Genomic DNA, 56,134 nt, shown 5'->3' with positions numbered 1-56,134 from the left:
TGGGTCATGCTTCATTATACTTGTATAGGTTTTATGGGTTAGTTTTTAATTGTATAGTTTGGGGTTTTAAATTGGGAGGCCGATTAATTTAATTTATTTTTAGTTATCTTAACTTTTATATTGTATGTTATTTTAATTTTTGGCTGTTCACTGCCCTGAGTCCCTTCGGGGAGAAGGGCGGTATATAAATTCAATAAATAAATAAATAAATAAATAAATAAATAAATAAATAAATAAATAAATAAATAAATAAATAAATAAATAAATAAATAAATAAATAAATAAATAAATACTAGCTAAATTCAATAAATAAATAAATAAATAAATAAATAAATAAATACTAGCTAAATTCAATAAATAAATAAATAAATAAATAAATACTAGCTAAATTCAATAAATAAATAAATAAATAAATAAATAAATACTAGCTAAATTCAATAAATAAATAAATAAATAAATAAATAAATAAATAAATAAATAAATAAATACATACATACTAGCTGCAGCCTAAATGTGTGTTAACGGCCCAGTTTTCTCTGGCTCCCTATTACCAACTGTCAACTGCAAAGAGGTAAGAATTCTAGTAGGCATCACAACACCACTGGTTGCCTGTTGAGATCTTAGCATATCTTCTGGCTTGGTTCTCTCTCTCCCTATTGCTAGCTATCAACTGCAAAGAGGAAAGGGTTCTTTTATGCATTACAACACCACTGGTTGCCTGTTGGGATCTCTGCCTATCCTCTGATGTTAAAATTCGAATTTCCCTCAGTGCAGGTTTCCAAATACTTGATAACCTAGAGGCGTCATCTCGTCTATTCATATTGCGCGGCCTCTTTTCAATTTCGATAGCCTCCCTAATTATTCTCTTATTAAGATGTTCCTCTTTTACCACTGTTCTAGCCTTGTTGAAATCTATATTATGTCCTGTGGCCTTCATGTGTTGTACCAAAGAAGAAGTTTGCTCTTCCTTTTTCACTGCATTTTTATGTTCTTCTAAACGCACACTTATTCGTCTATTCGTCTGTCCAATATAAGATGACTGACAGGGGGTACATGGGATTTCATATATTCCTTGATTTTCCAGCTCAATTTTATCCTTGGGGTTTCTCAGCATCATTGATATTTTTCTATCTGTGCAGAACACAGTTTTTATTTTTTGTTTCTGTAGTGTCTTGCTAATTTTATCGGTGGTCCCTTTTATATAGGGCAGGATGGCTTTTCTCATCTTTTGTTCTTCTTCTTGGGTTTCTCTCTGTCCTGATGTCCCTTGTCGAATTATACTTTTAATTTTATTTTCGTGGAAGCCATTTGCTATTAATACCTCTGTGAGAGTCTGAAGCTCTGTTTGTACATGTGCCTCATCTGCTAGACATTTAGTTCTAGTGATTAAAGTTTTTGCTACTGAATTTATTTGTGAGGGATGATGGTGTGAGTGTGCGTTTAGGTATCTATTTGTGTGTGTCTTCTTTTGGTAGACACTATGTCCTAGGGTGCCATCAGTTCTCTTATATATTAATACATCTAAGAATGGGAGTTGATTTTTCAATCTCCGTTTCCATAGTGAACTGTATCTTCGGATGCATGTTATTCAAATATGCTAGAAAATTGTCTAGCTTGTCTTTTCATGGGGTCAGATCACAAATGTATCATCTACCTATCTGAGCCATAATTTTGGTTTATAAGTAGTTTGTTCCAACACTTTAATTTCTAATCCCTCCATGAACAGGTTGGCAATAACTGGGGAGAGCAGTGATCCCATTGGTGCCCCTTGAGTTTGTTTATATCTTTGCCCTTTGTACATGAAATAGGTATTAGATAGACAATGCTCTGCCAATTTTATGATGTGGTTTGGTGGGTGTTATTTATTTTTGATCGTTGCTAGAGCTTCTATAACGGGTACTTGGGTAAATAAGGAGACCACATCAAAGCTTACAAGTAAGTAAGTAAGTAATTTCAGCCAGAGTTTTTTGAAAGACCTTAAAAAGGTTTTTGTTTGGGAATTTAGAGGATTCTGAGCTGTGATCTTAGCCAGGATTTTAAACATTTTAACTAACAAACTTATAATGATGCGGGAAAACACCCGAGATTTTAATTTTTTACATACACACACCCGCAAAAACATAAGAAGACATATATATATATATATACATATATATATATATATATATATATACATATACATATATATATATACATATATATATATATATATATATATACACACACACACACACACACACACACATATATATATATATATATAAATTAAAATCTGAGGTGTTTTCCCACATCATTATAAGTTTGTTAGTTAAAATGTTTAAAATCCTGGCTAAGATCACAGCTCAGAATCCTCTAAATTCCCAAACAAAAACCTTTTTAAGGTCTTTCAAAAAACTCTGGCTGAAATCCTAACCAACACTTTAAAGGTTAGGCAACGTTTCGACAAGCTCTCTACCTTGTCATCTTCGGGCCTTTATTATCAGTTTAGAAGCTGTGGGTCATGCTTCATTATACTTGTATAGGTTTTATGGGTTAGTTTTTAATTGTATAGTTTGGGGTTTTAAATTGGGAGGCCGATTAATTTAATTTATTTTTAGTTATCTTAACTTTTATATTGTATGTTATTTTAATTTTTGGCTGTTCACTGCCCTGAGTCCCTTCGGGGAGAAGGGCGGTATATAAATTCAATAAATAAATAAATAAATAAATAAATAAATAAATAAATAAATAAATAAATAAATAAATAAATAAATAAATAAATAAATAAATAAATAAATAAATAAATAAATAAATACTAGCTAAATTCAATAAATAAATAAATAAATAAATAAATAAATAAATACTAGCTAAATTCAATAAATAAATAAATAAATAAATAAATACTAGCTAAATTCAATAAATAAATAAATAAATAAATAAATAAATACTAGCTAAATTCAATAAATAAATAAATAAATAAATAAATAAATAAATAAATAAATAAATAAATACATACATACTAGCTGCAGCCTAAATGTGTGTTAACGGCCCAGTTTTCTCTGGCTCCCTATTACCAACTGTCAACTGCAAAGAGGTAAGAATTCTAGTAGGCATCACAACACCACTGGTTGCCTGTTGAGATCTTAGCATATCTTCTGGCTTGGTTCTCTCTCTCCCTATTGCTAGCTATCAACTGCAAAGAGGAAAGGGTTCTTTTATGCATTACAACACCACTGGTTGCCTGTTGGGATCTCTGCCTATCCTCTGATGTTAAAATTCGAATTTCCCTCAGTGCAGGTTTCCAAATACTTGATAACCTAGAGGCGTCATCTCGTCTATTCATATTGCGCGGCCTCTTTTCAATTTCGATAGCCTCCCTAATTATTCTCTTATTAAGATGTTCCTCTTTTACCACTGTTCTAGCCTTGTTGAAATCTATATTATGTCCTGTGGCCTTCATGTGTTGTACCAAAGAAGAAGTTTGCTCTTCCTTTTTCACTGCATTTTTATGTTCTTCTAAACGCACACTTATTCGTCTATTCGTCTGTCCAATATAAGATGACTGACAGGGGGTACATGGGATTTCATATATTCCTTGATTTTCCAGCTCAATTTTATCCTTGGGGTTTCTCAGCATCATTGATATTTTTCTATCTGTGCAGAACACAGTTTTTATTTTTTGTTTCTGTAGTGTCTTGCTAATTTTATCGGTGGTCCCTTTTATATAGGGCAGGATGGCTTTTCTCATCTTTTGTTCTTCTTCTTGGGTTTCTCTCTGTCCTGATGTCCCTTGTCGAATTATACTTTTAATTTTATTTTCGTGGAAGCCATTTGCTATTAATACCTCTGTGAGAGTCTGAAGCTCTGTTTGTACATGTGCCTCATCTGCTAGACATTTAGTTCTAGTGATTAAAGTTTTTGCTACTGAATTTATTTGTGAGGGATGATGGTGTGAGTGTGCGTTTAGGTATCTATTTGTGTGTGTCTTCTTTTGGTAGACACTATGTCCTAGGGTGCCATCAGTTCTCTTATATATTAATACATCTAAGAATGGGAGTTGATTTTTCAATCTCCGTTTCCATAGTGAACTGTATCTTCGGATGCATGTTATTCAAATATGCTAGAAAATTGTCTAGCTTGTCTTTTCATGGGGTCAGATCACAAATGTATCATCTACCTATCTGAGCCATAATTTTGGTTTATAAGTAGTTTGTTCCAACACTTTAATTTCTAATCCCTCCATGAACAGGTTGGCAATAACTGGGGAGAGCAGTGATCCCATTGGTGCCCCTTGAGTTTGTTTATATCTTTGCCCTTTGTACATGAAATAGGTATTAGATAGACAATGCTCTGCCAATTTTATGATGTGGTTTGGTGGGTGTTATTTATTTTTGATCGTTGCTAGAGCTTCTATAACGGGTACTTGGGTAAATAAGGAGACCACATCAAAGCTTACAAGTAAGTAAGTAAGTAATTTCAGCCAGAGTTTTTTGAAAGACCTTAAAAAGGTTTTTGTTTGGGAATTTAGAGGATTCTGAGCTGTGATCTTAGCCAGGATTTTAAACATTTTAACTAACAAACTTATAATGATGCGGGAAAACACCCGAGATTTTAATTTTTTACATACACACACCCGCAAAAACATAAGAAGACATATATATATATATATACATATATATATATATATATATATATACATATACATATATATATATACATATATATATATATATATATATATACACACACACACACACACACACACACATATATATATATATATATATATATATATATATATATATATATATGTAGGTATTTGGTTATTTGGGTTTTCTCTTGCATAAAATTGGAAGTGTCTTGGCAACGTTTTGATGAAGTCTCGTTCGTCATCTTCAAGCTGGTGTTTTCGGCTTCGTGCTTCTAGGGGCACGAAGCCGAAAACATCAGCCTGAAGATGACGAATGAGACTTTGTTGAAACGTTGCCAAGACACTTCCAATTTTATGCAAGAGAAAACCCAAATAACCAAAGACCTACATACAAATACCTGCGAAAACCTCAGAAAACAAGTATCTATATCTATATCTATATCTATATCTATATCTATATCTATATCTATATCTACATCTATATCTACATCTATATCTATCTTCTCTCTTATCTGTCTGTTTATATTCTGTCTGTTTGTCTGTCTGTCTGTCTATCTTGTATCATCTATCTATCACTTTGAACAACTGATGTGTTTTTGTCCCTTTCTTTTGCAGATGAATCATTCACATCATCAAGCTGGTGCCCTATCTCACTTGCCCATATGGAGTGCGAAAATCAAACAGGGGTTTACCATTTTATCATTGTTGGGTTCCCTTACCCTCATGACCTCCAATTTCTTTTGTTTGTCTTCTTTCTACTTATCTATCTAATGACCTTCTTAGGAAACCTCCTCATCCTCTTGGCAGTGGCCTTTGAACCCCAGTTGCACAAGCCCATGTATTGGTTCCTTTGCCATTTATCCTTCTTGGATATGACCGTATCCTCTGTGGTGGTACCCAAAGTGGTGGCTGGATTCCTGGAAGGGGGAGGCATCATCTCTTTTGGTGGTTGTGTGACCCAGCTGTTCTTCTTCCACTTCCTGGGATGTACGGAGTGCTTTCTTTACACTGTGATGGCCTATGACCGGTTTCTGGCCATCTGCAAGCCACTCCACTATGGCAACATCATGAACCACAAAGCTTGCCTCTGTCTCTCCTTGGGAACCTTGTTTGGTGGCTCTGTGCACTCGATGATACAAACTACCCTCACCTTCCACTTGCCCTACAGCCGTGGCAATCAAGTAACTTACATCTTCTGTGATATCCCAGCTGTCTTGAAATTAGCCTGCGCTGACACCAGGCTCAATGAAATGGCCACCTTTGTTGACATTGGTTTTTTGGCCATGACTTGCTTCCTCCTTATCATCACCTCCTACATCTACATCATCTCGGCTATTCTCAGGATTCGTAATGCTGAAGGACGACGTCGGGCATTCTCCACTTGTGCTGCCCACCTCATAGTTGTGGTGACTTATTATGTTCCCCTGGTGTTCATTTATCTCCGTCCAGGGTCCCGAGACCCATTGGATGGAGTGGTAGCAGTCTTCTACACCACAATTACTCCACTCCTAAATCCCATCATATATACCCTTAGGAACAAAGAGATGAAAAGTGCATTAAGAAAACTCTGCCCATGGCGTTTGCTGACACCCTGTTGAGTGCTTCATCCTTTTTCATCTAATAAAATCATTTAATTATTTTATTGGATCAACAAGGGACAAGACAACAGCAACCCAAGGTCAAGGGTCATTCATAGATTACATGAGGATGAAGAAATGTTTAGAAGAACTAAACAATTCCTTATAATTTGGGGGGGGGAAGAAAGAGGAATTTGGGCATTAAGAAAGGAACAGAAGGGACAAGAAGTCAGATTCTGTTAGGTGTAAAGAATCATATGTGTGTGTATAGTTTATTGAATAGCCCGAAGGCCTTTTCAAACAAAACAGAAAAGAAAAAGGGAAAAAGATAAAACAGTTACAAAAATAGCAATCTAAAAATATATGATAGATGACATTAAAGAATCATATGTTAACCTGCATTTCAAAGATTTATTGCTCAAGCCTTTATATAAGAATCTGGTCAAGTTACATTCAATACTGAATTGGTGTCAGAGAAGGATCAATGAATTCAAGAGGGGTTGAGCTTGGACTGTTTATGTCCATGTAACAATTCTAAGCCGATGACATGCTTAACTCTGCCTTCCTGCCCTGCCTGCTCTTTTCCTACACTTTCTTTTGGGATTTCTTCTGTCTTGCTCTCCTGCCAAGGATTTTTGAATTGTTTGAAATATTTTATTGCAAAGAAACACAGTGATGGACAGATTATGACTAGGGATCTCCAGTGTGCACATTTATTCTTCTTCTCTGAATGGATCAGTATCCAGGGTCTCAAACTATTCTCCAGATGATTATATCTGGCTTTGCTCTTGCATGTATCCCATTGATGTCCTGAAGGCAACATCAAGCTGCTTCTCATCTAACTAAAAGGCTTTCCCCTTCCTTCCATACTTCAGCAGGGGGTGGCCCTACAAGACCTCCAAGGTTTCTTCCAACTCTTTATTTTTGTTATTCTGTTAAACCACATTGAGGTTTTGACATGCAGAGTCAAGAGTCACTTTTTGAGATTTTATTTATTTATTTATTTATTTGTTCTTATTTCTATACCGCCCTTCTCCAAATAGGACTCAGGGCGGTGAACAGCCAAAGTAAAAAACAATACATAGAAAATTTAAAATCAGTTTAAAATAATTAAATATTTTGGCTGTAAATTAAAACAACCCAATTTAAAATCAATTTAAAATTGGCAGGTAGGCAGCTATAGAAATGAATCAATGAATCAATGAATCAATGAACCAGCCAACCAACCAACCAACCAACCAAACAAACAAACAAACAAACAAACAAACAGGCTGGGAAAAGTAGGATTGGCAATGGCAGTTCCAATGGGTATACAGATTTATTGCAAACTTAAGCTCTCTACAAGAATCTGAACTACTAATTGTCAAAGTAATTCGGCAGTAATTAAGGAATTCAAGGTCGGCTGGACTTAAATATCTTGTGGGCATGAAAGAACTCATGACTGATGACACATTTGACCCGCTCCCTCAGGCTTAGCCTGGTTATCTCCTACATCAGGGGTGAAATCCAGCAGGTTCTGAACAGTTCTGGAGAACCAGTAGTGGAAATTTTGAGCAGTTCAGAGAACCGGTAGTGGAAATTTTGAGTAGTTCGGAGAAATGGCAAATACCACCTCTGGCTGGCCCCAGAGTGGGGTGGGAATGGAGATTTTGCAATATCCTTCCCCCAGGAGTGGGGATGGAATGGGGATTTTGCAATATCCTTCCTCTGGAATGGATATTTTGCAGTATCCTTCCCCTGCAACACCCACCAAGCCACGCCCACCAAGCCACACCACACCACATCCACCAAGCCACGCCCATAGAATCTGTAGTAAAAAAAATTTGGATTTCATCACTGTCCTACATCATGTGGTGATTGAGATGGATCAGTTTTATGAGCCATTGTCATACACAGTTGTGGTATATAGTACGAGAAGGTAAATGTTTGTTTACTATTTTATAATTTATAATTTATCACTGTTTTATAATTTATCACTGATTGATACATTTAGAATTGATGGCTCATTATTTATTTATAAATAAATATTTTTTTATTTATCATTGATTGATACATGTGGAATTGATTAGTAATTGATAAATTTGCCAGGAATTGATAAAGATGTAATTTAACAGGCATTGATAATTGTGTAATTTATAACTGAATCATTTAGAATTTATTGCTGATTTATAATCAGGTGCATTGTTCATTTGCTGAATGTGCATTTCTTTCTCCAAGGCTGCCATTTTTTCCCCAAAAATGATCAAAAAGATCTGAGGCAGGTTAAGGAAAAAAAATGCAAATCAACAGGGGATCGAAAAAAAATTGATGATGACGATGATGGTTGGAATGTTAATTATGCCTTTCTTCTAAGAATTCAAGGTGGCTGAGAGACTGAATCAGTGAGTGAGCATTTAGTCACCACTTCCAGAAAACTCCCAAATTGCTAATTGCACTCCAAATGAATGAATGAATGTATAAATAAATATATGGACAAACAATTCTCTTTCCATGCCATAAATGAGTGTGATTTGCAAAAAAACCCCTGTCCTTATTGTTTTCTAGAAGAAGAGATTCCCATTTTAATTTTCAAACTAGATAATCCATGACCCATTGGGTCGTTGTTTCAGGGATATTTCCTTATCCAAACCTGGGGTGAAATTCAGCAGGTTCTGACAGGTTCTGGAGAACTGGTAGCGGAAACTGGTTTTAACCCGGTTAAATTAACATTCCAAATTGTTACTTTGATTTCTTTTTTTTAACCAATCATATAGTTTATTCCACACTCTATAATATTCTGACTCTTTCTGCTCCTTAATTTCCAGCGTCATCTTATCCATTTCTGCACATTGTAGAATTTTTTGAATAACTGTTTCCTCTCCTGGTACATTATTTTGTTTCCATCCCTGTGCAACAGTAATCCTTGCTGCCGTTAATATATGAAGTATTAGATAGTGTAAAGATTTGTCTATTTTCGGGTTAATTATTCCTAATAAATAGAGTTCTGGTTTAAATTCCATTTTTAATTTGGTGATTTCCTCCAGCCAATTTTTAATTTTACGCCAAATTTTTTTTACCTTGGGGCACATCCACCACCTATGGTAGTATGTGCCTAATTTGTAACCACATCTCCAACAATTAGGTGATAGATTTGGGAACATTTTGGCCAATCTCGCCGGTGCCAAGTGCCATCTATAGAACATTTTATACAAATTTTCTTTATAGGCTACTGCCATTGTTAATTTATAGTTTCTAATTCTATATTGTGCCCAAGGTTTTTTGCCCAACAGATCATCGTTTCTTTTACTGTTTCATCTCCCATTTTGGGATTTTATTATTAATAATATTAATATTACTAATAAAAATAATAAGAAAGGAACAGGTCTAGAGTACAGTAATTTTGCATTAAGTTACCACAGTGAGTTATTCTATGGTGAGTTGGTGGCGGTGAGTTGGCTGTGGCTGTGACTAAGTTGTCCTAGATCCGAGATGGCAAACCTATGGTACACGTGCCACAGATGGCATGCGGAGCCATTTCTGTGGGCACATGAGCTGTCGCCCTAGATTAGCTCCACCGTGCATGCACGTGCATCTCCTGCCGGTCAGCTGATTTTCAGGTCTCTGCCATTTCCAGCCTCCAGAGGGCGTCCAGAGGGCTGGAGGAGACCATTTTCGCCCTCCTGAGGGCTCCAGAAAAGCCTCCGCACTAATCTAATCAGCATACATTAAAATGAAATTTTGTTGCATTCAGCTCTCAAAGAGCCTGTAGTACAGTGGACTAAGCACTGTTATTAACATCTGCTGCTTGCAATTACTGAAAGTTCAAATCTCTCCAAGGCTCAAGGTTGACTCAGCCTTCCATCCTTTCAAAGGTAGGTGAAATGAGGACCCAGATTGTGGGGGCAGTAAGCTGACTTTGTATAAATATACAAAAGTATGAAGGCTATTGCTTAACCCATTGTAAGCCACCCTGAGTCTCCGGAGAAGGGCGGCATATAAATTAAAGCAAAAAAACCAAAAAAAACCCAAAAAAAAACCATTATGCATTTAGCCACACATACACACATCTGTGACACGGAGAAACATCACAGTCTAGCTCGAATGTATAAATATACATGGCGGGGGGAAAAAGAATCCTGCGAATTTACAAGATGGATGGCATAAGGAACAAAGTTGTTACAGAATCTGGTAGTCCTGGCTATAAATAGTTCAAAACCTCCTCCCAGAGGGGAGCAACAGACAGTGAAGTGGGGTGTGTGGTGTCTCTAACAATGCTTTGAGTGCTAAGCACATAGCACTTATAAGCAGTGTCCTGAATGACGGGAAGCGAGCTTCCTATGATCTTCTCGGCTGCCCTCACTACTCTCTGTATGGACTTTCTATTGGAGGCACTGTGAGAGGGGTGGGTTCTACTTACCTCTACTACCGGTTCTATAGAACCGGTGCGAACTGGGGGCAACCCACCACTGCACTGCGGCCACCAAACCAAACAGTGATGCAGTTTGTTAAAATGCTCTCAATTGTGCCTCTATAAAAAGTGACCAAGACAGAAGGAGAAAGATGTGCTCTCCTCATCCGATGCAGGAAATGCAAATCCTGGTTTGCATGCTTCAATAAAGATAATGTCTGAAGAGACCAAGTCAGATTGTTAGTTATATGCACCCCCAGATACTTAATACTGCACAGCTGCAGCCTTGATACAAAGTTGTGGATGAATTCTTTAAGTTAGCCCATTAGAGGACTTTCAGTTCAAAATATTGTTCCCCTAGGACTGAAGGTTACAAAGAGACAAAAAGAAAGGAGAGTTTTAAGAGGAATTATACTTTAAGCTACAGAGTTCCAGTTTTAAGATTTAGAATAGAGTAGAGTAGAGTAGAGTAGAGTAGAGTAGAGTAGAGTAGAGTAGAGTAGAGTAGAGTAGAGTAGAGTAGAGTAGAGTAGAGTAGAATAGAATAAGAGCCCTGGTGGCGCAGCAGACTAAAGCACTGTTATTAACATCAGCTGCCTGCAATTACTGCAAGTTCTAATCTCACCAGGCTCAAGGTTGACTCAGCCTTCCATCCTTTCTAAGGTAGGTAAAATGAGGACCTGGATTGCGGGGGCAATAAGCTGACTTTGTATAAAATATACAAAAGTATGAAAGCTATTGCTTAACGTATTGTAAGCCACCCTGAGTCTCTGGAGAAGGGCGGCATATAAATCAAATTTAAAAAAAGAAGAATAGAATAGAATAGAATAGAATAGAATAGAATAGAATAGAATAGAATAGAATAGAATAGAATAGAATAGAATAGAATTCTTTATTGACCAAGTGTGATTGGACACAAGGAATTTGACTCTGGTGCATATGCTCTCAGTGTACATAAAAAGACAAGATACACTCGTCAAGAATCACAAGGCACAACACCCAGTGACAGTCATATGGTACAATAAGCAATCAAATCATACTAGGATTTAGTCTCTTAGCCAATGGGAATTAATCAAAATAGCATCTAGCTATGTGGTTTTAAACCTGGGGGATACCAAAGTTATATTTCTTCTTGTTGAGGCAATGCTTAGTGAGAATAGGAACACTGTTTTGGCTTTTCCCAGTTGTGCCCAGATGTAAAGGAGAAAGAGGATTGGGAGCCTTCCAAAAGATGAAATTTGCGTTCTCATGCTTCCCTTTTGGGTTGCTGTAGCCTTTAGAGAATTGGACTGTGACAATTTAAAACTTCAAAAGTCACAAACTGCATCACTTGGACGCAACAACTAGGTGTACCATATCGAGCGACTGCTTTAGGCAAGGCAAGTATATCAGAATATAAACTTGTGATTTCAATGGGGACACTCAAATCTGGGACTCTGGTTTGAGATTATATTCAAAGGTGGGGTTAGGAGTAGGTGCGAGAAGGTGGACAAATTCTGCTCCATTTAAAACATAGAGGCTTTTAAACTTAGATTAACTGTTTTTTATAGGGACGCAGTGACTCAGCGGCTAAGACACTGAGCTTGTCAATCGAGAGATCGGCAGTTCAGCGGTTCGAATCCCTAGTGCCGTGTAATGGGGTGAGCTCCCGTTTCTTGTCCCAGCTTCTGCCAACCTAACTGGTAGCGAAGGTAAGTGAATTTCACTGCTGGCTCCACACACATTTGCATCGCCCAGGTGATCCTGATGACACAGATAAACCTCCAGGTTGCCTTATAATGAGTCACTAAAAGAATGCAAATGACCAGCTGTCTGCAACGAGTATAAATCCTTCCATTCCCCACCATCCAGTCAGAGCTGAAGAAGCTTCTTGGATGAGAAGTCAAAGAAAAAAAACAAGAAAAGTCCAGTTGCCTCTTGAAAAAAAAATGCACCTTTGGTACTATTTACAGCTAGGAAAATCTTTGTTTCTAGCCACTCAGTCAGAGACTCAATGCAAACGCTCCTTGCGATGTCTTTTTGCCACAACATCTGAACTGCAGAGCTGTGGCTTCACACCCCTTTGGATGTGGCCTTTTCCCTGATGGATGAAGCCACCAATGTTCCTTCCATTTGAAATATGTCGTTGCGGCAAACTCCCCACCCTCAATAGCTGCTAAGTTGTGAAAAAGGTGGCCGAGACAATCACAAATCAACATTTCTCAGTCATCCTTGCCACCTTTTTTAAATTTTTTATTAGAGCATTTTATTATAGTTCAAAAACAAATCAAAAACAAATGTATAATAATTTTTCTATCACAGTGTACCATCGCTAAAATATCCATATATATATATATGCCAAAAATCAGAGAGTAAAAGTAGAAAATATTTACAATATTTTCAAGAGCCTTGATAGTACAGTGGTTTAATGCACCCTGTTATTAACACAGCTGCCTGCAATTTACTGCTGGTTCGAATCTCTCCAAGGCTCAAGGTTGACTCAGCCTTCCATCCTTTCTAAGGTAGGTGAAATGAGGACCCAGTTTGTGGGGCAATAAGCTGACTTTGTATAAAATATACAAAAGAATGAAGGCTATTGCTTAACGCATTGTAAACCGCCCTGAGTCTCCGGAGAACGGCGGCATATAAATCAAATTAAAAAAAAAAAATCTTGTATACAAATTTACCTTTCCAATACTTATTAATTACCATAAATATACCATCATCTATAATTATAATCCAACATTATCCTTTGTCTGTCTCCCATCGTTTCTGGATCCAATCATACCATATATTCCAACTAACATAAAAGTCTGAGTCTCTTTTACCATTGATCAGTTTTGTAAGTCTGTCGGACTCTGCACATTCCATGATTTTATAAATTATTTTTGAGACTGTTCGAGTCTCATTCTTCCATCCTTGTGTGAATGCCAGTCTCCCTGCAGAAATTATGTGCAGCATCAAATACCATTTAGTCAATCCAATATTTGCGGGTCTAACCCCCAACAAAAAGGTTTCCGGTTTCAGTTCCACTCTACAATGTGCAATTTCAAGCAAACATCATCGTATTTTCATCCAACATTTAGCTGCCAGCGGGCATGTCCACCATTGGTGGAAGTAAGTTCCATTGCTATGCCCACATTTCCAGCACTGTGAAGATGTCCCGGGGAACATTTTAGCTAATCTTACTGGAGGTAGGTGCCTTCGATAAATCATCTTATAAATATTCTCTTTATAAGAGGATGCCATAGTTAATTTTAAATTTTTAAGCCAAATCTCCTCCCATTTTTGAAGATCCAATGAATAACCCATATTTCACCCCCAAGAAATCATGGAGTCTTTAACGACTTCCTCCCCCGCTTTCAATGATAATAGATAGATCCTTGCCTCCTTTTATGATACACTATTCCATCACTCCATCAGCGGTGTGGTGGACTACAGTGAAGTGTCAGTTTCCCATTAAGGAGGGAGCATATTCAAAGGAGGGGAGGGGAGGGGAGATAACAGACAGCACCATCCAGAGATGAAGAGAAAGAGATTTGGGATAATCTCTCCCTAGAATCTCCCAGGGTATAGCCATTCGAGTGAGAATAGTAAAGGTTTAATCGGGCAAGATTCTGTCTATAGGGTTGAAGCAAATAAAGAATTGAACTTACTGCAGGTTTGAATCTTGCCAGGCTCAAGGTTGACTCAGCCTTCCATCCTTTTTAAGGTAGGTAAATTGAGGACCCAGTTGTGGGGGCAATAAGCTGACTTTGTATAAATATACAAAAAAGGATGAAAGCTATTGCTTAGCGCATTGTAAGCCGCCCTGAGTCTCCGGAGAAGGGCGGCATATAAATCAAATTTAAAAAAAAAAAAAACTTTGGCTGAATTATTCTACAGTAGTGGCCAAAATTGTGGAAACCTTTTGGGAAAAGTGTGTTTTTGAGGTTTGATGGCTAATAACACCATTTTATTGGAGAGTTTCAAGATAATCCTATTCCACTGCTGGAATGGCCTAGGAATAGCCCAGACCTTAACCCAATTGAAAATCCATGGAGCTGGAATCCAAGAAACTTGTTAATCAGAAGTGACCCAGCAATAAAACCCAGTTAATAGAAGCAATCATTCAATCTTGGTTTCACATTAGAACAGCTGCAGAACTAAAAGACTTGGTTCACTCCATGGGAAGAGGTTGTAAGGCCATAATTCATGCTGAAGGTTACCCAACTAAGTATTCACTGACATGGTGATCATTTTTGTAGATCTTGTTTTTTTCTACGTGTTTCCCTTTCCTTCTTTCTACTGTAACTGCTATTCTAATAGCGAATCCTTCCTAAAAGTTATTGTGTTACATTCTTGATTAAATTATCTTTCCATTGATGTATAATTTTACGGTACTACTCAAAAAAAAAAAAAAGTGGTGTTAATAGCTAATTTTAGAAAATACACTTAGAAAATACCAAAGGATTCCACAATTTTGGCCACTACTGTATATCTTTCTTGGGCTGGGCCCAACATGCAGCCCCTGTCCCAAAAGGGGATGAGAGAAACGAAGTCTTGTTCTGGTTTTTCATTTATTGAAGTTTTATGTTGCATTTTAATCCTTTAAGGTTGGTTTTATTATGTGTCTGCACTTTAAGATGAATTTATGGGAGGTGGCATTAAAATCTATATCTATACCATCCATATCTATCTATATCTCCATCTCCATCTTTATCCGTCTCTCTATCATCTCTATCTCGCTATCAAATAAATTCATAGCTTGAGCATCCGTTTCAATTTTTTGCCGGATTTCACAGTTCCTGGTCTCCAGATTTTGATGTCCTTCAGACTGCTCCTGCTGCTAGCAGATGGATCCAGACAATCAAACCAAAGTGAGCGTCTTCATCCTTGGGGGTATACCAAACACTGCCCGGTTTCCCTTTCTCTTCTTCATCATCTTCACGGTCATCTACTCATTGACAGTGCTAGGGAACCTCCTCATCCTCGTCACTGTTGTGGTTGAACCTCATCTTCACGGTCTGCCCATGTACTTTTTTCTCTGCAATCTCTCTCTTCTGGACACCTGTCTCTCCTCGGTCACTGTGCCCCAAATCCTGGTCAGCTTCATAGCACCTAGCTACAGAGCCATCTCCTTTGGAGGTTGCGTCCTTCAACTCTACGCCTTCCACTTTCTGGCCAGCACTGAATGTTTCCTTTATACTGTCATGGCTTATGACCGTTACCTTGCTATCTGCCGTCCACTGAATTATACCACGTTGATGAACAGAAGAATTTCCTTGGGACTCGTAACTGGCACGTGGTTGACGGGTTCCTTTCACGCAGCAATACATACCAGTCTGACTTTCCGTCTGCCTTACTGCGGTCCTAACCGGGTTAACTATTTCTTTTGTGACATACCCCCTGTGCTAAAGCTGGCCTGTGCCGATATAACTGTGAATCATGCCATGATAAGGATAAACATTGCCCTGGTGGGCACAGGTTGCTTTCTACTGATATGTATTTCCTACGCCTACATAGCTTCTGCTATTTTGAAAATCCAAACGATGGAAGGAAGACATCGGACTTTCTCAACTTGCAGCGCTCATCTCACTGTAGTGCTACTATACTATAGCCCCTCCATTTTTATCTACATGCAACCAGCTTCAAGCCATGCCATGTATGGGATGCTGGCTGTGTTCTATGCCATCATCACTCCCATGCTGAACCCATTTATATATACACTGAGGAATAAGGAAGTAAAAAGGGCTTTGAGGAAATTGATTATTGGATGCCTGATTTCTGAAAAAAATATAAGTTTGGGGTACTAAACTCAGAGATCCAAATCCTTTCTCACTTTTGTGAAATTATTTAATGCACGTTGATTTTCACGATTATTTTAGTGATATACTGAGCATTAACCATACAACCCCAATAAATGTTTTGTTTGTGTGTTGATATTCTTCCTTTTTATAAATTTTTTTCTTGTTTGTTGAATTGTTTGCTCTTTTTTTAAAAAACGATTAATAGATTTTTTTTTTTAAAAAAGAAAAGATCAGAAGGGCAACTGAGTCGAGAAGTTAGATTAGAGATGAAAGGAATCAACTAGTGTTTTATTCTCTACCAAGATTTTGTTGTTATTAGACAAGTTAAAACTAGAGTAATCAAAAGTTCTCTACCTTTGGTACTGTATTTCCAATCAGGGTGAGAGATTAGATAGATAGATAGTTAGATAGATGATAGACAGACAGACAGACAGATGATGTTAAATATAGATAGACAGACAGACATGATAGATATAGATGATAGATAGATAGACAGATAGACAGACAGATGGTGATAGATAGATAGATAGATAGACAGACAGACAGACAGACGGTGATAGATAGATAGATAGATAGATAGATAGATAGATAGATAGATAGACAGACAGACGATGATAGATAGATAGATAGATAGATAGACAGACAGACAGACGATGATAGATAGATAGATAGATAGATAGATAGATAGATAGATAGATAGACAGACGATGATAGATAGATAGATAGATAGACAGACAGACAGACGGTGATAGATATATAGATAGATAGATAGATAGATAGACAGACAGACAGATGGTGATAGATAGATAGATAGATAGATAGATAGATAGATAGATAGATAGACAGACAGACGATGATAGATAGATAGATAGATAGATAGATAGATAGATAGACAGACAGATGATGATAGATAGATAGATAGATAGATAGATAGATAGACGATGATAGATAGATAGATAGATAGATAGATAGATAGATAGATAGATAGACAGACAGACAGACAGATAGACGGTGATAGATAGATAGATAGATAGATAGATAGATAGATAGATAGATAGATGATAGATAGATGAGATAGATAGATAGACCGACAGACATGATAGATATAGATGATAGATAGATAGATAGATAGATAGATAGACAGACAGACGATGATAGATAGATAGATAGATAGATAGATAGACGATGATACGCCATTACTCTGCTAAACAAATAATTCCCTCAACACTGTCAAACTATTTACTAAGTCTGCATTACTATTAATCTTCTCATCGTTCCTATCACTCATCTCCTCCCACTTATGACTGTATGACTGCAACCTTGTTGCTGGTATCCTTATGATTTATATTGACTGTTTCCTAATATGATTCGATTGTTTATTTGTACCCTATGACTATCATTAAATGTTATACCTTATGATTCTTGATGAATGTATCTCTTCTTTTATGTACACTGAGAGCATATGCACCAAGACAATTTCCTGGTGTGTCCAATCACATTTGGCCAATAAAGAATTCTATTCTATTCTATTCTATTCTATTCTATTCTATTCTATTCTATTCTATTCTATTCTATTCTATTCTATTCTATTCTATTCTATTCTTCAAGGCTGACAAACATTGCTCTAAATCAGGGGTGTCAAACTCGCAGCCTGTGGGCCAGATGCGTCATGCACAGACCATGCCCACCCCAGCTCCATGAAGGGAAAAACATTGCGATACATCATGTGACAGCAACGTGACACCACGAGTTTGACACCAGTGCTCTAAATGATTAACAGAACTGCAGGTGATGTCAGAATCTCATCCTTGTTCAGGATTGCTTGTGGTGGCTTCTTAGACCCAACAAAGTTAGATAATAGGTTGGGTTCCTGTAATACACTAAATACAGGGCCTTGTCCCTCTCACTGGTGATATAAGGCCTCAAAGGAAGCCTTTACTGAATTTGAAGAAGGACACTGTTCAATTGTGCAGCAGCTGCCAAAAAAGTCAACACAGTTCTAGGCTGCATAAATAAAGGGAAAGAATCAAGATCACGTGAAGTGTTAATACCATTTTGTAAGGCCTTGGTAAGGCCACACTTGGAATACTGCATCCGATTTTGGTCGCCACAATGTAAAAAAGATGTGCAGACTCTAGAAAGAGTTCAGAGAAGACCAACCAAGATGATTAGGGGACTGGAGGCTAAAACATACAAAGAACAGTTGCTGGAATTGGGTATGTCTAGTTTAATGAAAAGAAGGACTAGGGGAGACATGATAGCAGTGTTTCAATATCTCAGGGGCTGCCACAAAGAAGAGGGAGTCAAGCTATTCTCCAAAGCACCTGAAGGCAGGACAAGAAGCAATGGGTGGAAAGTAATCAAGGAGAGAAGCAACTTAGAACTAAGGAGAAATTTCCTGAGAATTAGAACAATTAACCAGTGGAACAACTTGCCTCCAGAAGTTGTGAATGCTCCAACACTGGAAGTTTTTAAGAAGATGTTGGATAACCATTTGTCTGAAGTGGTGTTGGGTTTCCTGCCTAAGCAGGGGGTTGGACTAGAAGACCTCCAAGGTCCCTTCCAACTCTGTTATTCTATTCTAATCAACTGGAAGGTGTACAGAATAAAAGGGAAGAACTAGACCAGGGTTTTTCACTTGGCAACTTCAAGATGTATGACTTTAACTCCTAGAATTCCCCAGCCAGCATCCCCACCCAGGAATTTGAGGAGTTGAAGTTCACACATCTTAAAGTTGGTGCGGTTGAGAAACATTACTCTAACTAGACCGTGGAGAGCTTTGATTGCGGCAACACGGCTTAATTAGCCAACGGAGACTTGAAAGACCGGAAAGCAATTAGCGTCGAAGGAGATGAAGAAAGGCCGTGTAGAGTTAGGCGCTGGAGAATTGATGTTGCGATTTTAATGAGCTCCACCAAGGATTCACAATTAACGCAGTAGTAGTTTGCTGAACCAGCTGGGAAATCAAAAGCAAAGTAGGCGGCTTGCATTAACTTTAATGCTTTTGATATTGACAAGTAGAAATGTAATAGACATCCTCTTGGCACCTTAAGTGTGAGCCTTCCGCAGTGATTGATCGATTGGTTCAATTTACACCCTTCCTTACTTAAAGATCTCTTTTGGATTTAACTTTAACAACAGCACCTCTGGCTTGAAGTCACCTGTGATCATCCAGGGTTGAGGGTGGATTTGAATTTGGGTCTCCTCTGGAGGAGTATATGAGTTCCCCCGCCCCCCTTGAAATGACAAGTTTTGCTTCTCGTGTGGAAACTGGATGATCATTGGTCAGAGATGGTATTTATTTATTTATTAAATTTGTATACCGCCCTTCTCCTTTCGGACTCAGGGCGGTGAACAGCCAAAACAAAAACATTTGTACACAAAAGTTAAAATAATTATTAAAACTAATTAAATGAAATTTGGCCCATAATTTAAAACGTATCAATTAAAATCAGTATCAAACGTTAAAACCAACATGAAATCAGGCAGGGGTATCAAACTCAAATTCTCATGGCAGCGTCACGTGACATATCGGGACTTCTCCCTCCCCCTTTGCTAAACTGGGCGTGGGTATGACCAGTGTGTGATGCAGCCCATGGGCCACGAGCTTGACACCCCTGGTGTAGGAGATCCTGCATTAAGTCCCTAACTTTTCAGTAGTCTTCAAGAGAAGCCAGTGGTGGGATTCAGCTGGTTCGGGCCAATTCAGGTGAACTGGTACTTAAATTGCTGGCTGGCCCCACCTCTCCCTGCCCCACCCCTTCCAGGAGTACCCATGCCACCCATTTTGGCTCCCAGGTAAGTGCAGGGAGGCCTACTAGTCCCAAAACGGGATGCGGGGGTGCTGTGCACCCCCCCATGGCCCGTTTTCGCTCCCAGGAGGCTGCAGGGAGGCCTCCTAGGTCCAAAATGGTGTGCAGGGGGCACGGCATGCCCCCCAGCCCGTTTTCACTCCCAGGAGGCTTCAGGGATGCATCCAAGGCCCAAAGCAGGGTGCAGGGGGTGCGGCGTGTCCCCCCCCCCACAGCCCGTTTTCACTCTCAGAAGGCTTCAGGGATATATCCTAGGTGTAAAATGGGGTGCGTGGGGGTACGGCGCAGCCCCACTCATGGCCTGTTTTTGCTCCCAGGAGGCTGCAGGGAGGCCTCCTAGGTCCAAAATGGTGTGCAGGGGGCGCGGCATGCCCCCCAGCCCGTTTTCACTCCCAGGAGGCTTCAGGGATGCATCCAAGGCCCAAAGGAGGGGGCAGGGGGTGCGGCGTGTCCCCCCCCCAGCCCGTTTTCACTCTCAGAAGGCTTCAGGGATATATCCTAGGTGTAAAATGGGGTGCGTGGGGGTACGGCGCAGCCCCACTCATGGCCTGTTTTTGCTCCCAGGAGGCTGCAGGGAGGCCTCCTAGGCCCAAAACGGGGCACAGGTGGGGGGCGTCCTCCCTCCCGTGGCCCATTTTCGCTCCCAGAAGGTTACAGGAGGCTGAGTGCTGCCTGTCAGACACCCCTGGCAACGCCCACCATGGCCACGCCCACCCAACCGGTCATTAGGGCAGAGAACCGGTTGTTAAATTATTTGAATCCCACCACTGAGAGCAGCCTATGTAGAGTTCCTGGTGGTAGAGAAGTGACTAAGGCAAGAGTAGCTCTGATCAATTGGCCCTCAAGATGAATCCTCCCTCAGCTACAGCTGTCACCTGTTCCAGATGTCTCTCTCTGCTGCCCTCTACTGGTCCCTGTGATGTCCAATGTGCTCAAAGGCACCCATTAACTCAGTTTATCATTTTTATGGCTTGGTAGCAAAGGAGGCCGCAAGGAGATTTTGCTTAAGAGAAAAGAGTCAGGCAACGAAATGTCCCAAGGGTCCTTTTTATTTTTTTCAAGAGGCAATTGGACTTTCTTGGTTTTCTTTTGAAGACGTTTCGCTTCTCATCCAAGAAGCTTCTTCAGCTCTGACTGGATGGTGGGGAATGGAAGGATTTATACAGCTGGTTTTTTGCATCCTTTTAGAGAGTTGTTGAGGCTACTTGGAGGTTTATCTGTGTCCTCAGGGTCACCTGAGTCATTGAGAAGCTGGAGCTTTGGTTTCTGCAAAATGAGAAGGGGCAGGCTGTTGAGTCTTCGTTGTCTGTATCTCAAACTGAACTGAAACTAAAATCCTCTTCAATAAAATCATTGGGATCCGTTCCCTTTCTCTTTCTCTCCTCCCCCACCTCACCACCCTGCAAATAAAATAATATCTTCCCATAGACGTCACATAACCACATCCTTTGTTACACCATAGCCCAGGATTCAAAGTCAGAAAGCTATGAGAAATGGTGATTGTTCAGTTTCCCATTTTTGAGGCCAGTTGTAGTCAAAGCAAGAAAATTCAGGCATGGATTCTTGGCTATTTTTCTTCTGTTTTCATTTCAACTGTAAGTTTATCCTCTTGAAAAAAAATTAGGAGAGGAGGAGAAGGAAGAAGAGGAGGAGGAGGAGAAGGAGGAGGAGGAGTAAAAGAAGGAGGAATAGAAAAGGAGAAGAGGTAGAACAAGAAGGAGGAAGAGAAGGAGAAGGAGAAGGAAGAGAAGGAGAAGGAAGAGGAGGAGGAGGAGAAGGAGGAGGAGAAGAAGAAAAAGGAAGAGAAAGAGAAGGAGAAGGAGAAGAAGGAGGAGGAGGAGGAGAAGAAGAAGAAGGAAGAGAAAGAGAAGGAGAAGGAGAAGAAGGAGGAGGAGAAGAAGAAGAAGGAAGAGAAAGAGAAGGCGAAGGAAGAGGAGGAGAAGGAGAAGGAAGAGGAGGAGGAGGAGAAGAAGGAGGCTGAGGAGGAGGAAAAGAAGGAAGAGAAGGAGTAGGAGAAAGAGGAGGAGGAAAAGAGGAAAGCAGAGGAGAAGAAGAAGGAAAAGAGGGGGGCAGCTTTGAATATTATTTATACCATAAATTGGCTATTCAGGTGTTATTGTAACAGTTGGATAGACCCAGGAATGCTGATTAAGGCTGTTTTTTAATTCAGAAAATTTAAAGTCAACTATTAATTAATAAAAACATCAGTGGTTGTCTTTATGGATGGGTGGATAAAAGGAAGGATAGAAAAAAGGGGGAAAGGAAGAAAAGAAGGAAAGGAGGAGAAAGGGAGAAGGAAGGAAGGAAGGAAGGAAGGAAGGAAGGAAGGAAGGAAGGGAGGGAGGGAGGGAGGGAGGGAGGGAGGAAGGAAGGAAGGAAGGAAGGAAGTTGTAATATCATTATCTTTTTGCAAATAATAAGTCTTCCAGCATTTGGGAATATCGTGTTCATTTTCTGTCAAAGGAATGCTTGCTGTGGTCATTAGACATAAATCTCAACCTTACGTTGTTGAAATCATGTCTCTGCAGTCTGGATCTCCATCTCCCAAGTGACACAGACACCGGTGTATCGGGACCTCCAGGAAGGAGACAGGCTCACAATCACTTGTAAAAACAATGCTGAATACAGTTATTTCCATTGGTACCGGCAAGGGCCCAGAATGCCACTCTCCTACCTCTTGTCCATCACTTCCAGTCAGAACGTCACTAAAGAAGGATTGACAGCAGAATATCTGGATAACGGTCAGAGAAGTCGCCTCCACCTTCCCAGCTCTTTGCTTCAAGACTCAGGAACCTACTTTTGTGGTGTGAGTGCACAGCGGTTCAGGAAGTCAGAAACCCACAATCAAAACCTGACGGATTGTGAAGGTACCTCTGTACCTTGACTAGGTTGTCCCATTTGTCTTAGCTTAATCAATAAAGGTTGGGAGAACTGCTGTGAATGAAATCCATAATGTCTAGATCAGTGATGGTTAACCTTTTTGGTGCTGAGTGCCCAAAGCACGCACACACATGCCCGAACCCCCAAAATGCAATGTGAGCGGCCCCTGTGCATGGGTGTGTGTTCCTCGCACATGTGCCCTGGCCCCAGTGGTGAAATCCAATTTTTATTACTACCGGTTCTATGGCCATGGCTTGGTGGTCATGGTGTGGCTTGGTGGGCGTAGCAGGGGAAGGATACTGCAAAATCTCCATTCCCATCCCACTCCAGGGGAAGGATACTGCAAAATCTCCATTCCCATCCCACTCCAGGGAAAGGATACTGCAAAATCTCCATTCCCATCCCATTCCAGGGGGAAGGATACTGCAAAATCTCCATTCCCATCCCACTCCAAGGGGAAGGATACTGCAAAATCCCCATTCCCATCCCTCTCCAGGGGAAGGATACTGCAAAATCTCCACTCCCATCCCACTCCAAGGGGAAGGATACTGCAAAATCCCCATTCCCTCCCCACTCCTGGGGAAGGAAATTGCAAAATCTCCATTCCCAACCCATTCCAGGGGGAAGGATACTGCAAAATCTCCATTCCCATCCCACTCCAAGGGGAAGGATACTGCAAAATCTCCATTCCCTCTCCACTCCTGGGGGAAGGATATTGCAAAATCCCCATTCCTTCTCCACTCCTGGGGGAAGGATACTGCAAAATCCCCATTCCCTCTCCACTCCTGGGGGAAGGATACTGCAAAATCCCCATTCCCTCCCCTCTCCTGGGGGAAGGAAATTGCAAAATCTCCATTCCTTCCCACTCCTGGGGGAAGGATACTGCAAAAAAAGAGCCTGAGTGGCGTAGGAGGCTAATGCCTCCTAAAGGCAGCATTTAACATCCAGCTGCCTGCAATTACTGCGAGTTCAATTCTCACCAGGCTCAAGGTCGACTCAGCCTTCCATCCTTTCTAAGGTGGGTAAATTGAGGACCCAGTTTGTGGGGGCAATAAGGTGACTTTGTATAAATATACAAAAGTATGAAGGCTATTGCTTAACGCATTGTAAGCCGCCCTGAGTCTCCGGAGAAGGGCGGCATATAAATCAAATTAAAAAAAAAAAATCTCCATCCCCACCCCACTCCTGGGAGAAGGATATTGCAAAATCTCCATTCCCACCCCACTCTGGAGCCAGCCAGAGGTGTTTTTTGCCGGTTCTCCGAACTACTCAAAATTTCCGCTGCCGGTTCTCCAGAACCTGTCAGAACCTGCTGGATTTCACCCCTGCATTTTAGGGATTCCCATTGGATGCATCACTGATAATTTACTATGATTTTTTTTTTATTGACCAATTATCACAGTTCTCATTGGTGGTTGAAATATTGACATACGTTCTATGCCGTGAATTGTTCATATTAGAAAACAACAGAACTATTTTAGCTTGTTTGCTGAAGAACATGACAAAGCTTTTATGTTCTGGGTTTGTGGTATGTTCCTCCTTTGATCTACGTGAGTCAAAGGGGAGCTGCGCAGATCTTCAGTCCCCGGAAGGTCTGAGTACAAAACTGTGTCTGGGTTCTCACTTCCCTGTGTTTTTGGAGACAGAGTTGTGACACAGTTGTCGTGCCTGAAAGGAAGAAGAATGGGGGATCTGGGGAGCGGGATCGTTGCCTTGCTGTTGGCCATCTGCACAGGTATCCTTTTCATCTTATTCCTTCATTTATCTTTGGCTTACTTTATGCCTCAATAAGTGAGTTTAGGAGCTGATTTTTTTAAAAAAAAGTTATACAAAGAAAATCTGCAAAAGAATCAATGAGAAAATTAATTTCTTTAAATACTTAAGAGTGTAAAGGAAGAATTTCAAACATTAAATGATAATGGCTCCTTTGAAAATGCTAAAGAATCTGCTAACTAAAGGTCTTGGTGGAGTCCCTTCCTTCCTTCCTTCCTTCCTTCCTTCCTTCCTTCCTTCCTTCCTTCCTTCCTTCCTTCCTCCCTCCCTCCCTCCCTCCCTCTCTCCCTCCCTCCCTCCCTCAATCATTTTTATAATGTAACATAGGATAGCAAACATTGAATAATAATTGCTTCTTGGGAAATTCTAAAGGATCAGCTAAAGGAACTTGGTGGATTCCTTCCTTCCTTCCTTCCTTCCTTCCTTCCTTCCTTCCTTCCTTCCTTCCTTCCTTCTTTTCTTCCTTCCCTCCCTCCCTCCCTCCTCATTTTTCCTAACATTTCCATTCCCCTTCCAGTTGTATCAGGTCAAACTACTCTCATCCAGGAGCACCAATTTCTATCTGTTAAGGAAGGAGACTCCATCCTGCTGAAGTGCTCCTATCAAGGAACGGAATACAGTCTTCAGTGGTACAAGCAATATCCAGGAGCCCCACCAGAATTCATGATGTTACTGACTAGATCGGAGACTAAAGCAAACAATAATTTTAAGATGAGTCTGGACACAGTTAAGAAAACCACCTCTTTGTATTTGAAGAACACACAACTTAAGGATTCAGCTGTCTATTTCTGCGCATGGGAGCACAGTGCTTAAAAGGCACCTGATGGTTGTCACCAAAGGTTGAGGGCAACCAAGGAGAAGACATGTGGCTGCTTATAGCTGGCTCTCTGAAGAAAGATCAGGAGAACCCTATGAAGCGGGGTGAAATGCTCCCAGTTCAGACCGGATCGCCCGATCCAGTAGCGATGACGGCGGGTGGTTCGGAGAACCAGTAGCAAAAATTCCTGCACCTCCTCCACAATGCTCAGCTGAGTCGCACGATCATCAGAGGCTTTTTTTTTTTACTTTTAAAAGCATTTTTTCTACAACCTCTTCCGACGAAAAAATGCTTTTAAAAGTAAAAAAAGAAAAGCCTCTGATGATCGTGCGACTCAGCTGGGATCCTCAGAGGCTTTTCCAAAACATTTTTTTCTGCAACCTCTTGGCCGAAGAGGTGGTTAAAAAAAATGCTTTGAAAAGTCTCTGACGATCCCAGCTGAGTTGTCTGATTGTCAGAGGCTTTTCAAAGCATTAGAAAAAAATGCTTTGAAAAGTTAAAAAAAAAAAATTGGCCACGCCCACCCAGTCACATTATTCCCCCCCCCACCAAGCCACGCCCACAGAACCGGTAGTAACAAATTTTACATTTCACCCCTGAGCTGAAGCATCACAGCCAAAGACCTGCACATTTTTCAGCTGATACATATTTTCCCCTTGTTGGCTTCCTTGTAAGGCATCTGCCAATGGCAGGAGAATGCCCGAGACAAGGAAAAAGGTCCAAACATTCCATGGAATCTGAATTAGCATGGATGGCCAAACATGTATGTATGTATGTATGTATGTATGTATGTATGTATGTATAACTTTATTGTCATTGTACGTGTATAAACAGTATACCCATATAACAAAATTCACTTAACACCCAGAGGCCAGATCCAACACACATAACAATCCCCAAACACACTCCCACCACCACAAATTCCCGACCCCTAAACCATCCAAACATCCACACAACAGACCAAGTAATGCTGTCCAACAGCACACTGATGGTGGCCCTTTAGTATATTGTTGAGTGCAATTATAGCTCTGGGATAAAACCTATTCAGAAGACATGTGGTCCAAGTTTTAATTGTTCTGTATCTTCTGCCTGAAGGCAACAGTCTAAAAAGATTGTTAAGTAGGATGGGAAGAGTCTCTGACAATGTGATGCAACTTCCCCAAACAGCGAGATTCGAAGATGTCATTCAGGGCTGGTAGTTGATATTCCGATGATATTCTGGGAAGATTTAGTGATTCTCTGTAGAGCTTTTTTGTCCAGTACAGAGCTGCTCCCATACCATCCAAGAATGCCGTATGTCAGGACACTCTCAATGGTGCAGCGATAGTAGGACAGAAGTAGATGCTGAGATAGATTTATCATCATGGCTTATCTTGTTTTTAACTGACTGATGAAAAGTAAAACATTTTTGGAAAAAGCAACTTTGGGACAACCATGACTTGGATGATTGAGAATCTCCAAAGACAAATTATTTTTATTTTTTAAAAACAAAAAATAAAACAGGCATAAGTTGAAAAATTATTATTTTTCAACTTACGCCTGTTCTCCCATATTGATTCCTTTGTAAGTCATCTGAAAATTGCAGCAGAATGCCCAAGACAGAGAGATGGTTCAAAGCAGTGGTGAAATCCAAAATTTTTTACTACCGGTTCTGTGGGCGTGGCTTGGTGGGTGTGGCAAGGGAAGGATACTTCAAAATCTCCATTCCCACCCCACTCCAGGGGAAGGATACTGCAAAATCCCCATTCCCTCCCCACTCTGGGTCCAGCCAGAGGTGGCATTTGCTGGTTCTCCGAACTACTCAAAATTTCCGCTACCGGTTCTCCAGAACCTGTCAGAATCTGCTGGATTTCACCCCTGGTTCAAAGGTTCTTCACAATAACTGAATGATCCCCATGTCTTTCTCTTCCAGGGGTCCAATGCCAGGACCGAGTGGATCAAAAGCCTGTGGAAGTCATCAAAGAAGGAGAGGATTCCACCATCTCCTGTCAGTTCAGCTCCAATAACGTCTATAGCATGCACTGGTACAGGCAATATCCAGGAGTAGGCCCTGCGTTTCTCCTAACGGTTACATCGGTGGGATCGAAGACACATGAACACTTCAGTGCCTCTTTTGACAAGAAGGAGAAGGAGAGCCATTTAAGTATCACAAAGGTGCAGATGAAAGATGCTGTGGTCTATTTCTGTGGGGCCCAAGATCCACAGCAACACAAAGACATCTGCTGCCTGTACAAAAAAACCTCTAAGACTGAACAGTTCTGCAAAGAGGAAATGAATCTCAGCTGGGGAATTGGGGATGTAGAGATGGACCATGTGTGAATACAACCTGCATTGGTATCAACAGGAAGGCAAGTCAAAGTATTCCACATGAACACTTCAGTGCCTCTTTCAACAAACAGAAGAAGGAGAGTCATGTTGTGACCCACGCCCAAGTAAGTAGTAGGAAAATCAGTCAGTGAAAAAACAAACTTTATTCGAACAGCTGAGAATTACTTCATTCCCAGCGTCGTTCAACTAAATTAAAGCAAATTCCTCCCAACACAAATTCCTCAGTCCTATCGGAAACCTTGGTCCAATTAGGCAAACTGCCAAAGGCCTTTCTTGGCAAATGTTCAGAAGTCACAGATACAAAAATAAATACAAGACGTCGACGAAGAAGAAGATAAAGCTACCAACGTTGTTTTCCGGCAAAGCCCAAATGCCATTGCTGGTCTGTTTTAAGCCTTATGGGAAGGGCCAATCATCTCTTGGCCCTACTCCCGAGTTGTCCTCTTTGCTTGAGCTGCTCTTGCCTTCTGGCAGCTCTTCTCATGTGTGCATTAGGAACAGGCTCCTCCTGTTCCTCTGCCTCACTCCTATCAGTCTCTGAAGGCTCTGGAGTCTACACCTCATTCCCTGATGGCCCTGGCCCCATCTCTGCCTCTGACACAGTGCCCTCATCTGGACTTTCCCCAGCCTCTAGGACTGGCCCATGTTCTTCCTCAGCCTCATCGCTGTCCGACTCCGCTGCCAGCTCCGCAGGCTGCTGGCGGACCACAACAAGTCATTTCAGCATCGCAAAGGTGCAAATGAAAGATGCTGCAGTCTATTTATATGGAACCCAAGATCAGAGCATACAGAGGCACCTACTGCTCGTACGAAAACCCTCAAAGACAGAACAATTTTGTGCTGGGGAAATTGGGACGCAGAGTTGGACCTGCTGACCTGATGGGTTTCAAAAAATTTTACTACCGGTTCTGTGGATGTGGCTTGATGGGCATGGCATGGCATGGCTTGGTGGGCATGGCTTGGTGGGCATGGCAGGGGAAGGTTACTGCAAAATCCCCATTTTTCTCCCGATCAGCTGGGACTTGGGAGGCAGAGAGTTGATGGGGGCGAGGCCAGTCAGAATTTTTACTACCGGTTCTCCGAACTCCTCAAAATTTCTGCTACCAGTTTTCCAGAACTGGTCAGAACTTGCTGAAACCTACCTCTGCTGCTGACCCAGAACAAACTGTGTGTGTGTGTGCCACCTGCATTCGTGTCAATCGTAAAGTGAAAAAGAAACATTCATAGTGTTGCAATGTGGAGGAAAAAGAGACAGATGTAAGATTGGCATTCCCACCATTTGCAAAGCTCAAATACATTGGGGTTCCTTCTGGATAGAAGCTACATCCTTATTCATCACCCCAAAACATTGTCCCTGGGATTAATCTGATATTTGATTTGATAATAAATAAATAAATAAACCTACGAATAGTGTGAAGTCATTTCCTTTATTGATGGGACTGGTACTTTCTGGTTTTTTTCCCTTTATTTATTTATTTAGTTAAATTTATATGCCGCCCTTCTCCCGAAGGACTCGGGGCGGCTCACAAAAGGTTAAAAACCGAAGAACAATAAAAAAAATATATAATTAATTTAGCATAATTAAAATCCCACAATTTAAAACCCATATTAAAACCAATTAAAAACACCCCGCAGATCAGATGAGTTGTTTAAAAAGCCACACCTTTAGGTCCTTGCAGAAGGAGCGAAGGTCGGGAGCCATTCGGAGCTCAGTGGGTAAGGCATTCCAGAGGGTCGGCGCGCTCACCGAGAATGCCCTCATCCTGGGCGCCATCAGCCATTTGAAGTGTCCATTATCATTTGAAGTGTCTTCCATTTGGTCACGACACTTTTGTTTCTTCTCATTGCTTAGAGGTTTTTGAGAGCCAAGAGGTTTATAACTCTTGCAAAGAATTCAACACAATTATCCTACAGTAGGGGCCAATGAAAATCAGATGACATTGTCTAAAGTTCTAACAGAACTTGCTTTTGTTGAGTCCCACTCAAGATAGGTTGGTCTAGAGCTTCTTAATTCCCCACTAGCCATGTTGGAGCTAATAATAATTGAAGAATTATTGAGAATAATGCACTCTGCAAGTACTTATCAACAATTACTAAGCAGGGGTGAAATCCAGCAAGTTCTGACAGGTTCTGGAGAACCGGTAGCGGAAATTTTGAGTAGTTCGGCGAACCGGCAAATACCACCTCTGGCTGGCCCCAGAGTGGGGAGGGAATGGAGATTTTGCAATATCCTTCCCCCAGGAGTGGGGAGGGAATGGTGATTTTGCAGTATCCTTCCTCTGGAGTGGGGTGGGAATGAAGATTTTGCAGTATCCTTCCCAAGCCACGTCCACCAAGCCACACCACAACAAGCCACGCCCACAGAACCGGTAGTAAAATAAATTGAATTTCACCCCTACTTTAAAGGGTCTCCCCTTCCTAAACAATCTGGACATTGGACATTGAGGATTTTATGAACTATATTCTGTAGGGGCAATTTGACAGCATTCTTCCTCAGAAAAGAATTCAGGGATGCTTAGCTTGAAAAAAATAGAACCATGGAGTATGTGGTCCTTTCCTAAAAGTCATATTGTCTTCCTCTTGAATTGGACTCTTTTTGATTTCAAAGTGAATGACTATTTAATCTTGTCATCATTCCTATCACCCATCTCCTCCCATTTATGACTAAATGACTGTAACCTTGTTGCTGGTATCCTTACAATTTATATTGACTGTTTCCTAATATGATTTGATTGCTTATTTGTTCCCTATGACTATTATTAGGTGTTTTACCTTATGATTCTTGACGAATGTATCTTTTCTTTTATGTACACTGAGAGCGTACGCACCAAAGACAAATTCCTTGTGTGTCCAATCATACTTGGCCAATAAAATTCTATTCTATTCTATTCTATTCTATTCTATTCTATTCTATTCTATTCTATTCTATTCTATTCTATTCTATTCTATTCTACTCTACTCTACTCTACTCTACTCTACTCTACTCTACTCTACTCTACTCTACTCTACTCTATTGTAGTGTATTGTATTGTATTCTTTGTTGTAGTGTTAAAAAAAATATCTGCCAGTTAAACTTAAATCCTGCAAATTTTGATGTGGTCTCATCCAAGTTGGGCAGATCCGACGTATTATTTGGTGGTGCCAAACCAGATCAGCCAAAGTTATTTGGTGCTGCCACTTTCTACAACAGGTAGGTTCTCATTAGCTCTTCCGATGTAAATTATGACTATTTGTAGTTTTCTCACTAGATGGCACTCATTTTCCTTTTGTTCCTTTACAGAGGGAGGTTTAGTTTACAGCTGAAGATGTTATTTTTCTTCCCTCTTTTAACCACAAGGCCGCTTTTAAAATTCATTAGATGGAGAAAGCAAACAGCAGCCTTGAAAAGAGAGAAAGTGACTTGGTTTGAAAAAGGAGAATCTGCATCGTTGCCTTCCCTATTTCTCCTGGACGGGTGAGACTCCAGCCAAAGCATGGATACCTTTAGAAGGTTCTCAAGAACTTGGAAAGCTCAATGGAGGACACTTCTCATTGGATTATTCATTCTGTGTAAGTGAAAATATTCTAAGAATGTTGATGAGGTTTCTATTCGAGCTTTATTTTCTACAGCTCAGGGAAGCATAGATAATGTTCCCACCTCCTATTTTCCTCATAACACCAATCCTGGGAGTTGGGTTGGGCTGAAAAAAAGTGCTCCGTTCAGATTTCATGCTGAAGAAGGATTAGAACGTACCTTCTCTGGCTTCTAGTCTTGTTCCTTAGTTACTTAATCCAGCTGTCTCTCTTGGAAAGAAGATGAGAGCTGTTCCTACCGTGTTTCCCCGAAAATAAGACCTTGTCTTATATTTTTTTTTTGAACCCTGAAATAAGTGCTTGGCCTTATTGCCATACACTCAAAAGCCCGATTGGGCTTATTATCAGGGGATGTCTTATTTTGGGAGAAACAGGGTAGTCCTAACCCGAATCCCAGCAAAGCAAGGAATAAGGGAGACCTTGGTGCTCTCTGAGCTTGGTGGCTTTCTTCCCAAGGAAATAATCATTTTTCTTTTCTTTTCTTTTCTTTTCTTTTCTTTTCTTTTCTTTTCTTTTCTTTTCTTTTTTCTTTTCTTTTCTTTTCTTTTCTTCTCAGTCTCCAATTTGGATGCCCAAGTGATCCAAGCACCTGCAAAGCTGGAAGTTCAAGAAGGAGGCTCTTTCACTCTGAACTGCAACTCCTCCATCCAGTACCAGCCCTATTTTTGGTACCAACAGCTGCCTGGAGCGCCTCCATCTCTCATCCTATCTATACATTCTCAAGGAAGCCAGAATGATAAAGGTTTTGTGGCGAAGTACTTGGAGAAGGGGAAAGAAAGTCAGCTGCATCGCCGTACAGCTCAGCTTCAAGATTCAGGAAGCTACTTCTGTGCTGTACAAGACACAGTGATGTAGGAAGGAGAAACCTCCCAACCGAAACCTCAGTTCTTCTGGATCTGTATTCTTTGTGCTTCTCTGATGCACATGTTCCTCTGCTTTGGTTGGTGCTGATGAAAATAGAAAGTCTCTCATTTATTGATGGGGCTGGTACTTTCTATTTTTTTCTTTATCATTTCTGGTATCTTCCATTGAGTCAGGTCACTGTTGTTTCTTCACATTGCTAAAAGCTTTTTTTATGAGTCCAGAGGTTCTTGCTCCTCCTCTTCCCCCTCCTCCTCCTCCTCCTCCTCCTCCTCCTCCTCCTCCTCCTCCTCCTCCTCCTCCTCCTCCTCCTCCTCCTCCTCCTTCTTCCTGGGTGATGAGATGGTTCTATTCAGTGCCCCCAGTTCACACCAGTTCTATAGAACCAGTAGTAAAACTGGCAGGAGGCTCCGCCCACCGACCCCGACATCATCAAAACACTTCTGCACATGTGCAGAAGAGTGCATGTGTGTGTGAGCAAGCAAAGCAATCACGTGTGCACGGCCCCACTGCAAACCGGTAATAAAGGTAAGTAGAACCCACCCCTGGTTCTATTTCTTCCTACCTTCCTACCTTCCTGCCTTCCTGTCTTACTGCCTTCCTGCCTTCCTACCTTCCTACCTGCCTGCGTTCCTACCTTCCTACCTTCCTGTCTTACTACCTTCCTGCCTTCCTGCCTTCCTACCTTCCCACCGTCCTACCTTCCTGCCTTCCTGCCTTCCTACCATCCCACCTTCCTACCTTCCTGCCTTCCTGCCTTCCTACCTTCCCACCTTCCTACCTTCCTGCCTTCCTGCCTTCCTACCTTCCTGCCTTCCTACCTTCCTACCTTCCTGCCTTCCTGCCTTCCTGCCTTCCTGCCTTCCTACCTTCCTACCTTCCTGTCTTACTGCCTTCCTTTCTTTCTTGTATCAACTTTTGAAGTGGCCTCCATTTGGTCAGGTCACTGCTGTTTCTGTACATTGCTTATATTTTTCATGAGAGTCCAGAGTTTTATAACCTTCGCAAAGAACTCAACACAATTATCTTACAGTAACGGTCAATGAGAATCAGATGAGGTTATCTAAAGTTCTAATGGAACCTGCTTTTGTTGAATCTCACCCAAGATGGGTTGGGCTACAGCATCTTAATTCCCCACGATCCATGTCAGAGCTATTAATAATGGAAGAATTATTGAGAATGATGGACTCTGTATTGTCCCCTATTAGGAAAGGCTAAATATTTATCTACAAATCCTACCGTGTTTCTCCGAAAATAAGGCCCTGTCTTATATATATATATATATATTGAACCCTGAAATAAGCGCTTGGCCTTATTGCCATGCGCTCAAAAGCCCGATTAGTCTTATTATCAGGAGATGTCTTATTTTGGGGAAAACAGGGTATGTATAATTGCTTTAAATGATCTGCCCTTCCTAAACAATCTGGGCATTGGACATTGAAGAGTTTATGAAATATATTCCAGAGGTAAAATTTGATAGCATTCTTTCTCAGAAGGAAATTCATGAATGCTTGTTTTCAGAAAAATGGAACCATGAAGGAAGTAAGCGTTTCCTAAAAGTCATGTTATCTTCCTCTTGAATTTGACTCTTTTTGATTTCAAAATGAATTATTTTGAAAGAAGTAATAAAGAAGAGTGTTAAAGAAAACACACAGAATTTTTTTTAAAATATCTGCCAGTTTAATTTATTTCCTGCAAATTTATATTTGGTCTCATCCAAGTTGGGCTGATCCGGTTTAGGTGGAACCAAATCAGACCAGCGAAAATCATTTGGTGCTACAAGAAGATCCAGAGACACTCTGAAAAGATGGGGCTATCTGGTGGCTTCTGCCCTTTGCAATTGTGGTGACATGAAGACAACAACACACACATATATATACCTGCCTTTTGTGTCCTGATCAGTGCACACTTGGGGACCTCATGGAAGTTTGACAGAACACAAACGTTGCTAGTTTCTAGGCAAGATCTGTTTAGCTTGTACAATAGTTTAATCTTGTATTTTATATTCTAATTTTTATGTTGCATGTTATGCTTTATTTTAATTGCGAGGCTACTGACCAGAGGTGGGTTTCAGCAGGTTCTGACCAATTCTGGAGAACTAGGAGCGGAAATTTTGAGTAGTTCGGAGAACCAGTAGTAAAAATTCTGACTGGTCCCACCCCATCTATTCTCTACCTCCCAAGTCCCACCTGACTGGGAGGAAATGGGGATTTTGCAGTAACCTTCCCCTGGATTGGGGTGGGAATGGAGATTTTACAGTATCCTTCCCTTGCCACACCCAACAAGCCACGCCCACCAAGACATGCCATGCCCACCAAGCCACACCCACAGAACCGGTAGTAAAAAAAATTGAAACCCACCACTGTTTCTGATGCAAATAAATAGAAACAAGCATTTGGTGCAGCCACTTTCTGCAACTGTTATGCCATCAGGAACTCTTCAAAGCTATCATCGTGACTATTTCTAGTTTTCTCACTAGATGGCACTCATTTCGCTTTCATCCCTAACAGAGGGAGGTTTGGTTACAGGCCAAGGTGTTTTTTTCTTCCTCTAGGCTTGGTTAACCATAAAGCCTTTTTTTTTTTTAATCGTTAGATGGAGAAAGCAAACAGCAGCCTTGCCAAGAGAGAAAGTGACTCAGTTTGAGAAAGGAGAATCTGCATTGTTGCCTTCCATGTTTCTCCTGGATGAATGAGACTCTAGCCGAAGCATGGATACCTTTAGAATGTTCTCAAGAACTTGGAAAGCCCAATGGAGGACACTTCTCATTGGATTATTCATTCTGTGTAAGTGCAAATGGTCCAAGAATTGGGATGAGATTTCTATTTGAGTTTTATTCTGTACCGCTTGTGGAAGCAGAGATTATGTTTCCACCTCCTATTGTCCTGATAAAATTGATCCTGGGAGTTGGGTTGGGCTGAAAAAAGTGCTCCGTTCAGATTTCATGCTAAAGAAGGACTAGAACCTACCTTCTCATGGCTTCTAGTCTTGTTCCTTAGTCACTTAATTGAGCTGTCACTCTTGGAAAGAAGATGAGAGCTGTTCCTACCATGTTTTTCTGAAAATAAGACCCTGTCTTATATATTTTTTTGAATGCTGAAATAAGTGCTTGGCCTTATTGCCATGCACTCAAAAGCCTGATTGGGCTTATTATCAGGGGATGTCTTATTTTGGGGGAAACAGAAATAGTCCTAGCCCAAATTGTGGCAAAGCAAAGAATTAGGGAGACCTTAGTGCTCTCTGAGCTTGGTTGCTTTCTTCCCAAGGAAATAATCCTTTTCTTTTCTTTTCTTTTCTTTTCTTTTCTTTTCTTTTCTTTTCTTTTCTTTTCTTTTCTTTTCTTTTCTTTTCTTTTCCTTTTCTTTCCTTTCCTTTCTTTTCTTTTCCTTTCCTTTCCTTTCCTTTCCTTTCCTTTCCTTTCCTTTCCTTTCCTTTCCTTTCCTTTCCTTTCCTTTCCTTTCCTTTTCTTCTCAGTCTCCAACTTGGATGCCCAAGTGATCCAAACACCTGCAAAGCTGGAAGTTGAAGAAGGAGGCTCTTTCACCCTGAAGTGCAACTACTCCATCCAGTACCCGTCCTATTTTTGGTACCAACAGCTGTCTGGAGCGCCTCCGTCTCTCATCCTATCCATATCTTCTCAAGGAACCCAGAATAATAAAGGTTTTGTGGCAAAGTATTTGGAGAAGGGGGAAGAAAGCCACCTGCATCGCCCTAAAGCTCAGCTTCAGGATTCAGGAAGCTACTTCTGTGCTGTACGAGACACAGTGGTGAAGGAAGGAGACACCTCCCAACCGAAACCTCAGTTCTTCTGTGTCTGTATTCTCTGAGCTTCTCTGTGCACAGGCTGCTTTGGTCTGGTTGGTGCTGATGAAAGTAGGAAGTCATGTCATTTATTGATGGGGCTGGTACTTCTTTTTTTTTTCCCTTTATCATTTGTAGTGACTTCCATTGGGTCAGATCAATGTTGTTTCTTCATATTGTTTAGAGTTCTTTTTATGAGAGTTCAGAGGTTCTTGCTCCTTCTCTTCCTCCTCTTCCTCCTCTTCTTCCTGGGTGATGGAGTGGTTGGTTTCCTTCCTTCCTTCCTTCCTTCCTTCCTTCCTTCCTTCCTTCCTTCCTTCCTTCCTTCCTTCCTCATGTCGGGGTTCCAAGTAACACCCCCAACAAAATAAAACTCCGAGGCTTGAAGTTCCTCAAAGCTACATTTTATTAGAGATGTCATATTGGCACATCTGGAAAAACTCGAATCTGAAAGTTTCCAGGTTTTCCCCACCCAAAGAAAAGTTCAAGTCCTTGTCTAACACCCACAAGTCCATCACATGGTCCAATCAAACATCATCCCAACTGGAGATGCCTCCCAAGTCCAGCCTTCCAGGTGCAGGGCAAGTTGTCCTTGACTTCTTGAGAAAGGAATGTTATTATGACTATATATCACCCATACAATCGCCACCTCCCAGTTTCCCACAGTAGTAAATGTGGCAGATCTGAAGGCCTAGTGTAAAAGATGGCTGCCAGGCCTGACACCTCTCTTCCTTCCTTTCTTCCTTCCTTCCTTCCTTCCTTCCTTCCTTCCTTCCTTCCTTCCTTCCTTCCTTCCTTCCCTCCCTCCCTCCCTCCTTCCTTCCTTCCCTCCCTCCCTCCCTCCCTCCCTCCTTCCTTCCTTCCTTCCTTCCCTCCCTCCCTCCCTCCCTCCTTCCTTCCTTCCTTCCTTCCTTCCTTCCTTCCTTCCTTCCTTCCTTCCTAAATTTTATGTCATATGTTATGCCTTATTCTAATTGTGAAGCTTCTGATGCAAATAAATATAAAGAAACAGTTGGTGCAGCCACTCTCTGCAACAGTTATGAGTCAGGCTAAGATTCGATATTGGGATAAAACTCAAATGTTAGAAATCCAAATCTTTGGTCAAGACAGAAGTGCCTCTTCCATGCCAAGGTGCTGAGATGACAAACGGTATTTGACATAGGTACAGAATTGTAAAAGGGGCAAACTGACCCTAAACAGATACATCCTGTTGTTTAATGTCTATTACACCCCAAATGTCATGTAGATTCTAGAGAAGAAATACTGCTTCCCTTACTGTCCTCCTTACTGCTCGTGAGGCGCCTTTGAGCCCTTTATCTCCTTTTATTATGTCTTGAGCTCCGGAGCTAAGAACCTGAGCCTGTGGGAAAAGGGCTGTTATGTCTTTCCTAGAGACATTATTTTGAAATAAATTTGAATAAAGGTACCCCAGTTGAAATTGTTTGGGATGCAAGTAAAGCTTATATGAGAGGGGTACTTATCTACATGAATTCTAAACATAGACTGTTCCGACAAAAGAAAAGATCTGAGTTGGAAATGGAAATAAAGAATAAAGAACAGTTACTTATTAAAAACCCAACAGATGAAAGAATACGAAGTGCTATAAAACTTTTGAAAGACCAATTCCAAATGCTTATGGCGGAACAAGTTGCAACAAGTTTACAATACGCGAAGCATAATACATTTTGCAATGCTAATAAACCGGGCAGATGGTTGGCTTATACATTGAGGAAAAAACAAAGTATACGGACTATTGATAGTATTGATATTGGAGGGAAAGAAATCTTTCAACAAAAACTAATTAAAGAAGCTTTTGTGGATTATTATACTAAACTATATGCCAAAGAAGAGGTGCAGAATGGACTTATAGAAAAATATTTAAAGGATAAGAGAGTTACAAAAATTACTGATCAACAAAAGGAAAGAATGAATTATCCTATAACAGAGGAGGAGATAACAGCAGCAATTAAACAGCTAAAAACAGCCAAAGCTCCTGGCACGGATGGTTTGACTGCAGTGTATTACAAAACTTTACAAGCTGAAATGGTGGGACAACTTAGAGATTTATTTTGCAATATTCAACAAGGGGGTAAAATACCCCCATCCTGGACAACTGCTTATATATCTTTGATACCAAAAGAACAAGTTGGTCCTAAAAAACCAGAGAACTACAGACCAATATCTCTTTTGAACACAGACTATAAAATTTACGCGAAGGTATTAGCCAACAGGTTGATGCCAGTAATCCAAAAGGTGATTCATGAGGACCAAGCGGGATTTATTGAGGGTAGATACATGAAGGACAATGTAAGGCAAGTAATAGACTTATTGGAATATCTTGATAAGAATAAACAGATTTCTGCAGTGCTGGTCTTTTTGGATGCGGAGAAGGCCTTTGATAGAGTGGATTGGAATTTTCTACTAAAGACTTTAAAAAAGATGGGCTTTGGGGACCAATTTACACAGGCAATTTCAGCAATTTATCAAGAGCAAAAAGCACAGATTATTATTAATGGAAGTTTGACGACAGAGTTTAAAATTGAAAAAGGAACAAGACAGGGATGTCCATTGTCCCCACTTTTATTTATTTTAACATTGGAAGTCTTGCTAAATACAATACGGGACTCAAAAATTTTGAAAGGCATAATGATAAGGCAAGAGGATTATAGAGTAAAGGCATTTGCAGATGATCTGGTGGTTACCCTATCACAACCAATGGAATCAATAATCTTGATGAACGACATTATACAAGACTATGGTAGAGTTTCAGGTTTCAGAGTGAACTCAAAAAAGACTAAAATGATAGTCAAAAATATGACACAAGATCGTAAACATGAGTTTGAAAGGAGGGCAGGTTTTGAAATTGTACCTAAGGTAAAATATCTTGGAGTTCAGGTTGCAGAATCAAACATGAAATTGTTTCAAAATAACTATGAGGTGTTGTGGCGAGAGGTTCAGAAAGACATGGGGACTTGGAAAAAGCTGCAACTGTCTTTACTTGGAAGAATAGCAGCAGTTAAGATGAACATTTTGCCAAGATTTCTGTTTTTGTTTCAAATGATTCCGGTGCTTAAAAGTGATAAACAACTGAAAGTTTGGCAAACTGGACTTAATAAGTTTGTCTGGAACGAGAAAAAGCCGAGAGTGAAATTGAAAATTATGCAAGATGTTCCAGAAAGAGGAGGCCTTAAACTTCCAAACCTACAGTTATACTATGATGCAGCAGCTTTAACTTTAACAAGTGATTGGTTTGGAAGTAAAAAGGCTGGAATATTGAATGCAGAAAGTTTTGATCTTGAATTTGGATGGCATGCTTACCTATTTTATGATGACAAAGTTGATAAAGTATTTAAAAGTCATATACTTAGAGACTCTTTGATGAGAGTTTGGAAGAAGCACCGACTCAAATGGGATTATAAAATACCGCTATGGCTGGATCTTGGTCATACCTTGTGGAATACAAATATAATGTCACTCGGGGGGTTTTTATACAAAGAGGTTCTTTTTACAGATGCGGGCAGATGGCAGTTGAAGACATTGCAGACACTGTTGGACGAAGGGATTAATTTAACCTGGTTACAATATAATCAATTACAATTGAGATGGAAAGAGGACCAAAAAACTGGTATTATGTTGCATGAGGAAGAATTGGTTAGACATATAAGAGAGAAAGGTCCAATGCATATTAAAAGGCTTTACAATGTTTTGCTAGAAAGGGATTCAGAAACGGAATTAGTTAAAGATTGTATGATTAAGTGGGCACAAAATTTTGAAGAACCAGTGATGTTGGAAACATGGGAAAAAATTTGGGTTCAGAATGTTAAATTTACACAGTCGCAGAATTTGAGGGAAAATTTTTATAAAATGTTTTATAGATGGCATCTAGATCCTAAAAAGTTGTCATGTATGTACCCTAATGTTCAGCCAAAATGTTGGAGATGTGAATGTTTGGATGCTACGTATTATCATGTTTGGTGGACCTGTAGGAAAGTTAAGGCTTTTTGGATAAAAATATGGTGGGTCATGCAGAATGTTTTGAAGAAAAAAATTCAATTTTCTCCACAATTGTTTTTATTGGGCATAGTTAAGGGTTTTACACGGGATGAAACAAAATTAATATTGTATATGATAACAGCAGCAAGATTGTTGATAGGTAAATATTGGAAGAATGAAGCTTTGCCTACTATCGAGGAATGGACTTCGAAGATGGCTAGTTTTGCAGAGATGGCGAAGATTTCAGCATATTTAAAAGATTGTTCACAAGAGACTTATGAATGGGAATGGAAAAGGTGGATAGAATATGTTCAGAACAAATACCAAACTAGAAAGTATCAAATAGCTTTTATTTGAAAACAATGTATTAGAAATATTTTAATATAAAGAGACAAAGAGGGAAAATTATGTAGGGGGAGGGATGGGTTCAGGTATATATATCAGTGTTATTAGTTATGAGTACATAATAGGGAAGTCTGGGGGGGGGAGGGTTAGGGAGGGTTAGGGAGGACGGGAAGTTTGGGGAGGGAGGTGGGGGGGTGAAAAAAAAGGGGTGAAAATGTAATTGTAAAACTTTTGCAATAAAAAAAAAAAAATCAGCCATCTTCGTTCAGACCCTTCGCTGTCTTTGGACTGTTTGAACCTTGTGCAATAAACTCTTTCCTGCATTGAAGAGCTTGGCCTAGTCCGTCATTTTTTTCTATAACAGTTATGCCATCAGGAACTCTTCAAAAATATTGTGACTATTTGTAGTTTTCTCACTAGATGGCACTCGTTTTGCTTCCATTCCTAACAGAGGAAGATTTGGTTACAGGAAAGGCTGTGGTTTTTTTTTCTTCCTACTGGCTTGGTTAACCACAAAGATTTTTTTAAAAAATCATTATCTGGAGAAAGCAAATAGCAGCCTTGAAAAGAGAGAAAGTGATTCAGTTTGAGAAAAGAGAAGCTGCCTTCCCTGTTTCTCCTGGATGGGTGAGACTCCAGCCGAAGCATGAATACCTTTAGAAGGTTCTCAAGAACTTGGAAAGCTCAGTGGAGGACACTTCTCATTGGATTATTTCTTCTGTGTAAGTGAAAATATTCCAAGAATGAGGATGGGGTTTCTATTCGAGTTTTATTTTCTACAGCTCAGGGAAGCATAGACAATGTTCCCACCTCCTATTTTCCTCATAACACCAATCCTGGGAATTGGGTGTGGGGGAGAGGGGCTGAGAAAAGGGACTGTAGCAAAGGGCCCCAGTCAGTTTCATGTTAAAGAAGGACTAGAACGTACCTTCTGCTGGCCTCTAGTCTTCCTCCTTAGCCACTTGATCAAATGGTCTTTCTTGGAAAGAAGATGAGAGCTGCTCCTAGTCCTAACCTGAATCCTGGCAAAGCAAAGAATAAGGGAGACCTTGGTGCTCTCTGAGTTTGGTGGCTTTCTTCCCAAGGAAATCATTCTCTTCTCTTCTCTTCTCTTCTCTTCTCTTCTCTTCTCTTCTCTTCTCTTCTCTTCTCTTCTCTTCTCTTCTCTTCTCTTCTCTTCTCTTCCCTTCCCTTCCCTTCCCTTCCCTTCCCTTCCCTTCCCTTCCCTTCCCTTCCCTCTTCTCAGTCTGCAGCTTAGATGCCCAAGTGATCCAAACACCTGCAAACCTGGAAGTTGAAGAAGGAGGCTCTTTCACTCTGAAGTGCAACTACACCATCCAATACCAGCCCTATTTTTGGTACCAACAGCTGCCTGGAGCGCCTCTGTCTCTCATCCTATCTATATCTTCTCAAGGAAACCAAAATAATAAAGGTTTTGTGGCAATGTATTTGGAGAAGGGGGAAGAAAGCCAGCTGCATTGCCCTACAGCTCAGCTTCAGGATTCAGGAAGCTACTTCTGTGCTGTAGAGGCACAGTGACATAGGAAGGAGACACCTCCCAACCGAAACCTCAGTTCTTCTGTGTCTCTATTCTCTGAGCTTCTCTGTGCACATGCTGCTTTGGTCTGGTTGGTGCTGATGAAAGTAGGAAGTCATGTCATTTATTGATGGGGCTGGTACTTCCTTTTTTTTTTTCCTGTTTCATTTGTAGTGACTTCCGTTGGGTCAGGTCATTGTTGTTTCTTCACATTGTTTAGAGTTTTTTTTAATGAGAGTTCAGAGGTTCTTGCTCCTACTCTTCCTCCTCTTCCTCCTCTTCTTCCTCTTCTTCCTGGGTGATGGAGTGGCTGATTTTATTCCTTCCTTCCTTCTTCCTTCCTTCCTTCCTTCCTTCCTTCCTTCCTTCCTTCCTTCCTTCCTTCCTTCCTTTCTTCCTCCCTCCCTCCCTCCCTCCCTCCCTCCCTCCCTCCCTCCCTCCCTTTTGTCAGGGTTCCAAGTGACACTTCCAACAAAATAAAACTCCGAGGCTTGAAGTTCCTCAAAGCTACATTTTATTAGAGATGTCATATTGGCACATCTGGGAAAACTCAAATCTGAAAGTTTCCAGGTTTTCCCCACCCAAAGAAAAGTTCAAGTCCTTGTCTAACACCCACAAATCCATCACATGGTCTAATCAAGCATCATCCCAACTGGAGATGCCTCCCAAGTCCAGCCTTCCAGGTGCAGGGCAAGTTGTCCTTGACTTCTTGAGAAAGGAATGTTATTATGACTATATATCACCCATACAATCCCCACCTCCCAGTTTCCCACAGTAGTAAATGTGGCAGATCTGAAGGCCTAGTGTAAAAGAGGGCTCCCAGGCCTGACACCTTCCTTCCTTCCTTCCTTCCTTCCTTCCTTCCTTCCTTCCTTCCTTCCTTCCTTCCTAAATTTTATGTCATATGTTATGCCTTATTCTAATTGTGAGGCTTCTGACACAAATAAATATAAAGAAACATTTGGTGCAGCCACTCTCTGCAACAGTTACGCCATCAGGAACTCTTCAAAGCTATATCGTGACTATTTGTAGTTTTCTCACTAGATGGCACTCGTTTTGCTTCCATTCCTAACAGAGGGAGGTTTGGTTACAGGAAATGCTGTTTTTTTTTTCTTCCTACTGGCTTGGTTAACCAGAAAGATATTTTTTTTTAAATCATTAGATGGAGAAAGCAAATAGCAGCCTTGAAAAGAGAGAAAGTGACTCAGTTTGAGAAAGGAGAAGCTGCATTGTTCCTTACCTGTTTCTCCTGGACGGGTGAGACTACAGCCAAAGCATGGATACCTTTCAAATGTTCTCGAGAACTTGGAAAGCTCAATGGAGGACACTTCTCATTGGATTATTTCTTCTGCGTAAGTGAAAATGTTCTAAGAATGTTGATGAGGTTTCTATTCGAGCTTTATTTTCTACAGCTCAGGGAAGCATAGATAATGTTCCCACCTCCTATTTTCCTCGTAACACCAATCCTGGGAGTTGAGTTGGGCTGAAAAAAGTGTTCCATTCAGATTTCATGCTAAAGAAGGACTAGAACCTACCTTCTCCTGGCTTTTAGTCCTGTTCCTTAGTCACTTAATCGAACTGTCTCCTGTTTCTCCTGGACGGGTGAGACTACAGCTGAAGCATGGATATCTTTAGAATGTTCTCAAGAACTTGGAAAGCTCAATGGAGGACACTTCTCATTGGATTATTCATTCTGTGTAAGTGAAAATGTTCTAAGAATGATGATGAGGTTTCTATTTGAGTTTTATTTTGTACCCCTCGTGGAAGCGTAGATAATGTTCCCACCTCCTATTGTCCTCTTAACAGCAGTCCTGGGAGTTGGGTTGGGCTGAAAAAAGTGCTCCATTCAGATTTCATACTAAAGAAGGACTAGAACCTACCTTCTCCAGGCTTTTTCTCCTGTTCCTTAGTCACTTAATCCAACTGTCTCTCTTGGAAAGAAGATGAGAGCTGTTCCTACCATGTTTCTCCGAAAATAAGACCCTGTCTTATATTTTTTTTTGAACCCTGAAATAAGCGCTTGGCCTTATTGCCATGCACTCAAAAGCCCGATTGGGCTTATTATCAGGGGATGACTTATTTTGGGAGAAACAGGGTAGTCCTATCCCGAATCTCGGCAAAGCAAAGAATTAGGGAGACCTTGGTGCTCTCTGAGCTTGGTGGCTTTCTTTCTGGGTAAATCATCCTTTTCTTTTCTTCTTTTCTTTTCTTCTCAGTCTGCAGCTTGGATGCCCAAGTGATCCAAACACCTGCAAAGCTGGAAGTTGAAGAAGGAGGCTCTTTCACCCTCAAGTGTAACTACTCCATCCAGTACCAGTCCTATTTTTGGTACCAACAGCTGCCTGGAGCGCCTCCGTCTCTCATCCTATCTATATCTTCTCAAGGAAGCCAGAATGATAAAGGTTTTGTGGCAAAGTATTTGGAGATGGGGAAAGAAAGCCAGCTGCATCGCCCTACAGCTCTGCTTCAGGATTCAGGAAGCTACTTCTGTGTTGTACGAGACACAATGGTGAAGGAAGGAGACACCTCCCAACCGAAACCTCAGTTCTTCTGAAGTTTCAGAGGTGTCTGCATTCTCCGTGCTTCTCTGTTGCACATGTTCCTCTGTCTCATTGGTGTAGATAAAAGCAGAGTTGCTGGGTTAGAATAAATTTTGAGAGTCCATGTAGGAAATGGCCAGGCTATGCCCAAGGGAAATGTCAAATGTGTCATCAGTTTTAGGTCCTTTTGTGCCCACAGAAATCTTCAGAATCCAAAGCCACCTCCCAACCCAAAACTTAGTCCTTCTGAATTTCTATAGGTGTCTATATTCTCCGTCCTTCTCTGGAGCATATGTTGCTCTGATCTGGTTGGTGGAGATCAAAGCAGAATAGCTGGACTGGAACAAGGTTCTGAATTTCAAGCTCTTGTGGATGGAAAGCTGGTGACCATCAGCACTGATTGACCACTGGATGGGATTATTTAGGAAGGAAATTGTGCTCTTTAAATCTCTCCTACAGACCAAACACTAAATTCTACCTGGAATCTTATTTCAGGCCATTGTGTAAGACAGGAATTAGGCAGATATCCAGGAGAAATCCCAAATTACACAAACATTCTTAATTAAAAAAAAAAAAAGCAAGTCCTATAAAAATCTCTACTGGGAGATTCTAGGGAACACCCATACCATACTAGGAGATTGTTAAAATTGCCAAACTTATGAACAATTTGATTCACTTTGCAATCTACAATCTAGCTGCAGGAACCCCATCGACCGCCAATCAGTTATATTCTGTAGAATTGTTAAACCAGATCCCTTGTGGAGGAATTAATTGCTTCCAATAATCCACATGAAAAGAATTTCATGAATAAGTAAAAGGCAAAGTTGGTTAGTATTGAAATGTGAGCTTCTCTCTAACTGATGTCAATTGAGTTCTGAAACTCAAACAGGGAGGAATCTCTCCCAAGTAGCACCCACTATGTCAAGTTGCCATATTGAGATCTGCAACCTAAGGTCCTCCAGGCTTTGTTACCTGCCAAGGTTTCTTTATGGAATGTTTGTTCTTCTCATAGAATGTTCAATTTTTCACATGGATTGAACCAACCTTGAGGGTTCGGGGGTGGGTGGGTGGGTGGGGTGCTGATGAGAAGTACGGGAGGAAATAGGTCAGGTCCAGATGTTTCACAATTTCAAAACCCATTTCTTAGAAATGCCTGTGGCACTTTTGGTTTGCCTGGATTGGATCGTTCTCATTTTGGGAGGGGAAGAAACAAGAGTATTTTAGGCCTGCCAGGAAATGGAACATTCCAAAGATAATGATTTGCAAAAAAAATCTAAATTCAAAATGTTATAATCAATATATATTCCAAGGCGGCTTCTCCTTCTCCTTCTCCTTCTCCTTCTCCTGCTCCTGCTCCTTCTCCTTCTCCTTCTCCTTCTCCTTCTACTCCTCCTCCTCTTCCTCCTCCTCCTTCCCCTTCCTCCTTCTCCTGCTCCTGCTCCTGCTCCTTCTTTTCTTTTCCTTCTCCTCCTCCTCCTTCCCTTTCCTCCCCCTCCTCCCTTCCCCTTCTTCCTTCTCGTCCCCCTCCCCTCCCCCTCCTTCTCCTCCTCCTTCTCCTCCTCTTCCTCCTCCTCCTCCTCCCCCCTCCTCCTTCTCCTTCTCCATCTCCTTCTCCTTCTCCTTCTCCTGCTGCTCCTGCTGCTCCTGCTGCTCCTTCTCCTCCTCCTTCTCCCCTCCTCCTCCTCCTTCCCTTTCCTCCTCCTCCCCCTCCTCTTCCCCCTCCCCCTCCTCCTTCTCCTTCTCCTTCTCCTCCCCTCCCCCTCCCCCTCTCCCTCCCCCTCCTCTTCTCCTTCTCCTCCTCCTCCTCCTCTTCTTTCTTCTCCTTCTCCTTCTCCTTCTCCTTCTTTCTCTTCTTCCTGGGAGATGGAGTGGTTCTGTTCTCTTCTGTTCTTTTCTTTCTTTCTTTCTTTCTTTCTTTCTTTCTTTCTTTCTTTCTCTCTCTCTCTCTCTCTCTCTCCCCCCTCCTTATATATATATATATATATATATATATATATATATATATATATATATATATATATATATATATATATATATATATACACACACACATTTGAAGTGGCTTCCATTGGGTCAAGTCACTGCTGCTCCTTTACATGGTTTAGAGTTTCTTTTTTTTGAGAGAGAGAGTCCAGAGGTTTATAACCCTTGCAAAAAACTCAACACAGTAGTGGTGAATGAAAATGAGATGATTTTATCCAAAGTACTAATAGAACTTGCTTTTGTTGATTCCCACTCAAGATGGCATGGAGTACAGCTTCTTAGTCCCCCAAGTCAAAACTAATAATAAATGAACATTGATTGAGTATAATGGAATCTGCAAGTATTTATCTACAAATCCTATGTGGAATTGCTTTAAATGACCTGCCCTCCCTAAACAACCTGGACATTGGATTTTGAGGAGTTTATGAACTATATTCCTTACGGGAAATTTGATATGACTCTTCCTCAGAAGAGAATTCGTGGATGCTCGGTTTGAGAAAAAAATGAAACTATGGAATAGATAATAATTTCCTAAATGTCATGTTATCTTCCTCTTGAATTGGACTCTTTTTGATTTCAAAGTGAATTACATTTTTTTAAAAAAATATGCCAGTTAAACTTCCAGGTGGTCTCATCCTGCTTAGGTGAAACCGAATCAGATCAGCCAAAGTCATTTGGTGCTGCCACTTTCTGCAACAGGTATGTTCTCAGTAGCTCTTCCAATGTAAATTACGACTATTTGTAATTTTCTCACTAGGTGGCACTCATTTTCCTTTCGTTCCTAAAAGAGGGAGATTTAGTTTACAGCTGAAGATGTTTTTTTCTTCCCTCTTTTAACCACAAGGCCCCTTTTAAAAATCATTAGATGGAGAAAGCAAACAGCAGCCTTGGAAAGAGAAAAAGTGACTCAGTTTGAGAAGGGAGAATCTGCATTGTTGCCTTCCCTGTTTCTCCTGGATGGGTGAGACACCAGCTGAAGCATGGATACCTTTAGAATGTTCTCAAGAACTTGGAAAGCTCAATGGAGGACACTTCTCATTGGATTATTCATTCTGTGTAAGTGAAAATGTTCTAAGAATGATGATGAGGTTTCTATTGGAGTTTTATTTTGTACCCCTCGTGGAAGCGTAGATAATGTTCCCACCGCCTATTGTCCTCTTAACAGCAGTCCTGGGAGTTGGGTTGGGCACTCAAAAGCCCGATTGGGTTTATTATCAGGGGATGTCTTATTTGGGGGGAAACAGAAATAGTCCTAGCCCAAATCGTCCTAGCCAAAATTGTGCCAAAGCAATTGGAGCTTGGTGGCTTTCTTCCCAAGGAAATCAATCTTTTCTTTTCTTTTCTTTTCTTTTCTTTTCTTTTCTTTTCTTTTCTTTTCTTTTCTTTTCTTTTCTTTTCTCTTTCTTTCCTTTCCTTTCCTTTCCTTTTCTTCTCAGTCTCCAACTTGGATGCCCAAGTGATCCAAACACCTGCAAAGCTGGAAGTTGAAGAAGGAGACTCTTTCACCCTGAAGTGCAACTACTCCATCCAGTACCCGTCCTATTTTTGGTACCAACAGCTGCCTGGAGCGCCTCTGTCTCTCATCCTATCCATATCTTCTCAAGGAACCCAGAATAATAAAGGTTTTGTGGCAAAGTATTTGGAGAAGGGGGAAGAAAGCCACCTGCATCGCCCTAAAGCTCAGCTTCAGGATTCAGGAAGCTACTTCTGTGCTGTACGAGACACAGTGGTGAAGGAAGGAGACACCTCCCAACCGAAACCTCAGTTCTTCTGTGTCTCTATTCTCTGAGCTTCTCTGTGCACAGGCTGCTTTGGTCTGGTTGGTGCTGATGAAAGTAGGAAGTCATGTCATTTATTGATGGGGCTGGTACTTCTTTTTTTTTTCCCTTTATCATTTGTAGTGACTTCCATTGGGTCAGGTCAATGTTGTTTCTTCATATTGTTTAGAGTTCTTTTTATGAGAGTTCAGAGGTTCTTCCTCCTCTTCTTCCTCTTCTTCCTGGGTGATGGAGTGGTTGGTTTTATTCCTTCCTTCCTTCCTTCCTTCCTTCCTTCCTTCCTTCCTTCCTTCCTTCCTTCCTTCCTTCCTTCTTTCCTTCTTTCCTCCCTCCCTCCCTCCCTCCCTTATGTCAGGGTTCCAAGTGACACCCCCAACAAAATAAAACTCCGAGGCTTGAAGTTCCTCGAAGCTACATTTTATTAGAGATGTCATATTGGCACATCTGGGAAAACTCGAATCTGAAAGTTTCCAGGTTTTCCCCACCCAAAGAAAAGTTCAAGTCCTTGTCTAACACCCACAAGTCCATCACATGGTCCAATCAAACATCATCCCAACTGGAGATGCCTCCCAAGTCCAGCCTTCCAGCAGGGCAAGTTGTCCTTGACTTCTTGAGAAAGGAATGTTATTATGACTATATATCACCCATACAATCCCCACCTCCCAGTTTCCCACAGTAGTAAATGTGGCAGATCTGAAGGCCTAGTGTAAAAGAGGGCTCCCAGGCCTGACACCTTCCTTCCTTCCTTCCTTCCTTCCTTCCTTCCTTCCTTCCTTCCTTCCTTCCTTCCTTCCTTCCTTCCTTCCTTCCTAAATTTTATGTCATCTGTTATGCCTTATTCTAATTGTGAGGCTTCTGACGCAAATAAATATAAAGAAACATTTGGTGCAGCCACTTTCTGCAACAGTTACGCCATCAGGAACTCTTCAAAGCTATATCGTGACTATTTGTAGTTTTCTCACTAGATGGCACTCGTTTTGCTTTCATTCCTAATAGAGGAAGATTTGGTTACAGGAAAGGCTGTTTTTTTTTCTTCCTACTGGCTTGGTTAACCACAAAGATTTTTTTAAAAAAATCATTAGATGGAGAAAGCAAATAGCAGCCTTGAAAAGAGAGAAAGTGACTCAGTTTGAGAAAAGAGAAGCTGCATCGTTGCCTTCCCTGTTTCTCCTGGATAGGTGAGACTCCAGCCGAAGCATGAATACCTTTAGAAGGTTCTCAAGAACTTGGAAAGCTCAGTGGAGGACACTTCTCATTGGATTATTTCTTCTGTGTAAGTGAAAATATTCCAAGAATGAGGATGGGGTTTCTATTCGAGTTTTATTTTCTACAGCTCAGGGAAGCATAGACAATGTTCCCACCTCCTATTTTCCTCATAACACCAATCCTGGGAATTGGGTGTGGGGGAGAGGGGCTGAGAAAAGGGACTGTAGCAAAGGGCCCCAGTCAGTTTCATGTTAAAGAAGGACTAGAACGTACCTTCTGCTGGCCTCTAGTCTTCCTCCTTAGCCACTTGATCAAATGGTCTTTCTTGGAAAGAAGATGAGAGCTGCTCCTAGTCCTAACCTGAATCCTGGCAAAGCAAAGAATAAGGGAGACCTTGGTGCTCTCTGAGTTTGGTGGCTTTCTTCCCAAGGAAATCATTCTCTTCTCTTCTCTTCTCTTCTCTTCTCTTCTCTTCTCTTCTCTTCTCTTCTCTTCTCTTCTCTTCTCTTCTCTTCTCTTCTCTTCTCTTCTCTTCTCTTCTCTTCCCTTCCCTTCCCTTCCCTTCCCTTCCCTTCCCTTCCCTTCCCTTCCCTCTTCTCAGTCTGCAGCTTAGATGCCCAAGTGATCCAAACACCTGCAAACCTGGAAGTTGAAGAAGGAGGCTCTTTCACTCTGAAGTGCAACTACACCATCCAATACCAGCCCTATTTTTGGTACCAACAGCTGCCTGGAGCGCCTCTGTCTCTCATCCTATCTATATCTTCTCAAGGAAACCAAAATAATAAAGGTTTTGTGGCAATGTATTTGGAGAAGGGGGAAGAAAGCCAGCTGCATTGCCCTACAGCTCAGCTTCAGGATTCAGGAAGCTACTTCTGTGCTGTAGAGGCACAGTGACATAGGAAGGAGACACCTCCCAACCGAAACCTCAGTTCTTCTGTGTCTCTATTCTCTGAGCTTCTCTGTGCACAGGCTGCTTTGGTCTGGTTGGTGCTGATGAAAGTAGGAAGTCATGTCATTTATTGATGGGGCTGGTACTTCCTTTTTTTTTTCCTGTTTCATTTGTAGTGACTTCCGTTGGGTCAGGTCATTGTTGTTTCTTCACATTGTTTAGAGTTTTTTTTAATGAGAGTTCAGAGGTTCTTGCTCCTACTCTTCCTCCTCTTCCTCCTCTTCTTCCTCTTCTTCCTGGGTGATGGAGTGGCTGATTTTATTCCTTCCTTCCTTCCTCCTTCCTTCCTTCCTTCCTTCCTTCCTTCCTTCCTTCCTTCCTTCCTTCCTTCCTTTCTCCCTCCCTCCCTCCCTCCCTCCCTCCCTCCCTTTTGTCAGGGTTCCAAGTGACACTTCCAACAAAATAAAACTCCGAGGCTTGAAGTTCCTCAAAGCTACATTTTATTAGAGATGTCATATTGGCACATCTGGGAAAACTCAAATCTGAAAGTTTCCAGGTTTTCCCCACCCAAAGAAAAGTTCAAGTCCTTGTCTAACACCCACAAATCCATCACATGGTCTAATCAAGCATCATCCCAACTGGAGATGCCTCCCAAGTCCAGCCTTCCAGGTGCAGGGCAAGTTGTCCTTGACTTCTTGAGAAAGGAATGTTATTATGACTATATATCACCCATACAATCCCCACCTCCCAGTTTCCCACAGTAGTAAATGTGGCAGATCTGAAGGCCTAGTGTAAAAGAGGGCTCCCAGGCCTGACACCTTCCTTCCTTCCTTCCTTCCTTCCTTCCTTCCTTCCTTCCTTCCTTCCTTCCTTCCTTCCTAAATTTTATGTCATCTGTTATGCCTTATTCTAATTGTGAGGCTTCTGACGCAAATAAATATAAAGAAACATTTGGTGCAGCCACTCTCTGCAACAGTTACACCATCAGGAACTCTTCAAAGCTATATCGTGACTATTTGTAGTTTTCTCACTAGATGGCACTCGTTTTGCTTCCATTCCTAACAGAGGGAGGTTTGGTTACAGGAAATGCTGTTTTTTTTTCTTCCTACTGGCTTGGTTAACCAGAAAGATATTTTTTTTAAAATCATTAGATGGAGAAAGCAAATAGCAGCCTTGAAAAGAGAGAAAGTGACTCAGTTTGAGAAAGGAGAAGCTCCATTGTTCCTTACCTGTTTCTCCTGGACGGGTGAGACTACAGCCAAAGCATGGATACCTTTCAAATGTTCTCGAGAACTTGGAAAGCTCAATGGAGGACACTTCTCATTGGATTATTTCTTCTGCGTAAGTGAAAATGTTCTAAGAATGTTGATGAGGTTTTTATTCGAGCTTTATTTTCTACAGCTCAGGGAAGCATAGATAATGTTCCCACCTCCTATTTTCCTCGTAACACCAATCCTGGGAGTTGCGTTGGGCTGAAAAAAGTGTTCCATTCAGATTTCATGCTATAGAAGGACTAGAACCTACCTTCTCCTGGCTTTTAGTCCTGTTCCTTAGTCACTTAATCGAACTGTCTCCTGTTTCTCCTGGACGGGTGAGACTACAGCTGAAGCATGGATATCTTTAGAATGTTCTCAAGAACTTGGAAAGCTCAATGGAGGACACTTCTCATTGGATTATTCATTCTGTGTAAGTGAAAATGTTCTAAGAATGATGATGAGGTTTCTATTTGAGTTTTATTTTGTACCCCTCGTGGAAGCGTAGATAATGTTCCCACCTCCTATTGTCCTCTTAACAGCAGTCCTGGGAGTTGGGTTGGGCTGAAAAAAGTGCTCCATTCAGATTTCATACTAAAGAAGGACTAGAACCTACCTTCTCCAGGCTTTTTCTCCTGTTCCTTAGTCACTTAATCCAACTGTCTCTCTTGGAAAGAAGATGAGAGCTGTTCCTACCATGTTTCTCCGAAAATAAGACCCTGTCTTATATTTTTTTTTGAACCCTGAAATAAGCGCTTGGCCTTATTGCCATGCACTCAAAAGCCCGATTGGGCTTATTATCAGGGGATGACTTATTTTGGGAGAAACAGGGTAGTCCTATCCCGAATCCCGGCAAAGCAAAGAATTAGGGAGACCTTGGTGCTCTCTGAGCTTGGTGGCTTTCTTTCTGGGTAAATCATCCTTTTCTTTTCTTCTTTTCTTTTCTTCTCAGTCTGCAGCTTGGATGCCCAAGTGATCCAAACACCTGCAAAGCTGGAAGTTGAAGAAGGAGGCTCTTTCACCCTGAAGTGTAACTACTCCATCCAGTACCAGTCCTATTTTTGGTACCAACAGCTGCCTGGAGCGCCTCCTTCTCTCATCCTATCTATATCTTCTCAAGGAAGCCAGAATGATAAAGGTTTTGTGGCAAAGTATTTGGAGATGGGGAAAGAAAGCCAGCTGCATCGCCCTACAGCTCAGCTTCAGGATTCAGGAAGCTACTTCTGTGTTGTACGAGACACAATGGTGAAGGAAGGAGACACCTCCCAACCGAAACCTCAGTTCTTCTGAAGTTTCAGAGGTGTCTGCATTCTCCGTGCTTCTCTGTTGCACATGTTCCTCTGTCTCATTGGTGTAGATAAAAGCAGAGTTGCTGGGTTAGAATAAATTTTGAGAGTCCATGTAGGAAATGGCCAGGCTATGCCCAAGGGAAATGTCAAATGTGTCATCAGTTTTAGGTCCTTTTGTGCCCACAGAAATCTTCAGAATCCAAAGCCACCTCCCAACCCAAAACTTAGTCCTTCTGAATTTCTATAGGTGTCTATATTCTCCGTCCTTCTCTGGAGCATATGTTGCTCTGATCTGGTTGGTGGAGATCAAAGCAGAATAGCTGGACTGGAACAAGGTTCTGAATTTCAAGCTCTTGTGGATGGAAAGCTGGTGACCATCAGCACTGATTGACCACTGGATGGGATTATTTAGGAAGGAAATTGTGCTCTTTAAATCTCTCCTACAGACCAAACACTAAATTCTACCTGGAATCTTATTTCAGGCCATTGTGTAAGACAGGAATTAGGCAGATATCCAGGAGAAATCCCAAATTACACAAACATTCTTAATTAAAAAAAAAAAAAAGCAAGTCCTATAAAAATCTCTACTGGGAGATTCTAGGGAACACCCATACCATACTAGGAGATTGTTAAAATTGCCAAACTTATGAACAATTTGATTCACTTTGCAATCTACAATCTAGCTGCAGGAACCCCATCGACCGCCAATCAGTTATATTCTGTAGAATTGTTAAACCAGATCCCTTGTGGAGGAATTAATTGCTTCCAATAATCCACATGAAAAGAATTTCATGAATAAGTAAAAGGCAAAGTTGGTTAGTATTGAAATGTGAGCTTCTCTCTAACTGGTGTCAATTGAGTTCTGAAACTCAAACAGGGAGGAATCTCTCCCAAGTAGCACCCACTATGTCAAGTTGCCATATTGAGATCTGCAACCTAAGGTCCTCCAGGCTTTGTTACCTGCCAAGGTTTCTTTATGGAATGTTTGTTCTTCTCATAGAATGTTCAATTTTTCACATGGATTGAACCAACCTTGAGGGTTCGGGGGTGGGTGGGTGGGTGGGGTGCTGATGAGAAGTACGGGAGGAAATAGGTCAGGTCCAGATGTTTCACAATTTCAAAACCCATTTCTTAGAAATGCCTGTGGCACTTTTGGTTTGCCTGGATTGGATCGTTCTCATTTTGGGAGGGGAAGAAACAAGAGTATTTTAGGCCTGCCAGGAAATGGAACATTCCAAAGATAATGATTTGCAAAAAAAATCTAAATTCAAAATGTTATAATCAATATATATTCCAAGGCGGCTTCTCCTTCTCCTTTTCCTTCTCCTTCTCCTTCTCCTTCTCCTTCTCCTGCTCCTTCTCCTTCTCCTTCTACTCCTCCTCCTCTTCCTCCTCCTCCTTCCCCTTCCTCCTTCTCCTGCTCCTGCTCCTGCTCCTTCTTTTCTTTTCCTTCTCCTCCTCCTCCTTCCCTTTCCTCCCCCTCCTCCCTTCCCCTTCTTCCTTCTCGTCCCCCTCCCCTCCCCCTCCTTCTCCTCCTCCTTCTCCTCCTCTTCCTCCTCCTCCTCCTCCCCCCTCCTCCTTCTCCTTCTCCATCTCCTTCTCCTTCTCCTTCTCCTGCTGCTCCTGCTGCTCCTGCTGCTCCTTCTCCTCCTCCTTCTCCCCTCCTCCTCCTCCTTCCCTTTCCTCCTCCTCCCCCTCCTCTTCCCCCTCCCCCTCCTCCTTCTCCTTCTCCTTCTCCTCCCCTCCCCCTCCCCCTCTCCCTCCCCCTCCTCTTCTCCTTCTCCTCCTCCTCCTCCTCTTCTTTCTTCTCCTTCTCCTTCTCCTTCTCCTTCTTTCTCTTCTTCCTGGGAGATGGAGTGGTTCTGTTCTCTTCTGTTCTTTTCTTTCTTTCTTTCTTTCTTTCTTTCTTTCTTTCTTTCTCTCTCTCTCTCTCTCTCTCTCCCCCCTCCTTATATATATATATATATATATATATATATATATATATATATATATATATATATATATATATATATATATATACACACACACATTTGAAGTGGCTTCCATTGGGTCAAGTCACTGCTGCTCCTTTACATGGTTTAGAGTTTCTTTTTTTTGAGAGAGAGAGTCCAGAGGTTTATAACCCTTGCAAAAAACTCAACACAGTAGTGGTGAATGAAAATGAGATGATTTTATCCAAAGTACTAATAGAACTTGCTTTTGTTGATTCCCACTCAAGATGGCATGGAGTACAGCTTCTTAGTCCCCCAAGTCAAAACTAATAATAAATGAACATTGATTGAGTATAATGGAATCTGCAAGTATTTATCTACAAATCCTATGTGGAATTGCTTTAAATGACCTGCCCTCCCTAAACAACCTGGACATTGGATTTTGAGGAGTTTATGAACTATATTCCTTACGGGAAATTTGATATGACTCTTCCTCAGAAGAGAATTCGTGGATGCTCGGTTTGAGAAAAAAATGAAACTATGGAATAGATAATAATTTCCTAAATGTCATGTTATCTTCCTCTTGAATTGGACTCTTTTTGATTTCAAAGTGAATTACATTTTTTTAAAAAAATATGCCAGTTAAACTTCCAGGTGGTCTCATCCTGCTTAGGTGAAACCGAATCAGATCAGCCAAAGTCATTTGGTGCTGCCACTTTCTGCAACAGGTATGTTCTCAGTAGCTCTTCCAATGTAAATTACGACTATTTGTAATTTTCTCACTAGGTGGCACTCATTTTCCTTTCGTTCCTAAAAGAGGGAGATTTAGTTTACAGCTGAAGATGTTTTTTTCTTCCCTCTTTTAACCACAAGGCCCCTTTTAAAAATCATTAGATGGAGAAAGCAAACAGCAGCCTTGGAAAGAGAAAAAGTGACTCAGTTTGAGAAGGGAGAATCTGCATTGTTGCCTTCCCTGTTTCTCCTGGATGGGTGAGACACCAGCTGAAGCATGGATACCTTTAGAATGTTCTCAAGAACTTGGAAAGCTCAATGGAGGACACTTCTCATTGGATTATTCATTCTGTGTAAGTGAAAATGTTCTAAGAATGATGATGAGGTTTCTATTGGAGTTTTATTTTGTACCCCTCGTGGAAGCGTAGATAATGTTCCCACCGCCTAT

At 41.0% G+C, this 56,134-nt stretch overlaps 2 protein-coding genes and 4 long non-coding RNA genes across 6 annotated transcripts; all 6 read left to right on the top strand.

The window, feature by feature from the left end:
• The first annotated feature begins 5,289 nt into the window (after positions 1 to 5,289).
• On the top strand, positions 5,290 to 6,228 carry LOC117658795 (olfactory receptor 10G6-like). Its single transcript, XM_034406895.2, has one exon. It carries the CDS (start codon positions 5,293 to 5,295, stop codon positions 6,226 to 6,228), a length of 936 nt encoding a protein of 311 aa, XP_034262786.2. The 5' UTR covers positions 5,290 to 5,292.
• A 9,180-nt stretch (positions 6,229 to 15,408) lies between these two features.
• Positions 15,409 to 16,368, top strand: LOC117658794 (olfactory receptor 10G7-like). Its single transcript, XM_034406893.2, has one exon. It carries the CDS (start codon positions 15,409 to 15,411, stop codon positions 16,366 to 16,368), a length of 960 nt encoding a protein of 319 aa, XP_034262784.1.
• Positions 16,369 to 32,409: 16,041 nt separating this feature from the next.
• On the top strand, positions 32,410 to 37,014 carry LOC132709946 (uncharacterized). Its single transcript, XR_015733667.1, has 3 exons — positions 32,410 to 32,485; positions 35,002 to 35,192; positions 35,881 to 37,014. It is a non-coding gene; the product is annotated as an uncharacterized LOC132709946 (long non-coding RNA).
• Positions 37,015 to 40,871: 3,857 nt separating this feature from the next.
• On the top strand, positions 40,872 to 44,535 carry LOC148113751 (uncharacterized). The gene is made up of 3 exons (XR_015734308.1): positions 40,872 to 41,267; positions 43,245 to 43,434; positions 44,299 to 44,535. It is a non-coding gene; the product is annotated as an uncharacterized LOC148113751 (long non-coding RNA).
• Positions 44,536 to 46,677: 2,142 nt separating this feature from the next.
• LOC148113750 (uncharacterized) lies at positions 46,678 to 48,956 on the top strand. The gene is made up of 3 exons (XR_015733665.1): positions 46,678 to 47,304; positions 47,450 to 47,661; positions 48,042 to 48,956. It is a non-coding gene; the product is annotated as an uncharacterized LOC148113750 (long non-coding RNA).
• Positions 48,957 to 49,533: 577 nt separating this feature from the next.
• LOC148113749 (uncharacterized) lies at positions 49,534 to 54,062 on the top strand. Its single transcript, XR_015733666.1, has 3 exons — positions 49,534 to 49,656; positions 51,630 to 52,164; positions 52,684 to 54,062. It is a non-coding gene; the product is annotated as an uncharacterized LOC148113749 (long non-coding RNA).
• The last annotated feature ends 2,072 nt before the right edge of the window (positions 54,063 to 56,134 follow it).

This window comes from Pantherophis guttatus, chromosome 4, assembly GCF_059756535.1.
Source record: "Pantherophis guttatus breed Tessera chromosome 4, ASM5975653v1, whole genome shotgun sequence".
Classification (NCBI taxonomy): Eukaryota; Metazoa; Chordata; class Lepidosauria; order Squamata; family Colubridae; genus Pantherophis; species Pantherophis guttatus.
This window is presented reverse-complemented; position numbering and strand designations above follow the sequence as displayed.

Excerpts from the sequence above, each read along its gene's own strand:
- LOC117658795 (XM_034406895.2), top strand. The coding sequence starts at position 5,293 with ATGGAGTGCGAAAATCAAACAGGGGTTTACCATTTTATCATTGTTGGG.
- LOC117658794 (XM_034406893.2), top strand. The coding sequence starts at position 15,409 with ATGGATCCAGACAATCAAACCAAAGTGAGCGTCTTCATCCTTGGGGGT.